Source organism: Channa argus, chromosome 5 (assembly GCF_033026475.1).
Source record: "Channa argus isolate prfri chromosome 5, Channa argus male v1.0, whole genome shotgun sequence".
Taxonomy (NCBI): domain Eukaryota; kingdom Metazoa; phylum Chordata; class Actinopteri; order Anabantiformes; family Channidae; genus Channa; species Channa argus.
The window spans coordinates 12,131,196-12,187,862 of record NC_090201.1 but is presented as its reverse complement, the minus strand read 5'-3'; the positions used below and the strand labels follow the sequence as shown (position 1 = coordinate 12,187,862).

Sequence of the window (56,667 nt, the reverse complement as noted above, 5' to 3'; positions counted from 1 at the left end):
ATTGTATTTCTCTAATTTGTATTTGGCATTTTATATACAATCTAGCCTTTTTAAGAATGATCACATATAGGTACACTGGTTTTTCTATGCTGTGTTAATTATATCAATACTTTGTTTTTCTTTAATATTTTAAACAGCACATTGTGTTATCTTCACTATGACACAAGCTTCAACCAGTAAATGAACTTTATCTTGAACTGTGAAAAGGTATTTGCACAGATTGTGAAGTCCTCACATGCAGATAATCATTTGGTATGGTTTTCCCTACAGCAGTCTTTAAAATACCAGTGTTGCCCAACAAAAAATGAGTAGAGTCAGGTATGAAGCAGACAGACTGAGCTTTGGTAGTTATGGATAAATGGACATTCCGTTCAACAAAAAGTACTACAAGGAAAATACCCATATACACTGCATAGACAAACAAGAGTCACCAACCACTTCTCTATATGGTTTCTCGTTTTACAAATATAAAATTTATGCCCAAGCATATGAAATCCTCGTTAACCATTTGCTGACTCAGGGAGATAATGGAATCTCTAGAAACAATACCATGACTCTGGTGATCTACACACACATGCCCACATACACAAAAACAAAGATGAGTAGCTGTCACCTGTCATAAGTTTTATTACGTATATCTGACATACAGAGGGAATCCACAGCGTCATCACACTCAAACCACAGCACAATATCATTTCCATCTGAGGGGCACAATTTCCTCTGGTATTATTAAAGTGCCAGGAAAATTATAATGTAATTTAAAATATTCAATGGCATTTTTATGACAACTTTTTGCACATATGGACCAATTTAAAGTTCTTTTTCAATACTAGTTTGTCCTTTTTGTACAGTATAGGGGACTGTAGTCATTTTAGTACTAATACTGCTTCTTTACAAATATTGCTAAAAATAGAAATAACAGAAATAATAGATAATAATCACACACCAATTAAAAAAAATCCATAATTGCTATGTCATTAGGAATAGGTTTCGAATCACCCTACCTCATGGGAGGAGTAAAACATATGTAATGCATGAGTCTGAAAAGAAAAATCCCCTTGCATGTGTGAAGCATGTTTAACCATTTCTCTTCCAGTCAGTCTCCTCCCTCGGAGAATCTGTCCCAATTTTGGCTATAAAGACACAAGATATGCCCGAATATGTGCACTTATCTTTTCTGAGCTCCTCAGCAAGATCATAACAAAACCATTTCTTCTCAGAAGTCAGACATCTCCATCCAGTGATTCCACTGAGCCTGCAGCATCTCTTCACCTGAGGGTCCACTCTTCTTTTCTCTCCAGCCAAACAACTTCAGCAGACTGTGCACCAGCATGACTCCTCGATTTCTCCTCCTGTGGGTCCTGGTACTTGTGTCCTTCTTCAGCAATGCCTGGTGCAGTCCCATGTGCAACAACCAGTGCTGCCAATTTGTGGAGGGCTTCCCTGTCAGACTCAGGAAGCTCAGACAGGATTATTCCCAGATCAGAGACTTTTATGTGAGTACAGCATTTGCTTTATACATACCTTGGGAGTTAATGCAGCATCAGTTGTTGGCCCATGTGGCCATGTGTGTCCTGCAGGTCTCCAGGTGATGCTGCACATTCTTGCCTCTGTTTGTGCAGCTGCTCTCTCTCTCTCTCTCTCTCTCTGTCAACACACTGAGCACATTCTCGACTGTTTGCAGGAAGCAAACAATGATTTGGACACAGCGCTGCTAGACCAGACCGTCGATGACTCATTTAAAGTAAGTTTCTCTATAAAAATCCACACAAAGTTCAATTACTGCGGTTAAAGTTGCATCTTCTGGGATTTAAATGGAAAACAAAGGCCTAGACACAACTCAGTTACCGATAAAGTGAACATCGTGTGCAACATTAACCAGGCTGCTGGTTTTCTCCCGAATCAGAGTCCGTTTGCCTGCCAGGCTATGAACAGCTTATTGGACTTTTACCTGAACACGGTGCTGCCCACAGCCATGTCCGAAGTAACGGAGGACAACAAGGACCTAAAGCCTCACGTGGAGTCCATACAGCAGATTTTCGACGAGCTCAAACGTGATGTCATCAAATGTGTGAGTAGCTGACGCACGTGTTACTCCTACGGAGGACTAGAAATGTAAATACTGCTGAGGGACCTCGTACACTTTTACAGCGAAGTGCAGTATTTCGTTATTTGTCTGGGAGACAGAATTCAAATCGCCCATTAAAAGTGTAACATAGCCTACCAGTGACGAAGGTTCCCGATAAAGTAATCGCTTCTCTGATCAGATGAACTATCACTGCTAAAGTCGGTTGCTGTTTTCCGCGGTATCGTGCCGTTCAGTAATGCGTGTGTTAGTGAAAAAAAAGGGAAAAAAATGCTAGATCGTTCCTCCCACAGTAACAACCAAAACTGACTTGGTCTGCATCAAGAAAGTAGTAAATTGCATTCCCGCACTTTTTGTCGCGGGGTAAATGGCTGAATGTGACAGAAAGGGGAAGACTCCAGTAACTGCACGCACCACCAGATCGCAATACCGCGTTAGTCAGCAACAGCGTCCACAACTCTGAGTCGCCCAGTTGTTATGAAAGCGGAAGAGCGCTGCAGGCTCGTTCCCCAAGTGCAATGCTGAGCTCTGACTTTGACTGCATTCATGTCTTTACTACTTATTAGCACGGCGAGACCTAAATTTAATAGAAGGCCACTTGCCTGTGTCCATTAGCCAGTTCAACAATAAGACCGAAGAAAAATGCTGTCTGTGGGGGTGAGAGTGGGGCATGAAAGCTGCTAACACCCGTGTTGACCTCATTTTTGTATGGTTCTTTTACAGAGAAACTTCTTCTCCTGCAAGAAACAGTTTGACATCAAAACCCTAAGCTCTACTTACACTCAGGTGAGTGTCATGAATTTCTCTCAATGGAAAAATGTGTTTTAAACATGTACAGCTTGCATGCTTACATTTTGACAGATCGTTTTAAATTTACTAAAATATACGTGTGTCTACAGATGGAGAGCAAAGGTCTGTATAAAGCCATGGGCGAACTGGATGTGCTTTTTAACTACATTGAGACATATCTGGCCTCTAAACGACAGAGAAACCAAGTGGCCCACTCTTGAAGACATGATCACCTCATCAAAGTGTGACCTTTGTTTAACTCAGGGAGAAAAAAAAAGATTGTTTCCATTATCTTTGATGATGTTATTCACTGTTATACTCTGAGAGTTCACAGTTTTGTCCTGAGGACAAATTTCATGACCATATTGTGTCTTTTAAAGTGAAGAACAAAACCGAGCTATTATATTTATTTGAATATCAAGTATAAATATGTTTTTTGTTGTATTTATTATGTCTAGTTTTGTATTGCTAATGATGAATAAAAAACTTTCACAAGAACACAAAAACACAGCTGCATTCATGTGCCATTTATTAGGAATGGGTAACTGATAGAAGACAGAATATGTAACATCCTGCAGTACAGCAGTCATATGTGGGGAACTGCTAGAGTGTAAACTCAACAAGCTGTTTCTCTAACCTCAAACTTGACCCATATACATCACTTACCAGCAGCAGCTCTGCTGTATCTTTACTTACCGTAACTGTAACTAGCCAGCCTCACCCTCATGGCATATGCACACTTGCACATGTACTCATATACAAACGCACCGAAAAAGCTGTCTCACCTAGTCACACTCAGAAACACATAAAACAGAACTGATGTGGTACAATACGGCAGTCAAATGTTTTTTTTGTTTGTTTGTTTCATCCACCTGCATCATTATCTATACAACTTTAGTTTTCAGGGATTTAATTTATCTATTACCACAAGACATTTGTCACTGAGTAGTAAAAGATTGTTTTAATAAAGACTACTAACAAATGCACGCTGCTTAATAACACTTGATGTATGTACAGAAGTGTCTGATGTTTCTGACTTGAACGATTCCTGACTTGAGTCAGTGCATAGAAACTACTCTAGGGTAATTCATCTCTCACTTGCCTAGTCAGTGTGGGATGATTTAAATAGTATCATTCCAGTAATGACAATACAACATGCAAAGATATCATTCATAACATTTGTCTTATAGAGTGTGGACATTTTATTTTGACCTAAGATAATAGCAATTTTTTAGGGGTTAATTATGTTAGACAGTGCTTAGTCTTTTAAAAGTTTTTAAAAGTGAGCACTGGTTCAGACTTTGGAACATGTGTTTACATTTAGAAAGGCCTGCCTGTTAACTAGTTAAGATCACCGCTGGTTGTTATGCAATGACTGGATGCTTCTGTTCAGAGAGCAACGGTTTCGAGGCAGGGTGAGAAAAAAATAGTTACTCAGCCTTCAAATGTCTGAATCAGTGTTTAATGTAGAATGACAATAGTTATTGGTGTAAAATGGTTACTTTGACATCTATCTTCCATGTCTTGTCAATTTCCCAACAAAAGTTAAGATGTAAATGGTAAACGTCCTGGTCATCGCTTTACAATGTTGCTTCTCATTCGGGCATTCACACACATTCACAAAGTGATTACATTGGCTGCCATGCAAGGTGCTCACCTGACCCAAATTAGGATTCAGTGTCTTGCCCAAGGACAAATAGCCAGGAGGGACCGACAGACGATCCACTGACCCTGTGGTCGTGGATAATTGCCATCTAAGCTACCCATTACCACAGAAACAAGGTGCCAGTTTCATGCTGCTCAAAGCAGCATCATTCATATTTTATTTGGACCTTCTCCCCTTTGGATGTGTGTGGAATTATTACAAGTCTCCCCTAACTTATTATAAAAAAGTATTATTTTTTTAAATATTAAGCATACAGTTCCAAATAGTGGAAAAACTGTCACTTTGAACTATTTTCTTTTTTTTAATGATAAACACCCATCTAAGTACAATAGCACGTACATTCACAGTAGAGGTGGTGTCCCGGTTTTCAATTTTGACACTTGTTTATTCCAACAGTTGAGTTCACATATCGTTCAATAAAGTATTATTGGAAATAGTCAAGATAATTATTAGGTGAAAGACCCCTGCTATGAATCATTTCAAATCACAAAGATTCATGCGGCTAGAGAATTTTTATTTGCGCATATGATGAGTCAGGTATAAGATGAGATTGATCCAAAATAGATATGCTGAAGATATAAAGATATACAGAATCTGCTTTAGTGCAGTGACTCATTCTTTTATTGTGGACTGAGTCAGTTGGCGTAACTATCTAATGCCCCCATTGAGCTTTAACACATTAAAAAAAGAGAGTATTATATATCATCAGTTTAATCGCACAGCCTGCCAAGTAAGAATCAACTGGGCATAATACAAGTCGGGTATTTGGTCAGTACTGCATGGTTATTTTTAATTTAACAGGCCAGTTTATATCTAAATAATGCACTTCCAAATTGTCTCTTTCACTGGAAAGGACAAGAGTGTACAACTAAAGTGCTGATTAGAGCTTACAGATCACACCATCAATATCAACAGAAAAAACACAATGGGTGCTTCCTAAAGATAGTAATCATATTTTTGTGGCATTTTCAAAACAAGCTCTCATAACAAAAGTTGGCATGAGATTAATCTCAGCTCTAGACCTCATTCGATCAAAGTTTCTGTCAAACAGTTCAGCATGTTTTCACTGTATGTGTGAATGTACACATACACTGTGCATACACACACACACACACGTACTTAATGTCTATATTTCCTGCTGCAACTTTTCTTAGAAAACATTGAAGAATGGGTTCCTACAAAAGGAGGACGTTTTTAAATAATCAGCAAAGAAGAGAAAAAAAGAAAAAAAAAATCAAAGCAGCCACAGCAACCACAACATGTACCAAGAGCTGTATGTGACAGTAAGAGCAACCGGATTTCCAGCACATGTGAAGATTAAAAAGTGCTCTTACACATGTAAAACTGAGAAGGTTTTCCATTTGATGATGTCTGAAAATCTTTTAAAGCTTCCTACTGAGATGTAAGTTTCTTGCTGAGACAACGTGTGGCATCTCACTATTGTTGCCTTTGTCTCGAGGGTCTGTCGGATCAAAGTTGCTTGGGAGGAAGTGTTTGTGTGTGAGAAGTAAGGATGCCATGCCACTTCAAAGAGCAATGACCTGTGTCACCACTTCAGCTGAGAATTCTCCATAGTACACATTTCCCCATGGCTTCAAAAGGCGAATATGATTACATAATGGGCACAGCACACAAATACATTTCCAACCCAGAAAAATGTTTTTAATCACTTGTTTGTAAATAAATGAAGACAGTGTTGTCAGACTTCCTTTGATGGTGGAACACATCAGATGTTAAACAGTTGAGAGGAACACATCATTACTTCATAGGCTACATACAGCATGTACCTCTTAAGATTTACACCAGTAGGTTTCCTATCTCTCAAAATACTACAGGGCCCTCCTTCCTGATCTGTGAAGTGCATTCTGGGTGGGCGTCTTGACGTTTGTCGGAAGCAGAGTAAGGCGAAAGGACCTCCACAAGACTCCCCAGATGACGCGGGACTCCCCAGAAGCCCCATTTACCCCCTCTCTCACTTACCTGACAAAGTTTTACTGCCGAGAGAGATGACTGTTGGTTTCATCATACTCAAAGCTGAAAGATGAGAACCTACGACTACCTCACACCTGAAAAACAATAATCTTGTGCACTAGCGGGAAACTGCTCTAAACACCCCAGACTTGGCAAATGTGTTGACTCAATGCCACCACAGCATTTTGCTACGCAAATTGGTATATTCCAGGAGTCACTCATTCGACATGGATGATAGAAATTTGTCACGAGTTGCGTCTGTGCACGCTGTGTCAAAGCAACAGATCCCAAGTCAACCAGACAATGTGAGTCATAGCTGAAAACATGATTTAGTTAGAAAAATCACTAAAATAGAGGCAGAGGTTAAATAGGGGAAAATATATTTCCTTAGAAACCCATGCTGTGGGGATAAATTCATATTTTTGAACGATTTGGCTTTAGGGCCCATCACTCTACCAAAACTGCAATTGCTAAATTGGTAAAAGATCGCCTTGATATGGATTCAGACTACTCCTCTGTGCTTATTATACCTGATCTAAGGGCAGTATTTGACGATAAAAATTATTGATTGGCATTTGCTTAGATACATTTAATTATCTGACAGAACAGTTTTATATGAAAAATTCTCATTAAAATTGATCAGATTTGAAACATTGGGGTTCCTCAGGGCTCTATTCTTGGCCCAATATGGCAGACGCAGACAAGCTAATTCACACTCTTTTTTTTTTTATCCAGACAGCTATCTATCCACTTATCGTGTCCAAGTGTCACAGGGGGCTGGAGCCTAACTACACAGCATAAGGTAGCAGCTGGCAGTTAGATCGAACTGGGGACCTTCTAACTGGGAGGTAGCAGTACACCATATTACACCCATTGTAGTTTCTCTTTATATGCTTGTAATCCATACCAGAGTTTAAGATAATGACATAAAATCCCCAACAACGATGCTGTCATAGCTGCCTGATTTCTTTAAACCTCATACTCCATCCTATGCTCTGTGCTTAGATTAAAAAAAAAAAAAAAGCCCTGTTCTTCTGGAATACCATTGTGACAGCAGTATGACTCTAGAAGCTTTTATATTTAAACATAAAGCTCATCTATATGCCTCAACTTTAAATTTTTTAATAAAAATGTAACTACTAAATTTCCAAGGACTGTGCCATTTATGAGTTCTTAGCTGGTGAGTCAGTTTGTGTCTCAGTTAATGTTTTGGAATTTTCTAATTTTTGGAAACTACTGCATCTTTCAAGCATGAGAATCAAGGCTTTGTTCTAGCTTTATTACATTATATCGCTTGTTACCTTATCAACAGGTTCCTGGGTTTCAGGACAACCTTGTCCTTAAACCCAAGGCAAATTTGTGATTTAGGCTATATACAGTAAATACCAATAAATTTAGCTTGTAATTCATTAACCTGAACAACAAGAAGCAGGTAGGGCACATGTAACAAGTACACAGGCTGTTGGCATGACTTAAATTTAAATTCTATGTATATATTCTGTAAAGCTTCAAAAATAGCTAGGAGTATAATCTGTAATGATTATTATTTTAATCTAATACAATCGCTTGCTGTCATATTCTGGCGTGAGATTTTTTTTTTCTAAATGCCTAAAATCAAACCCTTTCTAAAATGAGTTTCTGAAAATAGTGAAACTGCTAATCAGAAAAAAGCTGATGTTATCATCAGTCTTTACATAATGCAATGTACTGTTTTAAACACATTTATCTCTAAATGTGTAAAGGTACCTTTTGTCTATTTGTCTTACTCACCGTTTCAAAATACACTACTTTTACATTTAGAAACTGACAAGAGATGAGTGTGCAGTGTGTGTTTTCTGTGATTTTTTTAATCCAAAGCTGAAGCAGACAAAAGTATGGCAGGTGGAGCTGAAGAGACTCAATGACAAGAAAAAAAAAAAAATCTGTGTTTCCACTACAGTGTTGAAAGGGCCGAAAAAGTAACAATAAAAAACATTGTCACAAATTATTCAATGAACATTCTTTATAGTGAGAGATTTGTATGTGTGATGTGACAGGTATTGTGAATGTAATTTTACAAGGTGGACTAAAATGAAACAATGAACACAATATTTTCCCAAGATCCCAAGTGAACCAACCATCACACCCTCTCTGAATGTGATGACAGCTTGCTGGTGGTATGTCATATTCTGCACAGGGAAGAGGTGTAGCTCTTGTGTACTTTCCTCTTGGAGGAGTTTGAGGACACTGGGACTGCATCAGATTACTCCCACATAGCTGAACTGGTGCAACTGTCTCAACTATATATTCCTTAGAATATGCTACTACTCACATATGTATAAATGCTCCCTCTAGTCACTTAATATCGCTCCAACATTTGCAAACAGAAATCAACACCAACAATAAAAAAAAAAAGGTTGCAGCAGTACTTCCAAGCTGACAGACACATCTGCATAGCATTAACCTGAAATATAATCTGGTATTGTTATAAATTCTGAAGCATAACATTGGCAAAAGCCTGAACCAAATGGTAGGTAGGGGTTTAAAGTCATTTGCTGCTTTAGCAGCACTCAGTAAGGCCTATGCTAAAATATTCATAAAATCCATGAAAAAAATACAGTATCAGTTGGCTCCTACTCTCCTATGAGCTACATGCAGAAGAATAGAGTAGCCAGTTGCGGTTCTTAGACTTTCATCCTTCTCTGCCCTAAAACAACAAGTGTAGTTTAAAACAGGAGAGAGGGGCCATGAGGTGCTATGTCTGTTTGGCACATTTGCCTGGTGTGAGTGCATAGGCCTTTTTTTTACATTAACAAAGACAGACTGAACCTGGCAGACACTCCCAGTTCAAGACCCAGAAACAATCAACTAATTTCAACTAATTCCTGCAGTCAGAAACAGGGTTCTTACATTCTACTTGTCAGTTCAAAATACATCTGCTAACTTTGCATGTTTGTAAAAAAAAAAAAAAAAAAAACATCCCTTCCTTTTATTTTTTGGGTTTAGCCATTTAACATTCACAGGTTTAGGGCTAGAGCCAGAATAGGGCTGTGGGGGAGAAAGAAGTACTTCTAATGCTAGGGCTATATGTCCTATTCCAACTTTCGAGCCTCTCTGAGTACACAACCTGATATTTGGGAAAAGAGGGAGACCAAGCTTACAGATTCCCTCTCCTCTCCTTTTCTAAAATTCATAATCTCTTCAGTGACATAAAAACATAGATCAACATTCTCTCTGCAAGAGCAGATGTGGGTTTGTTAAAACGATAAGAGTAATAAAAACAAACACTCCTACAAAACATTAGATTTGCCATGAAAAATAAAACACAGAAAATCCATGCACTGCGACTCACATGTCGACAAATTATTGCTTCCTTTTTACAACCTTTTTATGTGTACATGCGTTTTGCATGTTTCAGTGGGCTGCAGACTGTGGATCAGCCATGGTATTACTGGCTTTCTTCCTCCGTTTTGTGAGCAGTGGATTGGTAGAGGCTTCAATGGTCTTGATCTTAATTTGCTCATAGTCAACCCTCATTGTTGCCAAGGCACTGGTCATTTCCTCCTGCAATATTAAGAAAACAAGATTACAACAACTCTCCTACATTACATCAGGTTTTTCCTACAAAAAAGAATGCAGAAAAGAACCAGCTGTCTTACCTTGACATCCTCCCAAGCATCCTTCTCCTCCTTTAGCACACGGCTGGTGTGAAGTGGAGTCTGGGGAACTTCCATCGATTGCTTTAGTAGGAAACACACATTGACAGCCAAATCTTACTTCACCATTTAGAGATTACCCAACAATTGAACTGATGGCATTAAAGTGATGTTGAAAAATCAAGTGCATGTTCTTACATTGATCCATGGATGATTCATGAACTCCGTTATGGTCATCCTTTGGGTCGGCTCAGTCTTTAGGAGAGTTCTAATTAGCTGTTTAGCTGCAAATGCAATTATTATGTGCACCATTAAAAAGCATAACAAACCGCAACATTTGTTTATAAGAAGAAAGTGTGGGGGGTTCTGATGCTGGCAGCCCGATAACTTACCATTTTGTAGATGTGAGCAAACAATCACTATGTTACCTTGTCTTTTCTCTTTAAAACCAATATTACTCAGAAACCAAGAGATCACTTTCAGTTGTAGTGAATTTGACTGACAGCAAAAAAATAGGTAAATCACCTGCATCAGTTTCAATTTCTGGATCAAAAAGCTGAGGCCAGCTTGACTGGTGAGACAGTGTGTCTGTAGAAGCTTGCACATCAATACATTGTGCTGAAATATTATTTATGATTTCTATGAAAGTCTATTAAAGTAAAACCAATCCCCAGTGACTGAATCTAATATGCTAATGTAAAACTTTAGTTGTCAGTTTCTTCATAACAAAACTATCCATCACAAATTGTGGTTTTCCAACCAAGTTTAGACAGAAGGCCAGGTCTCAACAGTTTTACATTTAAATGTAATACATCTGATATACAGAATCATGTAGATCATATATACGGCAATAGAGAATAAACATAAAAACAAGATGAATTGGGATATCATTACTACAGCAATAACTGTAGATAAGAGACCTTCTACAGTGGGTACAATTTACATTCTTACTCTTACCTTCTTCTGAAACATCCGACCACTCAGGGTTAGGAAACTCATATTGACCCATCCTGATCCTTTTCTTCATCCCAGGAGAGATAGCAAGACCATGGTTGGAATAAAAAGGAGGGTAGCCGCACAATCTGTTGAAATGTGAAATATTAGTTACTGCATTCAATCAAGAACCACGTTACGAGGAATAAAGGAGGTAGCAAAGATTCTCTTACAGGATATACATAATGACACCCAACGACCACATGTCACATGACTTGTCATACTTCTCTGGGCCCAGAACTTCTGGAGCTGCAGACAAAAAACCCGGGATGGCAGAAAGGTTATGGAGACAGGTGTTAAAGTTTCTTTCTTTCTAATAATAAGCAAAGAATATTGGAGTACAAACAGAAATTGTTCCATACCAACGTAGTAGGGTGTGTAGCAGGGAGTTGCTAAAGAGTTGTGTGAGGTGGTTTCCTTGGCAAAGCCAAAGTCTGTGAGTTTGAGGAGGGCATTTGGCCTCTTCGAGGAATATAGTAAATTCTCTGGCTGCGGCAGGAATCAGGAATCAAGTCAAAAGAAAAAGTATGGTATTGGTTACATTAACTATGGATGTTATTTTTTAAACCCCCATCTCTGGTTGAATTATTTCTTATCAAAGAGCAAAGTAAGGTAATCTTTGATTAATTAGTATAGCAATAAAAAGTAATGACACAAACCTTGACATCTCTGTGTGCAATGTTTATTGCATGCAGGAACTGAATGGCCTCTCCTATGCTCTTCATTATGTCAGATGCCTCTGAGGTATAAACAAAAGAAAATCTTTTAAGAGGTATAACATGTGACCTAGTGTTGGAGTTATTTTTTCACACATCAAACACAGCCAGAGACTGTCTGAGTCTAAAAAAAACATTAATTTCCCCTTGATGTCAGTGAGGGGTGCATATGTATGGGGGCACAACATTGTAGAAAAAGTGTGCTGAAGGAACAAGTTTTCTTTACACCACATCGTAGCCTTGCTTGAAAAAAGATGCTGTGGCTGTCGCCTGATAGAAACGTCATCAACATGCCCAATCGCTTCCTTTAATTCCTACCGATAATTTGAGACAAAGCAGCATGATCCGCACAAACCGGCTCGTGCACTTAATTCAGACTTTGTTACAGTGGGCTCACATGTTAAACTCTGGGTGATCTCCGGAGCAATGCACTCGAACATCCGTATTCTCAAAGTCCAGAGAACATCAGGATTCCAGCACATTAGTGAGGAGAGGTTACCGACCATGCACAAAATTTCACTTAAAAGGATCTTTTGACTTAGCAAGTGTCAGTATATGCTAGTTGTGAGTGTCTGTATATACCTGAACATCTGAATATTATGTAATCACATAATAAAATACTGTAACAGGCTATTGCTTAAGTGAACATTGCTTGTTACCTCTTTCTGTGAAGGCTTGGTCTCCCCTGTCCTGGATTCGACTAAAAAGCTCACCACCATCCATACTAAAGGGGGAAAAAAAAAAGAGTTAGGATCTGATTAGTAATAACTCTAATGAATTTCTGACTCATCATATTTCCAATGCACAGCGCAACCTAGCGCAAGAAATGAGTAATAAGCACATTTTCCATTAGACATGCTCTTTTCCATGTAATTTCATCATAAAATGATTGTGAACATTTATTGCCTCAGTAGGATTGATTCAGCATAGCAGTGAACTAAACTTAGTGGTGAAAAATAGAAATACTGTAAAATATAATACACGTAACCACTGTTTAATCAATTATTGAGGCAAAATTCTAGCATTTCTTGTTGCAAGAACTAGCCCAGCTGTATAAAACAGCCCGTCATGACAACTGTTCTGAAGAAAAGAGGATGCTTTTTCCCCCTCTTCCTTTGACTGTTTTTTTTGGTAGAGGTAGGTCTGTGGTCTCCTGGTCGACCAATGTAGGTGATCACTGTGTGAAACCTACTGAATGACAGTTTTACTCTTTTGGCACACCACTATAATCATGTGACAGTACAGGGGCCTTGTTTATGCAGAAAAACAGTTACTCTTAATAGGATTTATACCCAAAAATAAATACATAAATAAAATAAAATAAAAATAACAAAATGTTTAAATTCACCCAAAAAACGGTAAATGTACATGTCAAAAAAAATATAACTGGATGTATAAAACTGTGGGCTAGTGATGGGAGAAGGCACGGAATGTCTGGCAAAGCTGAAATTACACCCATGTGCTCTGTGTGGGTGGTGTATGACAACGGTCATATTGTTGCTAAAGAGGTATTTGTACAAAATAAAAACAGTATAAAAACAAATTGAAATCAGTTGGTCAAAAATTTTAAGCTGCCTAGATGAGTAGCGAAATGTTTGCAGCTAAAAAGTCCACGACATGACTCAACTTTTAGATCAATACACCTTGATGACCGAGACACTTCATTACACATAAATACACATTACACATAAAGCTAGACCCCTTTCCCTTGAGAAAAAAATTATTACATTTGGCTAATGTTCATTACTTCACCACGTGTCACTCACCTCTATGTTAATAATGTTTGCGATCAGAGTTTCTCCCTGCGAGTTTACCTTTATAAATGTAAATTTTTACAGTGTATGGATGTTTAAAACACCCTTTTTTGTGTGAACACACATTTGTTATAAATGAAAACCCAGATCAGCAATCTTTACGCTTTGAAAACGTTTCACAACTAGCTCAAGTGTCACCTCTAACTGAAAAATCCCAACAGTAACAATAAATGAGCATCAGCTGCAGTCAGATGAGAGAAACTTAATAACTGCAACTGCAAAGAGGTCTTAAATGTTCTGCCATCTTGTTGGAGATACAAGAAATGCCATTACTATTAAAACCTTAACTTTTTATGGCTTTACAATTTACATACTCAGTCTGAATTACTAAACCGTCAAACAAGAGTTCACCATTTTACAGTTTCAGCAAAAGTGAAGCACATCACATCCTCTGTAATATGCATTGAAAAATTTCCTATGGTAAAATGATTATTGTGATACATTGCGAATGGATTTTTCCATCAACTATCAACTTTCTTTGCTTGGGCAGAACGATTGTACAACCTGCATCTTTAACAAGTAGTACCCCAAGTATTTGGTGAACAGGTTTTAATTCATTTAGGGTTTCAACACAGGCTACAAAATACAGGGTCAAAAGTACACATACAACAAAAGTACACATACAACAAACCAACGAGTGGTTAAATGTCTCTCGATTTCACCTTTTGTGATGCTATTGGTAGCCATCAACAAGCTAGAAGGTAGAACTTAGGTTGGATGATTGTTCACTTTATTTGACAAAATTGGTAAAGTTCAATTAAATTTGCTGGTCTTTTGGCTTAGCTTGGCGTTAGCCTAGTTTACACATCCCACAACCTGCTTTGATGTGTGTTTAGCATCACTTTTCTTTTGGAACACTTTTCCTTTATTATTTCCTCCACTTTGTGCAGTGCTCCTCTGAACATATGCTCTGGTCACTGCTGCAAGTTCTTGTGCATGTTCAAACAACTGTCATGTAATTATATAATAATTGTAATATAATTGTAATTATTAAGTCCAATATTGCTAGTCCAATGTGTCCATGATAAGTGTAGGTAACCTTTCACAACAGTGTGTAATTGCTATACTTAATAGAATACTACTGACAACAGCATGACTCATTTTTATAATACTAGATTATTAGTCTGTACTCCCTTATCACAGGTGGTTTGCACATTTGTAGCAACGGTATAGCTATTTTCCAAGGTAGCACAGAAACCTCAAAGAGTTACAGAAAAAGGGATAAGCTAAGCTGGCCTGGTACCAAAGGTAATAGTTGTGAATTTGAATTCAACTGCATATGAGAAAATTCTACCCCACTTACTTGATAAGTTTCATTTAATCATTGTGCTCAATATGACTGTTTGGGTTTCAGGTCCAATCAGCAATGTCAACTGTGTGTGCGTGTGTCAAAAGTTGCATGACAGCACAGACCGATTCTTTTAGCATGCGTTAACGGGAGAGCATAACCTGCAGAAAGAGCTCTGCCAAACCACAGCACACTTTCTCAAAATCAATCATTCACATTTTGCATACTCAAACGGGGAGCACCTTAGCATCGTATGCTGATATCGAAATAACTGTCAGGTTGTTGAATTCTGCAAACATTTATCACAATGGTCTGACAAATTTTTATGTGGTCAGAATAAAATTGAGGTCTTGACCCCACCCCGGGTTTCTGAAAATGTCTGGAGGTGAGGTGTGAATTCTTAGCAGTCCTGATACTTAATGATTTTGATGAGAATGGGAGTACACATCTTACACCATCACAGCAGAACACTGACACCCTTACATGTTTTCAATCTATTTTTATTCTTTCACATCTCGTACAGTGCAGAAACACCTCGCCAGCAGGTATGAGAAGATGCATTCACTGAAAATATCAAACTGTTGAGAGAAAAACCCCAACACCCATCAGCTGTTTTTTTTCCTTGATTCTCAAAATGTTAACTGTCACTTTCAGCACATCGTTCGCATCTGCTAGGTTTTTGATTCTTCAGTGTTAGTCTTACCCATAATGACATTTTATATCTTATGTTAACTGTCATATATTATCTAGGCATATAGGACTTTTGCACAAAGCCCCAAGGCTGAGACTCCTTTTTTTCACTTTAGTGACATTCTGACTAAGTAAAGCCAATAAGTTCCTCCAACCATTCAGATTATGATGTTAGAAAAGACAATAATAAAGTTAGAACACCAAGAAGTTACAGTGGCTGTTGGCAGCATCCCCTAAAAGAGTTGCTTGCAATAAAAATAATATAGTGGTGTGTAAGAAATTGGTCAGTGGAAACCTATCAGAGTTTAAATGGGTGAGATTTCAACAAAACAGTAAGGCTTGTAAGAGAGTTGAGATAATATCTCTGACAATTTCACACATAATTGAGTAGAACAAACACCATATGGGTAGGGTTAACTGCAGGATTGTTTAGTCAGCTTATCCTACTGGACCCATTTTTTAACTTGTGGTCTAGATGTGCTCCTGTATTCCAACCTGATTAAAGTGAAAATCACTGGCGAGAGGGCAGATAAGCAGCTCACTTCTTAACCTAACTTTCTTTTTTGTCCTTTCGACTCCCTCCGAGTTCAGGTTCGCCACAGCGGATCATTGTCCGCATGTTTTTACACAGGATGCCCTTCCTGACGCAACCCTCCCCAATTTCTTCCGGGCTTGGACCGGCACTGCACAGCCAGGGATGGGAAAATGCCGTTGGGGGTTCAGTGTAGTGGCCAGAGATACAACATATAGGCATTGGGTCCGTGGACGACTGCCTTTAGCAACTGAGGTACAGACTTCTTAACCTAACTAAATATCCTAAATTTTCAAAGTGACTTGACAGAGCAGCACATAGAATAAACAGCAGAATATAGGTCATGAGGGTGGTTCAATTGCAGTGTCAGAAGGAAAGCAGACTGAATAGCTAGATCTCACTGTGATATAGTGTGATATTCTAGGAAATGTTTTAGTTTCATCAGAACTACTTTTCTTTTTATTTTCACAGGGAAATTAGTCATGTATATTTGCATGTGAGTGTGTAGGACGACAGGTTCATTACCGCCACACTGCAAACGGTAACCACAGACCTAAAGTGTGCACCTGTGACAAGATGGCGGTTTAGTGGTAAAATGTGCTGAAAGAAATGGAAATGCAAAGGTGAGGAAATATACTAAGCTCATTTAGAAGAAACAGGTCATTTTCTACTAAGGTCAGACACAACAGATTTACAATAATTGACCTGTCTCAAATGTGTTTATAACAGTGGAAAAGACAACATTCTCATCTCTTCAACATCCCTTAGGGCAACCAAGGCCTTCAAAAGGGCAATCAACCTTTCTAAAAGTCTGAAAGCTGCAGACTGAAATAGCAGTGCATAAAAACTCCTTTCGGCTTATCCCGTGAGGTCAGGGTCACCACAGCGGATCATTGTCCACATGTTAATTTGGCACAGTTTTTACGCCGGATGCCCTTCCTGACGCAACCCTCCCCAATTTCTACCAGGCTTGGACCGGCACTGCACAGCTGGGGATGGAGCTACAGCCGCCCCCTATATACCAAACACTCTATTTGAAGGAAAATTTTTAATCAAATGCTTGGTGTTCCAGTAAGTGTTTTAATATTTTGGAAACAATGTTAATTTACATCATATAAACTAATCCAGGCAAAAGATGGAAGTAAAAAAGCTGCAGCAACTGCAGGAGCATGTGACCTGTGCAGTACACTGAAACACTGATTTAAAGAATTTTATTTTTGCTGTAGAGACATTTGTTTAAACATGTAAGAGTCATACTGGAAAAAGAAAACCACAAGCAAACTTAATAAGAATCCTCTAAAATGTGGCTGTGATCTATCCTTAGGTGTGCATTTTAAGCTGCATCCAAGGACTGTCAAGGGACTAAAGACCAGTTTATACTTACAGTGTTCTACTGATACCCAATTAACTGGATGCACTTTTTTGATTTTGTTTATCCATGCTGAGTGAGGTGCAATTTCCAAAACCCAAGCTGAACATATATGAGAAATTCTCACAGCTCAGCCTGCTGGGTATGCTGTCTGGTGACCTTTATCTTTTCCAGTTTGTTTCCTGGGGAGTGTGAGATACATCTACCTTGATAGTCTATAAACAAAACCCCAGCTCTGGGTTCAGCCAGCTACAGCAGTCCCAGCTGCCCCCCACTGGCGTGTAGCTATATATGCTACCAAAGCACAGATAAATCAAATGATTCTGAAATGATCCAGAAGCTAAACTATAACTTAACAGTGCTGTATTGAAATATATAAAAATACCACACACAAGTGGTGAGGGATTATCAAACCTCTGATGAATAATGTGAATATGGCAGTGAAGTGGCAGATGATCTGTTAAGAGTTGTTTTAGATGATTTTGGTGTACTGCTGCTGAGCTAACTTTATTGCCATGATGTTGAACTACTACGTGTTGTTTAAACTTCTTTTAAAACAACACTGCTAAAGATGCAGAATTTTTAAATCTTGGCGATTATCATAAATTGGAAATCTTAGTCATTCATAACAAAACTTTATAGCTACAAGACCACATTAAGTTGTGTCCAAACCTAAGAAGTATATGACCTGTGTCCCAGTCCTCTGAAAACTCTTAAGTAATATTTTGTTTGTGTTACAGGGTTTTGAATTTGTGACTGATTTGTTGGTAGATTACAGTATGTAATGACTTGAATCGGTTTTACAGTAATTTAGGTCACTACAAAAAACACTGGATTAACTCTGTATATTGAACTACTGTATTAAAAGTAAGACACTGAATGTTCTGGGGCAATACAGAAACTGGAAATACCATTTTGGGGGTTTCTAGTGACAGGAGCTAAATACGAGCACTTCACAAGGGGAAGGAGGAATAAGGTGCTCCAGGAATGCATCCATGAGGAAAACAAGTATTTCATTCTTTACAGCATGTTGACATTTTTAGGCAGGCTTCTAAATAAAAACATAAACCTGAAAATCAGCATATTATAAGCTGATGTTTTATTCAGATTTCTATTAAACAAATCCCAGTTGTAGTTTACACCTTAAGCCTTTAGAGGTAAGGCTATGAGATAACGCGATTTCATTCGAAAGAGTCTGGCATTTTATATAATGCTATTGTTTATTTTGTTGTGTTGCAAAAAAGCTTTCTTCCACAAGACACAGGTGCAGCAGTTTAGAAACAAAGACAGACATGGAGGAGAGTGAAAGGTGAATGAATACAAGTAGTTGGTGTTTTAAAATGTTTTATTTAAAATCTCAATTCCAAAAAAACAAAACGAAAAAGGAAGATGTGTAAAATGTAAATAAAAATAGAATGCAATGATTTACAAATCTCAACAACCTATGTGTCAGATGTTTAAACTGAGAAATTTCAAAATTTCATAGAAAATATGAGCTCATTTTGAATTTAATGGCAGCAACACCTTTCAAAAAAGTTGAAACAGGGTGATGTTTACCATTGTGGAGCAACTGTAAACGTCTGGGAAGCGAGGAGACCACTTGCTGGAGTTTAGGAGAGGAATGTTGTCCCTTTCATGTCTGGTGCAAGGATTCTAGCTGCTCAACAGTCTTGCGATTTTGCTGCCGGATTTTTTGTTTTATGATGCACCAAATGTTTTCTATTGGTGAAAGGTCTGGACTGCAGGCAGGTCTCCTTCTCCTGTGAAGCCATGCTTTTTTGAAGATGCAGCATTAGGTTTAGCATTGTCTTGCTGAAATACACAAGGCCTTCCCCGAAAAGGACGTTGTCTGGATCGGAGTATATGCTCCTCTAAAACCTATGTACTTTTCAGCATTGAAAGAGAATGAAAAAGATTTTCACATTTTGATTCATCTGACCACAGAATATTTTTCCATTTTTCTTCAGACTATTTTAAATGAGCTTTGGCGCAGAAAACACGACAGCATTTCTTGATCGCGTTCACATATGGCTTCTTCTTTGCATAATGCAGCTTTATGTTACATTTGGATGGCATGGAGAACTATGATCACAGACAGTAATTGGAAGTGTTCCTGAGCCCATGCAGTGATGTCCAGTAGAGAACCACACCTGTTTTTAATGCGGTGCCACCTGAGGACCCGAAGATCACAGACATCCAGTTCTGACGTTTGGCCTTGTCTTTTATGAGATCTTTATATTTCTCCTTATTTTTTGAATCTTTTGATGATATTACATACTGTAGATGGAGGGATCTTCAAAGTCTTTGCAATTTTATGTTGAGGAACATTTTTCTGAAATTGTTCCACAGATGTGTTGCTGACATTACCATGAAATGGTATAATTTCTGCGGGGTGCAAACCTCTGACCTTATGCTCAGGATGTGGCCACTCTACCAACTGCAGCACTGCCGCCCCACTGATAAAACTGTCAGTTTCAACTTATGATACATTGTTTATGTTCCATTGTTAATAAAATATGGGTTGATGACATTTGCAAATCATTTATTCAAGTTTTCACATCTTCCCAACTTTTTTTGGAATTGGAGTTGTTCTTACTTTTACCGAGCAAATTAAGTAGCATTAAACATCTATTCTGAGAAAACGTTACAGCGTAGATTACAGTTATGTATACAAACTTTCACTTTATTTTATTTTTTTACTAGTTAACACTAGGTTTTAACACAACTACATTTGCTCAATGGGAATATATATATATATATATATATATATATATATATATATATATATATATGTGTGTGTGTGTGTGTGTGTGTGTGTGTATATATATATATATGTGTGTATATATATGTATGTATGTATGTATGTATGTATGTATGTATGTATGTATATATATATATATATATATATGTGTGTGTGTGTGTGTGTGTGTGTGTGTGTGTGTGTGTGTGTGTGTGTGTGTGTGTGTGTGTGTGTGTGTGTGTATATATGTATGTATATAGATATATAAAGCGTTTAATACACAATAAAGCGCATTAATTTGTGATAATTGTATTCACCACTACACAGAAATATGTACTCTATATGTTTGTGTGTGTCACTCAGACAGTACACTCACCACTCCATGACAATGAGCAGACACTTCCTGCCCTGATAGAGGTTTTCATAAACATCAATGATCCGCACAATGTTGGCACAAGGGGATGCCCTCCAGTGCAGCTCCACTTCCCTACGAGCTTTGGCACAATCCTGCAGCATCTGGACAGAAGTATAAAGACAGTGAGGGTGAGGCTTACCAAAATCCCCCAAAAATAAAGTGTTATTAGCAGGGAAATTGTTAATTTCTTTCCCATATATCTTTTTTTGTTGATATACTTTATTGATTCCTATAGATTGATTGTTGTGGACAGCTGCTACAATAAATTTCTTAACTTCTGAACTGGTCTACCAACTCAGCCACAGCTGAGCCCAAATGATGGGATTAATGAAGTGCAAATGTAACTGATGACATGTAACAGAATAAAGAAAACCCACTACAGACCAAGTAGGTCCCTACCTTTTCACTTAAGCTTTAAACATGCATACCAGAAGTGCGATGCTGCCATCTCGTGGCTAAATGCTAAAAATGTGTTTGGTTTTCTAATTTACTCATTTGACTATAGCACTCCCCGTGTCTATTCTAAAACAGCACCTTTTATTACTGCATTATAAATACCTGAAATGTCTTTCATATGCGCAACCCTATAGAAAAATGTTTCCAGAATCCAGGATGCAGAAACACGACACAAAGGAAACCATGGCCTCATGGTGTCTTGGATGACTCAGGCCTTATGTACAAGTGTAATTAAATTCAGTACTTCAGTACCAAACTCCATTTAAACATGCAATTTTCTGTAAGCATATTGATTTTTACCCCTTTGAAAGTGTTATGTTTATGTTTCACAAACATACTAAAATAGATACTCAGATTGTGTATCAACATTTCACAAATAATTTTAAATCAACCAAGAAAGTTTAATTTAAAAAATTAAACTTTATTTCTAGTGAGCAGTAGAACTTGATCCAGACAAGGTTATGCATTATGACCTTGTCAGACCGTCACAGGAAACTTACTAGATGCTCCTACAATTATAATGTTGCTTGGGTACACACTCTTATTCCAAAATGGATAAAATTCATAATTTTCCTCGAAATTCTACAAACAGTACCCCATAATGACAACATGAAAAAAGCTAGTTTGAAATATTTTGTTTGTTAAAAATAAAAAACTAAACAAACAAAATCACTTGTAGTGCACAAGTATTCACCACCTTTGCTAATACTTTGTTGAAGCACCTTTAGCACCAATTACAGCCTCAGGTGTTTTTGAGTATTATACTACAAGCTTGGCACACCTATTTTAGGGCACTTTCTCCCAGTCTTATTTGCAGTACCTCCTCAATCTTCCATCAGGTTGAATGAGGAGCGTCATTGCACAGCCATTTTCAGATTTCTCCAGAGATGTTGAATTGGGTTCAAGTCTGGGTTCTGGCTGGGCCACTCAAGGACATTCACAGAGTTGTCCCATAGCCATTCCTTTGTTATTTGGGCTGTGTGCTTATGGTGCTGCTGAAAAACATATTCACAACATGATTCTGCCACCACCATGGTTCACTATAGGGATGGTATTGGCAAGGTGGTGAGCGGTGCCTGGTTTCCTCCAGACATGACACTTGGCATTGAGGCCAAAGAGTTCAATCTTTGTTTCATCAGACCAGAAAATTTTGTTTGTCATTGTCTGAGAGTCCTTTAGGTGCCTTTTGGCAAACTCCAGGCGGGCTATCATGTGCCTTTTACTGAGGAGTGGTTTCCGTCTGGCCACTCTACCATACAGGCCTAATTGGTGACTAAGGCCCTTCTCTCTCAACCCATCAGCTTGGCCGGCGGGCTCTAGGAAGAGTCCTGGTGGTTCCAAACTTCTTCCATTTACGGATGATTAAGGACACTATGCTTATTGGGACCTTTACTGCTGTAGAAATGTTTTTGTACCCTTACCCAGACTGTGCCTCAATACAAATATGATTTTAAATTCAGAAACAAAATGTTTCCATCACAAAATTTCATGTTGTTCAGAAATGCAAATTTTATAAGTTTAAGTTGTGAAGTAGTAACTGAATGTCAGCCAAGCACCTGTGTTTATTTGAAGATTTCATTATAATATAAAATATAATATAAAAATATCCTCCTTAAGTGAGAGCCAAAGAATATATTATTGTCATTCAGTGGAAAGAATTCAGCCTTGAAGCTGTGACAATGAGCCATCCTCCGTCTATCTAATTGTCTATTACATTCCAACCCTGCCCACAGTCATAACACAACAGTGGGCTTCACTTCAGCAGGCAAGAGAGCTTTGAGAGCCAGTGTATCCAATCTGCTGTCTGGCTTGCATACAGGACATTTACTGGATTTACACACACATATGAAAATAGGTTATATTCAGTAAGAAATGAAACAGTGTTTACATGCCTTGTTTAATACAAAGCCACAGGTCTATTAGTCTATAACCGCTGACTTAAAGCATTACTTACTTTTATAACTGTATTAATTAAGGACACTACCTTCTAATTTTGTTTGCATGTGGATGCCACAGGGCTAATGGTGCAGTGGGAAGGAAGGCAAAGCTGTGTTTGAATGTTACACAAACCTACCAGTTCAGTGGTGGAACATCGGTGGCTGGATAAAGAGCGTTCCTTTGATTCTCACTTTCAAGCTATATTTTTTTAATACACATACAGACATAAGAAATCTACTTAGAAACCCGAATTTACATGGAAAATACAACCCCAATTCAAAAAGTTGGGATGATGTCTAAAACGTAAATGAAAACAGAAGGCAATGGTGTACAAATTTTATCAACCCATATTTTAATCACAATAGAACATAAACATAATTTCAGATGTTTAAACTGAGAAATTTTACCATTTCATGAAAAAAATTAGCTCATTTTGAATTTGATGGCAGCAACACATCTCAAAAACGTTGAAACAGGTTAATGTTTACCGTTGGACGGATGAGAGTACTATATGTTTCTCTAAAACCTCTAAGCACTTTTCAGCATTTATGGTGCCTTTCCAGACGTGTAAGATGGCCATGCCATAGGCACTAATGCAACCCCATGCAGCTTTTGAACAATCCGCTGATAACAAGCTGGATGGTCCAGCTCCTCTTTAGTATGTAGGACACAGCATACTTTGATTTTGATTAAGACCATTTTAAATAAGCTTTGACCCAAAGAAGGCGGCAGCATTTCTGGATCATGTCCACATATGGATTCTTCTTTGCATGATACAGCTATACAGACACAGAAATCACTGCAAAAATCACTGTTTACAGTGATTTCTGCAAGTGTTCCTGAGTCCATGCAGTGAAGTCCAGCAGTGAATCCAAACTGTTTTTAATGAGGGCTCGAGGATCCTGCTCAAGTTTTGACCTTCAATCTTAACCCTTGCACACATAATTTCTCCTGTTTCTCTGAATCTTTTGATGATATTTTATACTGTAGATAGTGTGATCTTCAAAGTCTTCACAATTTCACGTTGAGGAACATTCTCTTCAATTTTTAGATGTGGTTTGTCACAGATTGCTGAATCCACCTTTATATTTAAGAGGCTTGACTCTCTGATATGCTTCTTTTTACACAGTCATGTTACTGAACCGTTGACAGTGATTCTATTTATTCGCAAATGCTCCTCCATTTGTTTTAGATTTCCAGCAACTACTTTTCCAGGCTTTTGTTGCCCCTGTTCCAACTTTTGAGATGTGTTGCTGCCATCAAATTCAAAATGAGCTAATATTTTCCATGAGATAATAAAATGTCTCAGTTTTAACATCTGATATGTTGCCTAAATTCTATTTTGAATAAAATATGAGTTGATGAGACGTGCAAATCATTCTGTTTCTATTTGTTTTACACAATGTCTCAACTTTTTTTGAATTGGGGTTGTAAATTAGGTTTCTCCAGAATCATAAGGCACAAATCTGGCCTAACATATCCAAGATCAGATGAGCAGTGGTCGATGATTTATTCCTGGATTAGGTTATCATGTCAATTCTTTAGGGCCACTTGACAACTGGATTAGAAAAGCTGGATCTTATCATTTAAGATTACTGCGTGGTTGTACACTGAAACATGTCCAACAAGATTTAAATCTGAGAACTTATCTTGTTTACACTGAATAAACTGAGGAAGTACGATTGAGACCTAGTTTCCAGGCATGACAGTGAAGAAATCTGCTTACTCGAGAAAACGTAACCTCTTCACAACATCTGACATTAAAATCAGTTGACTAAAGGAAGACAATTGTAACCTGGTTCTACATATAAACAAGTTGAATGTGCTGTCCTTACACCTCTTCCTGAACCTGCCATTGTCTGTGTTCTTTCACTCAGGCCAGTAAGAGCTCCCCACCCAGCTCAACCAGACCACACTTCAACCTAAAAAGGGTCATATCTCAAACCTACCATGGCTAAAAATAGGAAGTCAACCTAACCAAAAACATAAAGTTCTCTGTTCTAATGAATGTTTTTATGAATCACTGTCAACATGGCCCTGGTCAATAACGTTGTTCTGTTTTGTAATTAAATGTTTGGGCTGTACCTTATAGCGATATAGACCTGTTGATCACTTCAAATTTGTTTGCCAGTTTTGACTAGTAATAGGAATACCAATAACAAATTCTAATAATATAAAGGTGCAAAAATACGCCTATTTGTTCAACATAGTAATAGAATCATATTATCAGCATCAGTTAAATACAGCTGCATATGATGCACGATTTTAATTCAGAACATATAATGCCAGGCTGCCATATGGATTTGTCTGAGTAAGGACTCATGCAGTACAAAAAAAAAAAACTTGGCTGACAATGTAAAAAAATTATAAGAGCTGACAGCTACCAAGTCTTCACAATCAGCTGGTAGAATACAGGATGATACTGTTCATGTAAGAGGGATTCATCCCTAACAGCACTCATAACAGCAGTACGCCACATTGCAAGTATCATAGTCAAATGCATGTACTTAACCATGTAATAGGCTAGGAAACTGAGGTATCAGTGCATTTCTAATAAACAACCTAAGATAAAAAAAAAAGGCTTAAAAAGAAGTTACCAAAGGCAAGTAACCAAACCAAAAACATAGATATGGACAGACAGGAAAAATTGGACAAACAGGAGATAAGATTATTAGACCTAGCATTAACTACTCACTCAATCAATGGGTTGGCATGTTCCAACCACATGAATTGTTCATGTGAGAAGCATGTGTCTGAGGACTTGGCAATAAAAAACATGTCTTTGTTACCAGGAAGAGCAGATTTGGTGCAGTGCTGTATTACTCTTTGCTTTATCTCATCACTGAACACACAGTACACTTCAACCACCCTTTGGGACAGAACAAACAAGGGTGGGTTTTACTTCCTACATCACACAGCAGAGTGAAAAGGGCCCCAATGAACACATGAACCCGTGGACACAAACCACGGGGTGGAACTGAAATGCTGTAATTCTGAGTTACTTTCACCATTGAAAACACACTGAAAACTGATAGTAGTCAAAATTTTTCCAAAATTAGAAAATCAGAAATTCAAATTTCAGAAGAGGTCTACGAACCTTGTATCACTTTCCATAAGAATCAAGGAGATCGAGCAGTAGATCAAAAATAAAAAATTTAATTTGTATGTTAAAAATTTGGAAATATACACTACCTCACAGCTCCATGTGCATCTGTAAAGCACTTGTAGGCAGTATTTTTAGCCTACATCAGTTAACAACATTTCAAAGTCAACATTAGTTGACTTTCATGGGTAATCATGGGTAGCTACTAGCCTCGTAGTTGGGGCTGGGCGATTGAAATAATAAATATGAACTTTTAGTTTGGGGCATCAAAATGCCTTAAATAAAATAAAAATTAAAAAAACAGTTAAAACAATAATTTCAGCTCTCATCATTTCTTTGGAAATGCCTGCATATGCATTCGTTTTGCTAGACAACCAAGAGGACTACTGAAAAGCAGAGAGAAGTAATCACGTTACTGTTGCCGTAATATGGAAATGCCATATGTCCCCTCTATTCTTTGCTGGTCTTTGTGTGCAGGCATCATGTTGAGAGAAAGTAACAGAAAGTGAAAGTGTTTTTAATAGAATCATTAGCCACCTGTCAGCAACCACTGCTCTGTAACAGTGCACTGTTATCACATTCAATCATAGTAAAGACTGTAGCTCACCTGTGTTTTGGAAGTGTTCAGAGCCAAGCAATTACAATAATAGGCCTTACTTTTTTGCTATTGTTGAACAGCTGCTCTTGGTGCTATACTTTACAATGTTGTACCTCCTGTACATACTGTAAGTATGTACAGAAGCTCAGCCTGCAGTGTAGTAGTTACCGAAAAGCAAGAGAATCAGGAGGAGAGTGAGCTTAGACCTAAACGATGGAGGAATGAGGAGTTTTTTCCCCCCACCTAGAGATAGAAACACAGCCCTTTTCATCTTTTTATTAACAGAAATAATAATAGGTTGATTTTCTAAAAGGCCAAGATATGCTATATCCTAATTTATTTGGAGAAGCACCATTCTATGGTAAATCAGACATTTAGCAACTCCATCCAATTTAAAATGTAGTTTTATAACTAAATTTTGTCACTATTTGATTGAGAGTTGTAGGGAAAAATTTAGACTCCTATAATTAAAATCATCAAATATGTAACTCTTTGGCATCACACCTACTAAGTATAATTTTTTGATTTGCCCCATGATGCATAAGGCAACTTATACAAGATTACTTGATCAGTGTTGCTCTGATGTCTGTCACTATTATGATGTTCAACATTTAAAGAGATCCTACAAGGTTGATATATGGGCAAAGGATCACATTCCAAGTAGCACATCTCAATATAGCAGATATCCCATCAAAGATTTCACACTATCTTTTAACACTTGCAATTGTACAATCCTGAACAAATGATATGAAAACAATCCCTTAGCCCTTAAGACCAGGGAAAAAATACATGTATTCCTTTTTGTAATCAGGTCGCAAGTAGTGCTTCAAAAAGCAAAAAGAAACAGGAGCTAGAGACATAAAATAGAGATTTGGCAATTTATTGAAAACTGCATTTAAACTGAAACCGGCTGTTCATCAGCTGATCAAAAGTTTAAGACCATAGCCCAAAACAGAACTAAAAGTGTCTAAATAGGACTCAGTAGTGAGTATCCCCACCATTCTTGTTGATCATTTTAAACATTTTTTTGCCATGTTTGATTCAACTCTTTCCAGAAGGCTTGTGGGAATGTTGCTCCATGTATTGAAGATGGCTTCACGAAAGGCATACATGGTGTGAAACTGGCATCTGTTTTTGTAAACTTGCCTTCCTATTCATCCCTTCATGTTCTCAATGGGATTTAGATCAGTGGAACATGCAGGATGGTCTAAAGAGTGACATTCTTCTCCTGGAAGAGGTCCTTAATCAGGCGGGCTGAACTGCAGTGTTGTCCTGTTAAGACCCAGTCTGCTCAGACGAGGTCCCTCATTCAAGAGGGAAGCCCGCTGGAACATATCCACATAGCCAGCTACCATTTGACACCCCTACACAACCTGAAGCTCCATTTTCCCATTTAAGGAAACAGCTCCATAGATCATGATGGAGCTTCCTTCACTCTGCCATGTGGAAAACATCTCCAGTGGGCTCCCTCTGTCATGCCAGTACTGTTGGAAGCCATCAGGACCATCCAGTTGAAATTTTTCTTGTCAGAGAATAAAACTTTCATCCACCGTTCAATGTCTGATGTTTGATGCTCCCTTGCAAAGTCCAAATGGCAAAATGAAGTTTGTGGCGCGGGAAGAAACTTGTTCTTTGAACATGGTTTTTGTTCTCTAAGCCCTTATCTTGCAGAAGCTGTCTTATTAGGCTGAAGGAAGCATTTGTATGGTCCTTAATTTGGGTCAAGGATTGGCGTGTGTCTTCATGGAGAGCCCGTCAGATCTTCCAGCTCAGTGCACGTGAAATTCTTTCAGCTGACGAACAGCCAGTTTCAGTTTAAATGCAGTTTCTCTATTTTATGTCTCTAGCTCCTGTTTCATCTTTTGGCATTTTGAAGCACTACTTACAAACTGGTTACAATCCACCAGTGTGAAATGTGTATACTCGTAATTTTTCCCCCAGTCTTAAGATGTTGTTCAGGATTGTATATGTGGATAAGAAACCACCCCTGTCACTTCTCTGCTTGTGCTTGTGTGAATGAAATGCCCCCCATCTGCTGTTGGCCTTTTGAGGCTAAACAGTGAAGCTTGCAGAGACAGAGGGAGATGACAGGGCAGATGGGCACACAATACACTTCCTCTAGCCAAAACAAAAGATCCTGAGCCCAGCGCAGGATAGTGGGAGGTGAGATAGGGGTAAGCTGGAAAGGCCCCATCCTCCACCTGCAATCATGAGCCAAGTAAGACACCAGGGTTGATATAGTTAAACTAGGAAAAATATCACTGAGAAGGTAAATAATACAGTTGTGATAGGTTATGCCTGACTCGATCAGAAAATCTTCTTAGACTGTCAAAAAGTGTTGAACAATAATCTACCACAGGAGGAGACTATGTGTGAACGGCTTGTTCATTAGGTACTCTGTGAAGCCACAAACATGTTTATCAATAGGACTTTAGGATGGCCTTGTATATGAAAGCCAGCTAATGAGTTTATGTAGGTACATCAAGTGATGGCCATCCTACAAAAAAAATACAACTTGCAACGGGGAGTTAGCAGTGATAAATGTGAGGGCACTGTGACAAACTGCATCTAGCTCTGGGGGATGCATCAAATGAATTCAATTCATATGATATTTTTCATTTGTTGTTCTGCTGCCATTGTAGCATTTCTCTGGAAGTATGACAATAATGTCAACTGTTTCTTTGGAGACACATGCTTATATGTTTGCCTGACGTCAAATAATTACAATATTGTAAAAAATACTTGATTAAATGTCTTCCCATAATTAAGCAGCCCTATTAAAAGCTGCCAATACTATTTTAGAGATTTAAGTTTTACTTTTTGTAAATGCCATTAGTTAAGTTTTGTCATAATTTAATATTAAATTAAGCTCACTGATCTCCATCTGAATTCAATTAAATGCTGTTTGCAGCATCACATTTTTTGTTATAATAATAAAAGAAGATTGTAACCTCTCTTAAACAAAGAACCTGTTGATGAAATACTTGTAAAAACAATTTATAACATTCTTATTTGTAAGGATACAAGAGCCATCGACACTATGTTAACAAAATTCGCAAGTATACTGTATTACAAAAAAAAAAAAAAAAAAAAAAAAAGTTACAGTCCTTTCAAATTGTTTTGGGGGGGGGGGGGGGGATTATTTAAACTTTGTTTATTTCAAACATATTCAGACATTTACATGACTGTTATGCACATTAAGCAATTATACATTACCGTCTTGAATTTTAATGTTTTCAAGAGCTTATGCTATTTTTATGTTTATTGTTATCTTCCAGCACCTTGATATTTTTCCATTGAAAAAAGTTTTCACCTTCATGATAGAGGATTTACTGTAGGATTAATCCATTAGATAGACTTGGATTAGGTGAACCTCAAACTTGACAAATGAGTGAATTAATTTCTACTTCAAAATCCCAGACTCATAGACACCTTCTCCTTTGATTATAAAATATTTGTGAAATGAAAAATAGGCCTGCCCTGGAAAAAAATAAAAATAAATAAAAAAATAAAAAAGAATATAGAAATCAGTCTTCTCTCTGATGTGATTCACTGCAAGGCAGAGAGAGCCTGGAGGGCCTGTTTTCTCTCAGAGAGACTGCGAGAACTTGGTCAAAGAACAACAGCTTTCATCTTGTCCCTTCAGGGGTTGCCACAGCAGAACATGTTCCACGCGTTTATTTGGCATGAGTTTTTAGGCTGGATGCCCATCCTGCTGCAACCTCCCATTTTTATCTGGGCTCTGCACTGGCCCAAAACTAACCCTTGGTGGCTGGGAGGGGCCACAACTGGTGGGGTTGGATTCGATTCCATATCCCAACCTGATGCTCCACCCAATACATGAACTTGGTCCATTTTTAAAAAACTATGTTCGGCAGAATGTTATTGTACATACAGCGGTAGCTTTATTGCATTAATTACGCTTTTTATATTAACACATGGCAAAAATTAATGGGAGATTCACTGTGCTCCAGATTTATGCTTCTTTAACAGGTATTATACACTACACGTGAGGTCAAAGTGACCTTAACCTTTCCTCTCTGGACAACAAAAATTTGATCAGTTCATCCTTGGGTCAAAATTAAAATCACCCACTGTGTCACAAAGTAGGTAAAGACACAAATGGAGGAATATGTTTCAAGCTTAGCAGGTTTGTGCTGTATAACAATCTGTATGATATCACATCATGAAGAAAAAGGCAAGAGGGAAATACCAAAAAGTATTCCTGCTGAGTTCTTAGATTAGTCAGCACTTATATAGCGCTTTTCTACCTATTGGCAATCACTGCTTCTTATTCAGCTGTTTGCACTCACAATCTCAAACACTGATTTGGTGCTTGAGATTGACATTTCCCGGTGGCCAACACTCCCCGGGAGCAACTAAGTTGGGGTTCAGTGTATTGCTCAAGCACATTTTGACATGTGACCGGAGGAGCTGGGGATTGAAACAGCAACTGGGGGATTGGTGAATGACCACTCTACCTTCCTGCACCACAGTCGGAGGAAGGTAATCTGTAAGATTAGTCAATATTAACTGACACAAATATCCATAGCTCCACTCCACTCTCTGTTGAGACAGTCAGACCTGCCTGCTTGTGCCAAACAAGGTGTGTAAAAACATAGATTTAATAGATAAAATAAGTTGCAAGTGCGTATGTTTAGCTAGGAGGCGTCTTAGCAAACCAGACATTTGTTTAAAAAACTAACATAGGGAAGGAAATGACAGGGGACTAGATCTGTCAGACACACATAAGCAGCTGCCTCACTTCCTGAATGCTGGAGGACATACATGAAACAGAAACACACACAAAAAAAAAAAAAAGGAGCTGGAGTTGACAGAAAAACATACAGGTATTGCTAAAGAAATCAAATAGATACTAAAGGCACAGGCATATTCTTATTGACTGTATTAGTAATTAGTGAAGCCCAAAACCAGGCAACTATACTAAAACTTGTGTTTGGAACAAGCCATTAGGAAGTTCCCTCTTAAGTTGTGGTCTGACAAATAATATCCCTTAAAAGTACACGGACATTTTACACTTCCCTCTTTGTTCTGATTAAATAAACAAGATGTGGTAATTAGTGAACAGGATTTTGATATATCATGAACCACCCATTTTCTCCTGTTTCAAATGTTTCTACTAATCTAACCAGTTGTGTAGAAATGACAGCGTACTCGGTTTTCTTATTCAAGTCTGGGCAAGAAAGCAAATAAGCTTTTTTAAAAGCCTCCCTTAGTAAGCTTATTTAAGCAACTTGTCAAAATATTTCTTTAATTTAAAAGCAGATCCAGTTGCTTTTTCACTTTTCAGACACTATAGACATCACTGACAAAACAGCCAGTTGAATAAATTAGGTGATTAAAATATATTTAGTGTCGAAACTTTGTGAAATGTATGCTTTGTTTGCTTTTTTATGTACACTCAACACTAAAGTTAACTTCAATGTAGTGTTTGTGGAGATATATATATATATATCTATATATCTATATATATATATATATCTATATATCTATATATATATCTATATCTCTATATATATATCTATATATATCTATATATATCTATATATATCTATATATATCTATATATCTATCTATCTATCTATCTATATATATATATATATATATATATCTATATATATATATATATATATATATCTATATATATATATATATATCTATATATATATATCTATATATCTATATATATATCTATATATATATATATATCTATATATATATCTATATATATATATCTATATATATATATATAGATATATAGATATATAGATATATATATATATATATATATATATCTATCTATATCTATCTATAGATATATATATATATAGATATATATAGATATATATATATCTATATATATCTATCTATATATATATATATAGATCTATCTATCTATCTATATATATATAGATATATATAGATATATATATCTATATATATATAGATATATATAGATATATATATAGATATATATACACACACACACAAACACACACACAGTATATATTTATTTATTTTCTGTCTTTTGGCTAATATTCACACAAGAGCAACAGAGCTTGTAGCACGTTAAATGAATGAACTCTGGAAGAGAGTAAAAGATTCACTTCCCTTTACCATTTACACCATTCAGCACTATTCAACGACATTGGTTATTATTAGAAACTGCTCACAAGACCTAAGATGAAAAAAGGTCGAAAGACAAAACAGTTGTAGAAAAAAGGTTCCAGCACACAGCATGATATTATGCTGTAAGCATACATACAGCAATGATATTTGTTTTAAAATAAAAGTTATGTCAATCAATTGCACAGGAAGTATTTATAGTCATTCATAAAGAAGTAGTCCGCCAGTATGACGGTCAACTTTATATCACAGACCAGTTGGCTTGAGTGAACCTATCCCAACCACAATACCACATCCTTTGAAAACACGTCCCTCAACAGAAAGGAAGTCAACAGTAAAAGAAAAAACTATGTACATGCAAAGGAGTTGGTGGCATCTGTACCACATTACTGATAATATAAATAGCAAACCAGTAAATCATATTATGTCAAAGCTGCTTCCAACATATACAAATGTTCATCAATAGGTGCTCGTACTTCAGCTTATCTCTTTGTGACAAATAAATAAGTAAATATAGTGTTATTGCATTTGCATTGCAAGTGGTGTCTCCCAATTTGGCTTTAATATTGACAAACAAAACAAATTTTAAAAGAAACCCAAAAATGATTTATAGTGCATTTGGAAAGTTTTCAGACCCCCCTTCATTTTTGTTATGTTGCAGTCTGATACTACAGTTGATAGAATAGATTTTTCTTTTCTCATTAATCTACAGTACCCCATAATGACAAAGTGACGACAGAATTTTAGAAATGTCTGTAAAATGCTGAAATCTCGCCATGAGCATTTCAAGAGTGTAATTGTGAGTATAATACAGATAAATGGTAATTTACAAAGATGAAATTGACATTTTTATTATTATCATCCTTATTATTGTTATTATTATTATTGATGTCATTATTATTATTATTATACAACATTTCAATATAATCGAGGTACTCCATTACAATGACTAATAAAAAAGAAAAAGAAAAAAAAGGGAAGCCAGGCTCATAACAGTAGGCTAATGATAGACAGAAGGGTTAGAGAAACAGCCCACAACAAAAACAAAACAAGGCAACCAACAACAACAAATAAATAAATACACTTCCTTCCCCTCCATCCCTCTTTTTTCTTCCTTTCTTCAACCATATCATAAATTGAAGCATGGGCCTGGTTCTTTATCTCTTTAACTCTGTGTTTCTCCTTGAATTAGACATGTGAATGTAATCACCAAATAAAGAAGGTTTTTTTTTGTTGGGACAAAATTTTGTTAAATACACATTTTAACAAGAGTCTGGATTCTTCTGCTTCTTACCAGGTGTAAAGGAAATGTGATAAATCCAAAGGCTGTGATCAAGAAAAAACAAACTGCCATTTGGCAATGGACCTACTTCCTCTTTTCTTAGCCAATCCATTACAGGTGTGCTCACTTCACCGCAGAGATTTGAATACCTTTACAACTTCAGGAAAAGCTACTTTAACGACTGAAATGTGGCCAAAGCATTTAGTCATTCTGTCTATGTCTACATTGGCTTAATGACACTCATGTCACAGACCTCCTTTCCGGACAAAGCAAAACTAAGTGAGTAAGTGGTGTGAATGCCTATTTTGAGAGAACATCACTGTAACGTGTTTGTTTTTTAGCCAGCATCACCGCATCTTGGTTTATTTGATAAGCTATATTAGTAAGATAGTTCTTGCTAACATTTTACTTTTTTTTTTTTTTTGTGTCCTTTCGACTTATCCTGTGAGTTCAGGGTCGCCACAGCGGATCATTGTCCACATGTTGATTTGGCATTTTTTTTATGCCGGATGCCCTTCCTGACGCAACTCTCCCCAATTTCTACCGGGCTTGGACCGGCACTGCACAGCTGGGGAGGGGAATGGGCTGTTAGGGGTTCAGTGTCTTGCCCAGGGACACCTCGACATATAGCCAGGTCTGGCTATATGTATATATGGCTATATATACACACTATGATAACCACTCACTCTGCGGTCCATGGACGACTTCCTTTACCAACTGAGCTACAGCCGCCCCATAGTTCTTGCTAACTTTTTACTAAAACCAGAAATCTTCCACATCAGGCCAACAAAAAATCTCCTTAATTGAGGAAAGGAGTTATAACAAAAAGAGGTTAACAAATCCTAATCAATTTAAATTCAAACCAACCATAGCTGAAAAATAAGGTTACGTCAGAAAGGTAGTTAACCTGCAATATATACTTTTCTTTTCATTGCTTAAACATTTAGTGTCCACAAGTAAACACAATGCAATTTTCGTTTACATATACTTTATTGATTACCATGGGAAACTGTTTGACAGCTCCGTATCCATGATGTTACTTACTACTCCTAGAACTCGTCAACTCCTGACTAAGAGGAATTCAAACCAAAAAGCTGGGATTTGTGGAGGGCTACTCTACCAACTTAATGCTGGCCGATGTGTAAATAGGCTTAAGTGACGGATCACTGATATTGTTCTGATGAACAAATTCTCAATTTATGTTAAAGCTAAATGTAAACTAATAACTTGACTTTGGGTTTATTGCAGTATTGCAGTTAAATAATTTTGTATTCATTAGAACATTCATTAAACTTAAGTCAGTAACATTTCAAAGGGATATGCAATTTAGATATCTGAAGAGTCTCCGACCTTGACAGCTAAATATTTGGGTGCATGTTGGAGGATAGACTATTTTCCAAATGCATCTATAATTACCTTGAAATGGCTACTCAGCTAAAGCAAAAATAAAATAGTAAACAGAATGTAAGATAATAAGATAATAGTAAGATAATCTGGTTATTTTTAAAGTTATCTGACAAAAAATTTGAAGGATCAGAAAGAGGCTGATAATAATCAACCTGCATTAAAAACAACACACGTTGAGCCTACCTCAGAACCTGTAATAGATTTAATCTGTGGGGCCTATAGAGTACATATACATTGATCAGGTCACTGTGTATCCTTATTATATAAATCTTTTCTTTGCTCTCGATTCAGTGTTTTTTTCCCCCTTTGGTAATGTAAGTGGTAAAAATTTTCAAGGTACTGTATCAAAGTTAGAAATTCCAGCATTGTGAAACCCCTACACTGTATAAAGACCCATTTGTTTGTCATTATCACACTGAACGTTTTTTTCCCCACTCTGTATTAGTAAGGTACATGATGTAATAGTGTACTAATTTCTACCGCAAAGGTTTAAAACATAAATGGAAGCATCAGAAGATCCAAAGTGACTGCCCAAATGTGTTTTGACATTTGTTATGCCCATTAAAAGGTTATCAAAACTGAACAATTTTTCTCTTTTTTTCATATGAATGCTATGGCAACATAGCCACACTAACACAGTCCTTAGGCCACAATGTGACCTTAACCTGAATGCTCCCAATAACCTGCTTTCTTCTGTGCATATAAATGTAGTATCAGTAAAAGGACACCTGCAGATGCTTCACACCCTGTAAAAGTGTGTATGTTTGTGTGTAACAAGGCAGACCAAAGAACACAGAAAGACACAGTTTTCTGTCGGGCAGATGCCACACAGCAAAAGCTACTGATTCTGTTTAACGTATTAACGTTAAGCATACAGCATCAGTAGGGAGTACAATAAATTTTATATTTAGAGATACATTTCTCTCCCACAAACATAGAGCTGATTCAGCTGTATCATTAGCATATAACTTGGCTCAAGAGGCAGGCATAGGTTTTACATGGTGAATTGACCTTGGGCCAGCTGGCAGATTCCTTGTTTTGGTGTCTAACTAGACTATTATGACAGATGAGACAGGGCTGACTCAGCTGACGTCAGTGAAGGAAACAACAAGGCCATTAGGTCATTCACTGAAGGCATCAAATGGTGTGGTTACAGACTTGAAACAGCATGGGAAGATGTCATTGAAGCTTGCCAGCTTCAATAAAACAAGAATTGGAAGAGGTGAACGATAGTATATAGAAGACATTTCTAATCATATTGTTTGTCACTAAGTGGCCTTTAAATCAAGTGTGTTTACATATACAGTTATCTTAGAGAGACTATTTCCACCTCTCACAGAGAGGAAGTTCAGAGATACCCTTATAGATGACCTGTCGAGAAGCACAAACACTGAAATATTAAACACACAGACTTGTGTCTCTGAGAAATCTGTAACCATCAACATTTATTGCATTTTTATCTTTGCATGAATGACAACAATTTTGCTGCAGTCAAGCAACATTTGTTTTACGATAATGACCAAGAACTGCAGTTGAGGAGTAGCAAGTTCCTGTGAGTAGTTTGTGTTATATGATTTTGGCAACTGAACTTCTGAATAAAACATAAGTTCTTGTCCTCTACTCTATTAGCCTTACTGCATTTTATTAGTGAGTACATTCTCAAATCACTCAAAAACTAACCTTTATTTTGAAATCAAAAGGACCTAACACCGCCTGTTTGGCAAACTCTTCTAAGTTGTGTGATATTTTCCTTGTGTGTTGTCCATCATAGTAGTCAAAGTTTCCACAATGTAGCCTGAAATATGTGGTATGTTTTGAGCACATGGAGTAGTTAGGTCTTCAGAGACATTAGTGCAACTTTGATAGATTTAACTTAACAATGAAATCTTTACACCAGTCCATAACTGTTTAAATAGTATTTCCCCCTGACAAACATATTTCTCTCTGGTTGCCACTGTTAGCAGAGACTCTGGTCTGAGCACCATGACAGTTTTTTTCCTATATGTTATATCCACTATCCATCTACCTGTGACAGATTATGACATTGTACCTACTGCAAACATCTTCAATACAGGTTTAGAACCCCAAACCTTTTCCAGGTCTCCTGTGATTTGTGGTCTTTCTCCTCTAAAAATTCCTAGTCTTTTGCCAAGGTTTGACTGTAATGACAGTGTTTCAACAAAATATTTTTGGGAGAGTTGGTCCAAATATCAAAAATTACAACTTTTTTTTTTATTGCTTCTGTGGGATCTGTTTTTCCTTATTGTTTTATTACTAAGCATTAATGCTGTCAAATAAAATGTGAGGACTGGTAGAGGCTTTGTAAAAATACACTAAATATGGCATAACAACTTAATATAGAGCATAATCTGACTTTAATACTTTAACTGGCATTTAATACTACTTATGAATGGCTCATCAACATACAACACAAGAGAAAGCAGGTTGTAGGATGATTATATTCATGAGCAAACAAACGCACTTAAACAAAGCTGTGGCCCAGTAATTTAGACTGAATTTGATTTTGAACAACCACTCAGAATGTTCCCAAGTTGCAGGGAAGAATTTATGCAAGGGTTTTGTCAACAAATTACACACTAGAGGCTCATCTACGAGGACAACAAATAACTGAATTAGCCTACCGTAATACAAGGCTTTACTAGGTCATGTTTTGGTCACCTGTGTGGGGATGGCTGTTGTGACGTTTGTCCTTTATCAATCATTGACAGGCAGAAAAGAATCTCTAGAAAATACTTCCTGTTACAGCCTTATCAGATAAATCTATGTCTTCCATAATTTCCTGGTGCAGAGGAGTATTCAAAATAGGGCCAGAAATGGAGGGTTAAAACTATCAAGCAATATTTTCCTATCAGTTTTATTTTATCAGAGTAAATGCAGGATGCAGATAATATGCAAATCATTTGCAACACATAATCCAAAAATGCTTGAGCCGATTGAGAAACAATATAAATATGAAACAGTTATGTGACACACTGTGGACTCTACTCTCCACAAATCTCAGTTGGACTTGTGGCATAGGGGGCACATATAATACATATAATAAAGTTTGACAAATTTGAGAAGAAAAGCCTATCAAATTTTCCAAAAGCTGTGTGTGGTGTCTTCTATAATGTTTTGAGAGACAAAACTTAAAAGGTGCCCAAGCATATATCAAAGAGGACTAAGACACCATATTCACACTAGCAGAGGATGCAGAGGACAGGGTTAGATGGGGGCAGATGGCGACCCTTGAAAGGGGACACCCGAAAGGAAAAGAAGATTCACACTTAATTAGCTCTAACAGTGACTTTGTTTTAGTCAAAAGAGATTTATGTGGACAGCTGTGAAAGTAAGTAATAAAATATACTCATTTACTGTATTTACTGTTTTTCACCGTTCATCTAAATTGTTGTCGAATTGACAACTTTACAAAGCCACAATTGGACACAAAACCTGCAGTATATCAATTTAAAAACAATGGGGCTCAATTTTGATCCAGGGGACCCTGCCTGAGCCTCAGCCTTCCTCTGACTCCACAGTGTTGATTACCCCGCAGTTTACTGAACACACACAACGTACCTTCAGCGCATACTTGTCCCCGGTCTTCTTCTGAAAGATTTCGAGCACCTTGCCATTGATGCCCAGTCCCAGCACCTGACTGGTCACCTTGTAGTCGTCTGTTATGGCGTTTTTCTTGATCAGTAAGTTCGGTCTGGCGTGGAAGGGAAGGAACTGGCCCGTCGGGTTCTGCTGCCCCGCCGGGTTCTGTTGCCCCGCTGGGTTTGGGAACAGTGGTTGATTCTGTGTGTTGGACAGCATGCTCTTAGTCTGAGCTGATAGCTGAACACTCAACGACACTCCTCTGCCCCTTCCTTATACCACAGAAGGAGCCTTCTTCCTGGGTATCTGGCCTTTGACAAACTGTTCACTGTGTAGCAGTCAGGCCCGAGAAATAACCGGCAGTGTGCCCGACGTTACCGTTAACAAAGTCCCTCGGTTAGCCGATAAAATGTTAAACTAGCTGAGCGCTAGCATGCTAGCTCGACCCTATTCTTGACCTGTGATTCTCGGCTAACAACTCAGCTATCGGTTAGCTTATCCATCTCCGGTGGTGTTCGCCGTCCACCGGTTCCTCAAAGAGCACTTCGGGAACTTTTATAAAACATCCCATAAACCGGTTACGCAGTTCTGTTTCTGAATTAAAAACCTAAAAACTCGAGTTAAAGAAACAACAGTACCGCCGGAAGAAACGCCACAGAGGGGGAAAACTCGGAGCCCAGTAGCACACTAAACACACTTCTTTCCGACAGACGGACACCCAGCCGGAGCAGGGTTTAGTGCTGACGTCAGGCCCGGGGCTTTTTGGGCGCTTAAAGGAGAAGTACGGTGTGGGGCCTGGTTAGTGCGCTCAAAAGGGTTTTATTATCTGGTAATGTCTGTGTGTTTGTAGTCCTTCAGGCCGTGGGTTGGCCTGCGAAGTAGCTTACATGTCTTTTACATGTAAAATCCGTACTCTCTCCAGTTATTTGACAGATAAAACTACAAAGCAAAATCAAGATTTTACATGTAAAACATATAAAGATCACAACAAATATTCGCTGTGCATGTTTTCTTGTATGAATTTAATCATTACAATTATTAATGGTTGACAAAACCAGATATTCAAATGTGTCATAGTGGAATCTGGATAATTGAGATTTACATATATTTTTATATATTTAAAAAAAGGATTGCACATTATTCCATCCATCCCAGTACAGGCCTGCTTGGTTACTCTACAGGGTCACAGGGGGGGTTAGATGCCTATCTGGTGCTTCTATCAACAGATGAATCCATAGTAAAATTATAAATTTGTTGTTGTCTAAACGTGTTTATATTAGTTAAAATAAGAAGCCAGTAATATAATATATAATAGCAAAAGATTTACAGTAAAAGTCTCTTTATTGAGACTTTTTGATGCTTAAAATAATTTTTCTGATCATACTTACACACTACTTACTTGTAGTGTGCAATGTATGCAATACTTTTTGCAATTGAAATGTTAAATTTTATACTGGTATTAGTACTACTTCAGTAAAGGATGTGAATACTTCCTATATTACAGGATCACCCTGAGGGTCTTGAGTAAAGGATGCTCAGTTCTCTGCATGGGTGACTGACAGTTAGTAGCAGACATCTGCTACTGACACCTACTACTACTCTCCTTTCGGCTTATCCCGTGAGTTCAGGGTCGCCACAGCGGATCATTGTCCGCATGTTGATTTGGCACAGTTTTTACGCCAGATGCCCTTCCTGATGCACCACTACTCTCCTTTCGGCTTATCCTGTGAGTTCGGGGTCGCCACAGCGGATCATGGTCCGCATGTTGATTCGGCACAGTTTTTACGCCGGATGCCCTTCCTGATGCAACCATCCCCAATTTCTACCAGGCTTGGACCGGCACTGCATCGCTGGGGAGGGGGAATGAGCTGTTAGGGGTTTAGTGTCTTGCCCAGGGACACTTCGACATATAGCCAGGGCCGGGGATCGAACCACTCACCCTGTAGTCCGTAAGCAACTGCCTTTACCAACTGAGCTATAGCCGCCCCCACCTGCTGCTGACACCTGAGATCTGTAAAATTGGATTCCACAACATTGGGTTCTGTTGCAATGTGGAAAGTTGTAAGTCTAAGACTACAACTTTCCAAGTCATTAGACTATGTGTATACTGTATTATACTGTCAATCCGTAAGTCATCCGTAAATCATACACAATTTATGCTTTTTTAACAATTCATATTGGAGTTAACATTTGACTTTAAGTTATCTGGTATTTGAATATCTGGTTTTAATAAAGCAATGTTTCTAAGACCCTGGAAAGCTGAAAAATACACAGGGATGTCAGTTTCCTCATCAGATTTAATTCAGTCATATTTTCCTTCAGCAATTAATTATATTAATGTAGATCCCTGTTTCAAATCCACCTGCCGACCGTGACGTTTCTGAGTTTGCATATTCTTCCTAGCTGGCTTGGGATTTCTCTGGGTACTCTGGTTTCATCCAGCAGTTAAGACATACAGTTGGTGACTCTAAATTGCCTGTACATAAGTGTGAATGCTTTCTGTCTCTGTGTGTGGCCCTGTCATGCACTGCTAACCTGTGCCGTCCCAGGGTCTAGCAAGCCCCTTGCCCAGTGACAGGTGAGATATACTGCTGCACCTCCTCAACCGCTGAGAAGATAAGTATTTTAGATAAGATCAACAACATTTTTATATTTTTTTACTTTACTTACTTTACTTTTTTATTTGTTTACTTTGGTTAATTGGTATATTAACTGTATATTGTGTCTTTTAAAGTTAATGTGTTCCTTACATTAAGCTAATCTAGCATAAAGATGGACCACTGACAGTGACATCCAGTACAACATATTGCCCTTTTTTAAAAATTCATCTTAAAAATAAAAGGCTTTTAGGTAGTTTCTAATGTTCCCATCCGTTTTCCTGCATTGTTTGTCCTGATTTCAATCGCAGACTTGTTGGCAGGGTCAATGTGGAAATTAAATGCAGCGCCTCTTTTAACCACTAGATGGCGGGTCAGTCTAAAATTTTATTGAGGGCTCAACTCCGTATTTGAATAAAGCATTTTAAACCAGGATGAAGCAGTTGAGTAGGATTTACCACCAAGGAGCTCACTGTGAGGCCATAAACGACAACCATTGTTTTGAAATTTGTTTAAAGTACGAAACTGCATAATCACTGACCAGTTTGTCTGACAAACTTCACACATCCCATAAATCTTCAGCTACTTAACGATGTATAGCACTGAGTAAAGAATTGGCTTAGTATATACGTTAAGAAAGACAATTACTTTGTGAGTCAAGCCATTGTCCACTGAAAAAAGACATGTTGGCAACTTTCATTTTTTCACAATGCTTTGTTGTTATTACTCATTAGAAGTATTCTCACATGAAGTTAAAATATTACCTTGATGTTACTCCTGCAATTTAGTGCTGTCCTTACACTTACATAAATAAATGCAGTTAAGTGCAGCAAAGGCTGATATGTCTTGACCTGTTAAATCTTAGTTCTGCTTATGGGTCAAGATGCTGAATTCCCTTCTGAGTTAGGCCCCTTTTGCAGTATAATGCAGAGATGCTTGGGGGTATAAAATTGTTTCCTGAGTTTTGCCAACTTTGTGCTGATGATTTAACACAAATCTAGTGAGGTAAAGCTGCTTAAAGCTGCTCCCTAGACACTTAGACTGACCTGTTCATTAAGTGTTTACCCGGGGGAAAATGTTAGTGACACCGGAAAGGTCATATCACACCAACATTGCATGGAGGATCTTAACCTACTGTAACTAATTGGACTGGGTTATGCAGTGGTGTTTCAGTAGGTTTGCCCTAGTCTACAATGATCAGAAATGCAGAGGCTGTTTGCAGGGCTGCAGAGTTTTCTTTTCTCTTATTTCATGGCACTTCTTTTAACCTTACTGACAGGAAGGAAATCTCAGGGGACGGAGGTGCATCTCCTTTGGTCTTTCCCTATCCTCCCTCTGTTCTTCATTAGTGCGCAAAGTCAGAACAAGTTTGGATAAGTTATTTCAGGCTGGCCAGAACCTGTCTTTCTTAGAATAATCCTCCATTGCCACCGGGGCTGAAACCCTAGCCGGCTCTTGATATAGACCCACGGTCAGCACTGGCTCCGATATAGGATTCTAGCACCTGAGCACTCGCAAGCCTCCCACCCAACATGGGACCTGTTGAACCTGCTCACCCCACTGATGCACGCAGACACACACACCCCTTATGATCCCCTTGTATAATCTCTTACTCTCTCTCACTCTTTTCTCTTCTTCCCTCCGTCTCCCTCTAATTGCTATGTCGAGCACCAAGAACCCACATTTACATATGATCTCATTTTTCCTGCTTTATCTGCGTCCTTCATCCACTGCAATACATTTGTTTACACATGGCTTGTCTCAATTTAGCCTTAAAAGAGACTGCAGAAACTAGAAACCTTGTCTATCAGTCAGTCTGTCTGTCAGCCTGTTTACTTGTTGGTCTATTTGTGTCATGATTTGCTCCTAGCCTTGTTCACCTCAGTAAAGCATGGAAAAAAAATTCTATTGAGGACGGGAGATGTTGTTTCCCGGTTATGGTTTGGTTGGAGATGGATTTGCGGTTCCTCTGAGACAAGTGCCCTTAAGGGCAATGTCTGACTAAGCTCCTTCTTCCTCTGTCCTCCCTTATCTTTTTTCTCACAGTCCTTCTCTTTCTCATTTTTCATGTACAAGGTCATAAAAATCTCAGGCATTATTAGCTCCAAGGCAATTCCATCTTGTGATAAAGGCATACAGAGTGTGCAAAGACAATCTCTGCAACACAGGCCTCTTGAGGTGTAAGAGCACCACAGCAAGAGATTATGGTATTTTATATATGTGTGTATATATGTGTCTGTGCATGTGTGTGTGTCTGCTGCAAGAATCCATTGAATATCATTTATTTATACAGCTCATATATATTTAAATATAACTGCAATTTTTGTCATTCATTGGCATTATTTGCATTGAAACCTCTTGCCTGCTAGTGCATTAAAAGCCTTGAGGAACAAGAAAAATTAATGTCTTCCATTCTTTCTTTCTGTCTCTGTCTTTCTCTTACACACAAACACATATTACTGTACACATTTAACATGTGCAGGTATTTTTAACACAAGAACTTCACAATGCAACAGAAATCTGCACATGCATCCACACAAAGGAGGCCATGTATAGTGTGTCATCAACGAAATGACTGGCCTCGTCTAAAGCCCTGTAGAGAGCATGTGACCCCTGCTGGAATCCCGCTTTCATCTATGAATACAGTCTGAACCACAGAGGTCCCTGCAGAGGCATGAGGGCCCTCCCTGATCAGGTGTGCTGTCCTTTTCAAACTGGCCCCAGGCCTGTTGTTCAGCTGAGGAGAGAGTGCGAGTTTTAGGTGACTGAAAGGAAAACGAAAAGATAGAGGGAACTGTGGAAATAATATAAAAACAAATAAAAAATGAAAAAATTAAATTCACTCTAAAAACTGGTAAAAAAAATGGTTAGAAACACATTACCTAACTTAATTTCTCTTTTTTTCTTTTGAGGTTAGTGGGACAGCAACTTGTGTGAGCAGTTGCTCTCACGTTTTAGTCACATGGGCATTCCTGCCCCCCTTCCTCTGCTTGCCACCCGGTAAACAAGAGACCATTTTATGACAGGGGGATGATTATTTACCCTGCTTCTGTTGCCAGCTCATCTTCTGCCCTACTCAGCTGTAAAGAATGACCTAATTTCACTTCAACCCTAACAAACAACCACACACATACACAGCGACAAACACACACACTCAATCACACTCACACCCACTTCTCCTTTTCACTCACATACTTGTAGTCCCATCTGCCTCTTGTATCTTCCTCACTTTTGTGCACATACACAGATATAGAGGTCCGATTCTGCCAGCCCAGTCAAATTGGCCAGCAGGATGCTCCAGTTATCCCGCACAGAGAGAGTCCCTACAGTTTTGGGTGCTTTGGCACAACATCACTTACCTGGCAGACACAACATTGTCATGCTGCTTTTCCTCTCAGTGATTTACTCCAGGCCACTGAACTAGTCTAGGAGTAAAGATATGCACTCACTCACACTCATATAGACACCTACATGTGTCAGTTTACATATGTGGACAGACACAAACACATAATCTCCCTCCCATGATCACTATGGTGGCTGAAAATATGATTGACTTATTCCACATGTTCAATTCAGTTTGGCTTCCTGTGTCTGTTAAATTCTCAATCACAACACATCTTTCCCTTTTCCATTAGTCCAGAGTATTAAGACATCCATACACCAGTAGAGCCAATCAGTAAGAAGAAAACAAGCCAACCGCTGATTAGTTCAGTTTAGTAACTTGCAAAGTAAAAACTCACCAACAAGTTAATTTTAGTCTGTATTTTGCTGAATGGTAGCCTAATTGTCCCTGCTTCCAATCTTTGTGCAAAAATAAAAAAAAATGGAGGGACTAGAGAAATTAAGCAAATACAGTTTATATTTATACACATTAAGAGAGATTATACAAGATTACATACAGTGATGGAAGTCACAAGTCACTTGAAAATTCAGACCTATATACATATACGTGTGTCTGAATATATATTTTGTCCAGCTGGGAAATAAAATAAAATTTAAATGTAACATTATTAATGAATTTAAGTTTAAGTAAAAGTTTCATAATAGATTTGATGCTTTCTATGTTCTCCAAGTTTGTTTCAGCTATCCATCTTTTCTTTCTATCTGTCTCTCTCCCTCCTTATGGGAAGGCCTGTAATCCAATAATCCATCTTAATCTAAACTGGGATTACACGAGGTGAAAGAGCCACTTTGTAAATAAGGTTGTCCTTCAATTTAAGTTGCTACCATAGTTTATGTTTGTGTGTGCTGTCTGAGTACACACTAACATGCTTTGTGTATATGCATGTGTGTGTACATGTATCATGCTGGTGGTGGTGATGGGAGCCTGTATAGTGTATTGGTTATTTAATGAGCAGCTGTTCCTGCAGTCTCCCTTTGGTTCTTTATCGTGTCCCTCTGTTCTGTGCATTAGTAGAGGTCAGTACTCTTTAATCTGCTGGTCTGATCACCATCACGTTTCCCCTCCTACACCCAACCTACTGCCCCACTGCCCCTGCTCAGCTTGCATGTTTCTCACCTTACTGGATTGTTACACCTTACAGCTCTACCTAACATATCTGTAACATAAAATGCAAACTTTGCACTCACTGGACTTCCACAAGTGTCACAAGTGATTATTAAGAACAGACGGTCTCAATAGGGTCCTATAAGGCAGCTCATTTGAACCATCATCCTCTCTTATCTTGTCAGTCATCATAAAGCTGATAGAAATCCACCTAGAATTACTATTGGAGTGGTAGTCATGTGTTTTTAGAGTCCCGTGCAGTTGCAGTCCTCCACTCCACACTATTTTTAAGCTGCCCAGCTGGCACTGCTATCCCTTCACTCCTCCCCTCCTCCACCATCACAGATGCACACACACACAGCCACATAGATGTCTGTGCTTGTGCTGGGCTGGTATGATGGTCCTCTGCCTCTACTATGCCCTTGTACGGTTGTATGACCCACAGAATAGCAGGGCCCACTGGTGTGGATTTCCATTCCTGGAGCTCACTCCTCAAACATAGATTCCACTTAACCAATATCATGTCCTGCCAAGTGCCTACTACCTGTCCCAAAACCAACATAGAGTTGGACCACGTGGACATTCAGCACACCTGCTTATCTATAAGACATGAACTCTGCCATTTTCACAGAAGCACCATAAACACATACTGTACATACATGATACTATACTGTCTCACATTTATAGTGTACATTTCAACTGACCTATTACTATTAAGCCCTGAACTCAGGACTCAGAGAACACAGTGGATTACCACTTTTCAATCCATCAGACCTACTACTTTTTTGTATCTATGGTATTGGTGTGTGTCTTTGTGTTTAAGCCACTTTCTGGCTCTGACCTTGAATGTATGCACAGTTTCTCCTTGCTCACACGCACACACACACGCATACACAGGTGCTCACCCATCTGTGTGACAATGATGACAGTTAGTTGAAAAGCTTGGTACCACTGTCACATCTGTCACATCCTTAATTGTACGGCTGCAACCAGCAGCTGGTTATCTTAGTTTAACATAAGGACTGGAGGAGGGGGACAAATCAAGGGCAGTATGTGCCATATTCACATCTAAGCATTTGTCAGGTCCTCAGCAGAGTTACAAGTTACTTTCAGCCATTAGTAGTCCAGAACATAGCTTCACATAAAATTGGAATTGCTGTTTGGATTTTGAATAGATAATATAAACATTATATATATTCTAATTACTGAGCTTCCGAGATGCTACACAGATTTGATCGACATTGGACAGATGGATGCACGCTGTTGAATCATTTTTCAGTCTTTATGGTTAGTTAAGCTAACTGACTGCTGGCCTTGTCATCTGTTGTGAACAAGCATATTTTCCAAAGTAGTTGTTAAACACCGGAGGTCAGTGGGTCTCAAAAATGCATCTGCTTTTCCTGTAACACTTGGCTGTGCATGTAAAGAACTAGTTAGTTTTATTTGGAAGTGTTGTGTTACAAATCTGTAATGATCTGGCCCTCAATTCCACTTTCTGTTTTGAACTTTTACTTTGTAGCCTTTTTCTCCACTTCCTGTCCCCTGTTCATTTCTTAGAGACGTACCACTCATCAACACTCATAATCGTTTATACCTGTTCCCCTCACTATTTAAATCCTTGCCAAATTTCCTGGGAAGAACACAGCCTGGTAACCTGACTCTACCTGACTTTCAAAATGTGGACTTTGTTACTGCCTGTCTTTGGTCTGAGGTTTGCCCCATTGGTTTGTTTCCCCTAGATAATTATTTAGCCTTGTGTCTGTTCCGTCTTGTGTGTGCGCACCTCTGTTTTATGATTTACTCCTGTTTTTTCACTTGCACCCAGTTAGTGAACACTTTTTGAGTTGGTTACCTTTTCTGGACGTATACTTGTTTATAATTACTTCTCCCAATTCCCCCGTCTCACTCCCAGCCAGTGAACCCTATTCGCTGGTTCACCTGACCTGTGTTTTGAATTCCTGACTCTTGTTTTTGAACCTTCTTATCTCTTCCCGATCTGAGGTTTGGTGTGTTTGTTTTCCTTGCCATTCTTGTTTGATGTTTTGTTGCCTGCTGTATGTTTTTATTTCCTACTCCAAGGAGCGAATGTAAGTTAGTCTTTGGGTTTCTCCATCAATAAACCTGTTAATTAAATTACTCCCTCTCACCGTCTCTTCATTTGGGTCCATCTTTATACAAATCCTGACAAAATCATTTCATTCCCTTTCCCAGCTGTGCAGTAACAGTCCAAGCCCGATAGAAATTCAGGAGTATTGTGTCAGGAAGGGCATCCTGTGTAAAAACTGTGCCAAATCAACATGCGGACAATGACCCGCAGTGGCGAGCCTCACTGTATAACACGAAAGAAACAAACAAAAAAAAAAAACATAAATAAAATACATTTTTACAAAATCAGCCAATCTGCTTCTCAAGACTGTGCCTCTGGTCTTAATGTAGCTTTTCAGTTTTTGTCTTCAGACACTAGTGAAACGTGATTATTAATGCAATGCTGAATGACTAAATTATTGATGCAGAGCTGATGGGCTGTGTTTAAAAAAAGTAAATAAAAAATTACCACAGTCTCATTTTTTGTGGGTTTGAGGGTGCATGTGTGTGCATGTGCCAGACAGAAAAACCAAAGATGGAGAAAAAGAAAAAAGCCACTCAACTAGGCAAAGTGCAATCATTTTGGCTTCAGAGCACATGTCGTGTTCCCTGTCAGGAGCAGACACAAATTGGCTTTCCACACTCTGCCGTGGAAAAGCTCTTAGGACAACAATTCAGCCGGCAGCTGCTACAAAACACAGAGGAATGGATGAGAGACAGAGGGCATTAAGAGTGAATGAGGGCAATGGGCCTTTCCCCTACACACAAACACAAAGATATATTTCTTGTGTACACAAAGGATATCATACTGTCATGCAAATATTGTGGGCAGTTTCAGTTGTGCTTTTGTGATCATATAATGCTAAACATTAGATTTACTATAATCACCACTAATTTGATTTAATGAGTACATGGCTGAGACCCTTTAAAGTAAAGCTTTGCTTGACTGAAGTACAGTGCTATTCTATTTGACTAACAGTAGCACAAAACGGCAACTTCGAAGAACTTTCTGTTCTTGCTGCATTGACATTGATGTAAATTGAATGTTACACCGGGAAACAGAGGTGTAAGGCGTAGTACAAAAGTGCTAACAAGACAGAGCATGTGACAGAAACTGAAGAGTCTGTGTTTACTCTAAGCATCCACTGATGTAAACACAGACATATGTTACAGTACATGAGCCTGTACTGTGTACATACTCACATGCAACCACAAACATGGAGGGAAATATGAGTACTAGACATTTGCATGTGTTTTTTTGTTAGGTCATCTCAATGTCAGTAGTGACCTGAGACCAAAAAAAGAAAGAAACCAAAGCAACAAAGGTTCACATTGACACATGGCCACCTCCCAAACTCCAAACATTTCCTGCTGAAGGTTGTCCTGTCTTCTCAATGAAACCAACCATAAATATCCCATTTACCAGCAACAGAAAGGTTGTGACAACTGTGCTCAGACTGGAGTTGCTTTACCAGACAGGAGTGCCCAGCTTCACCACAACTAGTCTCATTCTGCTATTGACACCTACACATCTGTGCAGTGGCAGAGCTATTACCACATTATGGTGACATGGGGACAGTCCCAGGTCACTGTTCTTATCAGTACATAACACACTTGGCAGAGTGGGAGTGTATGTGTGTATGATGACAAGAGTGGGGCAATAACGGATGGACAGAAAAAAAGGTGTTATATATCAATTGCATTTAAAGTCTCCTGAGGACAGTTAAGCTCTGCTGGGTGAAAGAGCTGTTTATGTCTTCCATTGGTACTAAAAGGTACATATTAGGACATTCACCTACACCCCGGGTGCAGCTAAGAACCCAAGGCCATTCTATTTGAGGCTTTGTTGGCATTCCTTTTTTTCTGTTACGAAACATATCATTCATACTGCCTGGCAGTGTCACTGCATTGTAATGTTTAAACGCCAGCCTTTTTTATGTTTCTTGAGTAAATATCTTTAGGTCTTACCATCACTTGTACTGCAATGGGTAAGAGAAAAATAAGCTAAATAAATTAGGTCAATTTAGAGGAGGACCAAAGATCTGGCATGTATAAATGAGACGCTATCGTTTTGCTGATGTTACAGGTGAAAAAATGCAGTGGTTTTAGTTTCAGGTGTCACTACTCTGATTAGTTATAAAAATTAGACTCATTGCTCATTCATTTTGTAATATGTATATTTATACAACTCTTCGTTTTTCTACTTTTGAATGAGATCAGACTGTAAAAAACAATCTTCTTGAAGATATTGCAAAATGATGTGTCCTTAGAGCTTCGCACCAGACTGTTGTTATGCAGACCTGCTACCTTGAGGGTATAAGAGATCTGGAGAGACATAAATATATTAAAGCCTACACACACATACGTATGAAGAGAGAGAAAGAGACAGCCATCTTCTGTAGACAGGGGATGAGTCATCCTCTATTTCAGTCCCAGTGTGACCCAGCCGGGTCTTGTAAACAACAAAAAACAAAAAATCTCAATATGTGAGCTGTGTATGCAGGCAGCATATTCAGTAACTATAGGAACAGACAGTGAGCTAAGGTTTGAACTATTTAGAATAAATTGAACAACAAATAAAATTCCTCTTGTAAAAGAAAACAAAAACAAAAAACACAGACATGCATACATGTACAGCTCCTGTACCCTGCAGTCTGTGTGGAATGTAGATTGGTAGGTTGGGTGGGCAATTGTTCCTGGAGCAAAACCCCACCTCTCCCAGCGATCTGCATCTGTCGAGCCTGTACAGGCATGTGCTCAGCTTTGCATATGCGTGTCTGTGACTAGTGTGAGCTCAGCTGTGAGTGTGTCACTGTGTGTGTATGAGTAAGAAACAGAAGGCCTGACTTTGGTTTTTTTACGTGTCGAGGTATGCGTTGTCTCTTTCTGTTTGTGTGTGTGTGCTGGGGGGAATAACGGGGGGCGGGGGGACTAATGTGGCATTCTCCTGCTGCTTACATTGCCTGGTTCGTACCTCAACTGTCCCAGTGGACTGAAGCCAGACGACACACATAACTCTAATGTGCGCCTGCACTCTGTGACCCAGGACTGTGCGTTTATGATTGTGCGTGTGACTCTATTGTCCCTTCTAACATCAAGCAAATAAAGCCTTGTGTAAACAGAAGAGAGAATTACAGAGGACCTTGTGTTGGAGCTTTGTGGAGAGGTGAGGCAGTGTCAGGTTGAAGCTTCAACCCAGAAAAACACCAGGCCCTCCAGAGCTCACAGTGTCATCAAGCAAATCACATAAAGAAATTTGATAATATTACAAACAAGTAAACATTACTAACATCTTATAACCACAGTGAAGCTGAATCAACACTTCACACTAAAATATAAGCCCTCGTCTAGCACACTGACTGATGATTCATGTAAAGATTCTCAGGTGTACGTGCATAAGTACATCGCTGAGAAAACAAATAAATAGAGGGACATACATTGAGCCAAACATGAAGCCTTTCATGAAGATTTCTTAACCTGCATAATGAACTGAGACTTCTTACTCTACCCCTTCACATCCACATTCGTGACCATAAATCCCGCTGTGACTCCATATGGTCAGCAGGCTTAGGTAAGGTTAATGAAAACCTCTCTTATAAAAGACAGAGGAGCGGAGAGGAAAAGAGAGGAGAGGAGAGACATCATCAAATGTGTGTGGCTCAGACAGCAGAAGTCAGTGTGTCGAAGTGCATGTAGGGATGAAGCAGCTTTAGGCCATATGGTCAGAAGGTGACGAGGCTGGAGGCTAGTGGGATTCAGCTAATCTGCTTTTAGAACAGAAAAAAAAAGACAAAGAAGGAGAAATGTAGACAAAATGATACAGATTTGGAAAACATTTTATTTTTGTATAGAAACCATTTCCAAAAGACAAATAGAATAATAAAGTCATCTAGTAAAGTTCCTTTAAACTCATCAAAATAAGTCTCCTTCTCTCATTCATCATCTGCTTAGTTGTCTGTATAAGTTGTTCCTATAGCAAATATACCAGTGTCAGTGTAATAACGTAATAGTGTAAGAACGCTCCCTTGCTGTTGCAAGCCCCACCCACGCGGATGAGAAATAATGATACCCACGTCATTTTGCCATGAAGCCTCCTTTATACATTCAAGACCAGCTGGTATTAAACAGCTGGGTCAAATTTTCTTACACATTCCCAACCACCCACAGAACACACATCACCTCTCTGTCATCTTGTTGCTCAGCCGGTTTCTTCTCGTCTTTATCTCCCTGTTGCGTATATACATTTGACGGCTTCTTTCCTCGGGACACCAGCCTGTGAGTGTAAACATTCATGAATCATCAGTTACAGAAGATCAATCTATTGTCATTATATGCAGAAAGTCATCTTTTTCCCACGCTTTGTTTTTTTTTTTTTTTTAAATAGAAGTATTTATAGTAGTGTGGTACATCTGTTCTGTTACCCACTCAGACAGGACACATTGGGTGGTATGTGGAATGAAGAAATTAGTTGTGGCCAGGAGAGGAACATTTTCAGATATTACTATAGTAACACAGCTTGAGTTTTAGTGCTACAGTGTGCAAGTAAGTGGAAATTGTGGCCTTTGACCTAGCACTTCTAGGTTTTATCCTAAAAACGGGATGACTAAAACTCTTCTCCTACGTACAGTATGTTACATGCTCTCTGCCTTTTTTTAAGTGCATAATAACAGGTTAGTGCCAGTATCACAAGCTGCCTTGAAGCTGCCACAGGCTACTGACTCATCAGTGCCCTAATGTTAACTGAATCTGTAACCTAATCACAAACTGAACTCAACTTCACCACATGAACCACCTGAAAACACACTTTTGTTTTGTAACAGTCAATTAAAACACCTAAACTAAATCTTTGTTTTAATGTCATAGTGTAGGCAAAATATTCTGCTATTCCACACAGATTATACTGAATTAGGCAGATCTTGAAAAAAAAAAAAAAGAAAAAAGAAAGGTTTGCCTCACCATGCATGTTAAATAAAACACACAAACCAGTAATTAACCAAGAGCAGCTTTAGTTCATTATCATTTTTTTATTTTCTTTAGAAAAAGAAACTATCACAACTTCATTTGGTTACTGTACAGTTTCTCTTCTCATAGTCACTCTGTTTGTGATTTCATGCTGGAACACCAAACACCCTCCTACTAACACACACCAATAGTAAAACATGACAGTATATGACCTTCTTTTTTTTTTTTCGCTTTAGAATTTTACATCCTCTGATATTCTGGAGTGAAAGCAATAGAAACCCCTTCTATAAAATAAGGAAACAGAGTAAAAATCCCTGACAGTTTCACTTAGAAAATGAGGGACGAGAGAAAGAACTCTGAGCGGTGTGGTCCATACCAACATGCACCTGACCGGTTTCTTTGTCTGTGTGTTTGCACATTTTGGACAGCACCATAATTCACAATGTAAATGTGAATTTAAGAGGCTGCACTACATGAGCCAGAGTGGAACAAATGAGAGACAGAGAGAGGGATGATGGGGGTGGAGAAAAATCTAGGTCAGATTGTGGAGCGCGCAGACCAGACCCCCTTTGCAATCACTCGTATAAAAATTCTCTGTCTCTGTGGACAGAACTGCATGCATGTTCACCCATAGTCAGGACAGAGTATCTTTAAGTGGAACACAATTAATATAAGGACTAAGGGATGTATCAAGTATGTCTCCCTGAGAAACACTTTCTTCAGTACCATGAAAAACCCTTCTTTGTCACTGGCCCATCCTGTAAACTCCACTACACCACCCCCTAGAGAAAAAATAAGAGATCTTGGTTCATAACAAGCATTCTGCCCTTTATGTTATCCCATGATCTTGCACTATTCTTTCATTAGGATTAATTCACCAGTGCCAACACTCACAGTAGCCAATTAGGGCTAGATCACATTTGCAGGTGGCAGTCAAACTTTAACTTTCCAAAGACAACTTTCCTGGCATTCAACCAACATGTGTGTGGGCAATGACTTTCAGCTCTCAATGTCTCTCTTTATGTTTATGGAAGCTGGAGTTCAACAAAAGTGTCGCGCAAACCAGTTTCTGAAGTACCGAGTGTGACAGTGACACATGTTCCAGTGGAGCTACTGTCCTACCTATACCTCCCTCTTTTCACTCAAATGGGGCAGCTGGGAGATGGAGGTGGATGTAAATAGGGTGTCCTATGGCCTCTCGAATGTCTCCCACAGTAGCACCACAAAGCTAAAGCTAACACACACATACACTAATGTCACTTATTGAGCAGACACGCAAGCACCAGGGATCAGGAAAGGTAAAGAGAGCAGAATCAGAAGATGACTAGTGAAGACTTATTGCTTAAAAATTTTTTCATAATTTGTCACTACATTATGCCAATCCCTCACTGCCTATGTCTTAATACCAGGAATAGCTGCACCACTGTCCACAAGGCCCAAACACTAGAGCAGGTCTCTTTATTTCTATTATCTCATGTTGGCTGAACAATTCTATGCTAACCTGATCTCTGTAGCCCTTTTTTCTCATTTGTCACTCATATAAACACTTCCCCAGAAAGGGTTGTGTCTTCTGAGGGTTAAGAGTGAAGTGAGGCAAGTGATAGAGCAGGTGTGTTTTACTAAAATCGCAACATTCAGGTGAGAACACACGCAGGTTGAAAACATTTGCTCATTTTACCAAGCTGTCAACTCACACAAGGAAGTTTTTAAAAGCATTTGCTAAAAATCAAACCATATTAACTGGCTGTATACGCAAACCCTACAGCCCCTCGAGGAAATCCTCTGTATAAAAACATTTTAGAGCATTTTATTTATTGTCTCTCTTACTTTGTTGAACTAATTTTAAAAACCAGGAACTGGGGTGTCGACACCTCTCAAAATAAAACAACCACCAAACAAGTTTATAACCCTAGGTTCCATTTCCTCCTGTACTTTGACTCCTCCTGAGGAGTAGAGGAGGAAGTGGAAGGAGAAAGGAGATGGTGCTCTCTTTCTCTTTCTAAGAGACAAGTTTGGGTAGGACTGTGCGAAGAGGTATGGTCTCTCCTGACTCTCCCACCACGTTGCTCCTCAGTTTGTTGGTAGCTGTAGCGCCCAAGCCAGGTCCCCCTTTGGCCATGATAGATGGAAAGGAGGTGCTGTGATGCTCAGGGAGTCTTTTCATTGTGGCCCCTTGGCTTTTCTCAGTTCCAGGAAGGGGCTTGGGCAGCCTGCGATACAGCCAAGGGTGCCTTAGAGCTTGGCTAGGAGTGAGACGAGAGGAGGGGTCCCAGTCCAAACACTTCTTTATGAAGTCAGTAAAGGTTGGGTCCTCACAGCCCTTGAGGGCAGCACTCCAATCCTTGCTACCTGGGGGGCCTCTCATTTTGCCACGGCGAGAGCGAGACCCTGTTAGCACAGTGGCCCCTGTGGGCAGGGTATTGGCTCCACAGTAACGAGGGTGACCTTTGGAGTTGATGAAGTTTTTTGCCCTTTTGGCCTGTTCCAGAATCTTTTTTGGAGGCATGCCCAGCAGCTCCATAACACAGGCCAGCTGGTCACCTTCGTCCTCACCGGGGAACAGGGGGTAGCCAGTCAGCAGCTCTGCCAGTATACAACCAAAGCTCCACATGTCAATAGGGAGGCCATAACGAGAACCGAGGATCACCTCTGGAGCCCGATAGAAACGAGACTGAATGTAGGTGTACACCCGCTGATGTTCAAAACAGCTAGAACCAAAGTCAATCACCTGGTAGAGAAAGGAGAACAGAGAATTGAATAAGTGGACACCAACATCAGAGGTACAAAAACCTTGTGTGCAGACATCCATGAATGTACCAGCTGACCCACCTTGATGCCGCTACGGCCCTGCTGTTTGAGGAGGATGTTCTCTGGCTTGAGGTCACAGTGGATGATTCGGTGTCTGCTCAGGGCCTCGAGGCACTGCAGAATGGAGTGTGCGAACTTCCTGACCAGTGGTAGGCTGAAGCCCTGGAACTTGTTGCGTTTGATAAGCTCATACAGGTTCATGCTCAGCAGCTCAAAAGTCATGCAGATGTGGTTGCGGAAGGTGAAGTTTTCAAGCATGTGAACAACATTCATGGTGCCATTACGATCCTGCTTACGCAGGTGTTCCAAGATGCGGATTTCCTCCTGTGCCTGTCTATGGAAACGTTTCTCATTACGGACCATTTTCAGAGCAAGGTGCTGCTGCAGTTTGTGGTCATAGACCTTGGCCACCTGGCCAAAGCTACCCTTACCAATTATCTGTAGAGGGAACAAATGCAATAAAAATAAAATCA

General features: G+C 38.7%; 3 protein-coding genes and 1 long non-coding RNA gene across 4 annotated transcripts in view; 1 reads left to right on the top strand and 3 right to left on the bottom strand.

Moving 5' to 3' along the window:
- Window positions 1-611: 611 nt before the first annotated feature.
- On the bottom strand, window positions 612-2,758 carry LOC137127180 (uncharacterized). Its single transcript, XR_010914385.1, has 2 exons — window positions 1,952-2,758; window positions 612-1,754 (listed from the first exon to the last, which is right to left on the bottom strand). It is a non-coding gene; the product is annotated as an uncharacterized lncRNA (long non-coding RNA).
- il10 (interleukin 10) lies at window positions 1,332-3,991 on the top strand. Its single transcript, XM_067503759.1, has 5 exons — window positions 1,332-1,496; window positions 1,685-1,744; window positions 1,907-2,071; window positions 2,810-2,872; window positions 2,986-3,991. Exons 1-5 carry the CDS (start codon window positions 1,332-1,334, stop codon window positions 3,094-3,096), a joined length of 564 nt encoding a protein of 187 aa, XP_067359860.1. The 3' UTR covers window positions 3,097-3,991.
- Window positions 3,992-8,339: 4,348 nt separating this feature from the next.
- mapkapk2a (MAPK activated protein kinase 2a) lies at window positions 8,340-39,967 on the bottom strand. The gene is made up of 10 exons (XM_067503752.1): window positions 39,215-39,967; window positions 20,666-20,805; window positions 12,516-12,580; window positions 11,800-11,879; window positions 11,503-11,629; window positions 11,314-11,389; window positions 11,105-11,229; window positions 10,346-10,431; window positions 10,151-10,231; window positions 8,340-10,055 (listed from the first exon to the last, which is right to left on the bottom strand). Exons 1-10 carry the CDS (start codon window positions 39,452-39,454, stop codon window positions 9,906-9,908), a joined length of 1,170 nt encoding a protein of 389 aa, XP_067359853.1. The 5' UTR covers window positions 39,455-39,967; the 3' UTR covers window positions 8,340-9,905.
- A 13,461-nt stretch (window positions 39,968-53,428) lies between these two features.
- The window catches only part of dyrk3 (dual specificity tyrosine phosphorylation regulated kinase 3), a 10,668-nt gene continuing 7,429 nt past the window's right edge, over window positions 53,429-56,667 (bottom strand). Inside the window, exons 5-6 of the mRNA XM_067504617.1 lie at window positions 56,216-56,632; window positions 53,429-56,114 (exon numbers count right to left, since the gene is read on the bottom strand). Of these exons, the coding sequence (XP_067360718.1) occupies window positions 55,386-56,114; window positions 56,216-56,632 (1,146 nt within the window). The 3' untranslated portion in view covers window positions 53,429-55,385. The remainder of the gene's footprint in view (window positions 56,115-56,215; window positions 56,633-56,667) is intronic.

Bases quoted from the DNA above. Each gene is read 5' to 3' on its own strand.
- il10 (XM_067503759.1), top strand. From the start codon at position 1,332: ATGACTCCTCGATTTCTCCTCCTGTGGGTCCTGGTACTTGTGTCCTTC. The intron at 2,072-2,809 runs GTGAGTAGCTGA...GTTCTTTTACAG, and splicing joins AACGTGATGTCATCAAATGT to AGAAACTTCTTCTCCTGCAA. The intron at 2,873-2,985 runs GTGAGTGTCATG...GTGTGTCTACAG, and splicing joins TAAGCTCTACTTACACTCAG to ATGGAGAGCAAAGGTCTGTA.
- mapkapk2a (XM_067503752.1), bottom strand. From the start codon at position 39,454: ATGCTGTCCAACACACAGAATCAACCACTGTTCCCAAACCCAGCGGGG. The intron at 20,806-39,214 runs GTACGTTGTGTG...ACTTCTGTCCAG, and splicing joins GGGACAAGTATGCGCTGAAG to ATGCTGCAGGATTGTGCCAA. The intron at 11,880-12,515 runs GTAACAAGCAAT...TTTATACCTCAG, and splicing joins CCAAGCCTTCACAGAAAGAG to AGGCATCTGACATAATGAAG.